Genomic DNA, 72089 nt, shown 5'->3' on the forward strand with positions numbered 1-72089 from the left:
TAAACATCCATTTCAATAAGAATGAAAAATTTGTGTGCATACAATTTGACAAAATAATTCTAATTATTGTTTTAATTTTCTCTTCATTGAAAGTAGATTTACCCTTTTCATTTTTGATACTCATAATTTGGTTTCCTACATTCTTTTTTTATCATATTGACTAAGGGCTTATCAATTTTATTGTTTAATTTTTTTTCATAAAACCAGCTCTCAGTTTTCTTTATTAATTTAATAATTTTCTTAATTTCAAATTTATTTATCTTTCCTTTGGTTTTCATTATTTCTAATTTAGTATTTATTTGGGGATTTTACATTTGTTGTTTGTCTACATTTTTCAATTGCATGACCAATTCATTAACCTCAATTTTCTCTAATTAATTTATTCATGTATGCACTTAGGGATACAAAATTTCCCCTATGAAATGCCTTTGCTCCATCCCACAAGTTTGGTATGTTATCTCATTATTGTCATTCTCTTGAATGAAGTTACTGATTGTTGCTATAATTTCTGGTTTGAGGGACTCATTCTTTATAATTAAATTATTTAGTTTCCTTTTTGTTTTTAGTTTATCTTTCCATGGCCCTTTATTGCATGTTGTTTTTATTGCATAATGATCAGAGCATGATGTATTTAACATTTCTTCCTTTCTGAATTGAATTATGCGTTTTTTATGATCTAGTACATGGTTGTTGGTTTTGTGTGTGTGTGTGTGTGTGTGTGTGTGTATGTGCCATGTACCACTGAGAGGAAGGTATATTACTTTTTATCCCCATTCTGTTTTCTCCAGAGATATATCTTATCTAGCCTCCCTAAAATTCTATTAATCTCCTTAACTTCTTTCTTCTTTAGTTTGAAGTTAGATTTATCAAGTATAGAGAGGGGGAGATTGAGGTCCCCCACTATTATAATTTTGCTGTATTTCTTCTTCTAATTCCTTTAACTTCTCCGGGAATTTGGACGCTATACCATTTGGTGCGTATATGTTAAGTAATGATATTGCTTCATTCTCGATGGTGACTTTAGGCAGGATATAGTTTCCTTCCTTATCTCTTTTAATTAGATCTATTTTTGCTTTTGGTTTATCTGAAATAAGGATTGCTACCCCTGCATTTTTTTTACTTTGGCTGAAGCATAATATATCCTATGCCAGCCTTTTACCTTTACCCTGTGCATATCCCCCTTGTTTCATATGTGTTTCTTGTAGACAGCTTATTGTAGGATTATGGTTTTTATTCCATTCTGCTATCCACCTCCGTTTTGTGGGATAGTTCATCCCATTCATATTCACAATTATGATTACTCTCTGTGTCTTTTCCTCCATCCTATTTCCTCCCCTTTATATGATTTTGTTCCTTCCTTCTCTCTTCCACTCTTTTATGAGTTTTCCTTTTGACCACGACATCCCTCAGTATTCCCTCTCTGTGTCCCCCCACCCCATTTACCTACCCTTTCCACTTACTACTATTTTTACCTCTCCTAATGCTTATTTGGCACAATGGATTTTTATACTTAACAATGTTTGTTATTCCCTCCTTATTATTCCTTCACAAAGTGAAGGAAGTAAATTTCATACAGTTCTACTCTTCTTCCTCCTTGCCTTCTAATATAATGAGTTTTTGTGTTTTTTTTCACAATATAGTCTTGAACTTAACTGATTATGTTGATCCCTCTTTGAACCAGAACTACTGAGAATAAAGTTCATATAATGTTCATCTCCCTCCCTCTTTCCCTTCTACTATAGCATGTTTTTATGCCTCTGCATGTGATATAATTTACCTTTTTCTGCCTCCTCCTTTCCGTTTCTCCCATTACAATCCCTTTGAACCCTTAATAAGTTTTTTTTAAATAATCAGTTTAGTTCATTTATACCCACACCCTCTATCTATGTTTATCCCTTTTAATAGTGGTCATAATCATATAAATTTCAGAATTGACAGGTATCAGCTTCTCATATAGGTATGTAAACAGTTTACTCTTATTGAATCCCAAGTTATGTGCATGTGTGTGTGTGTGTGTGTGTGAGTATGTGTTTTCCTTGTTTACCTTTTTATGTCTTTCTTGAGTCTTGTAATTCAAGATCAGATTTTCCATTGAGCTCTGGCTTTTTCATTAGAAAAGTCTGGAAGTCCCATATTTCATTAAATGACCATCTCTTTGCTTGAAAGATTATGCTCAGTTTTGCAGAGTAGTTAATCCTTACTTGCAGTCCTAGCTCTTTTGCCTTACAAAATATCAAATTCCAATCCCTCTGATCTTTTATTGTAGAAGCTCCTAGGTCCCTTGTAATGTTGACTATAGTTCCATGATATTTGAATTGTTTCTTTTTGGATGCTTGCAGTATTTTTTCCTTGACCTTTTATTTCTGAAATTTGGCTACTATATTTCTTGCAGTTTTCAATTTGTGATCTCTTTCAGGAGGATTATGGTGAATTCTTTTGATAATTATTTTACCCTCTTATTATAGGTCTTAATGGCAGTTTTCTTTCACAGTCTCTTGGAAGGTGTTTTCCAGGCTGCTTTTTCATCATGACTTTCCTGTAGACAAATAATTCTTATGTTACCTCTGCTGGACCTGTTCTCCAAGTCAGTTTTTTTTCCAGTGAGATATATTACACTTTCTTCTAATTTTTCAATCTTCATATTTTGCTTGACTGACTCTTGATGCATCATAGAGTCCTTACCTTTGATTTGAGTGATTCTAATTTTTAGTGAATTATTTTCCTCAAATAGTTTTTGAAGCTCTTTTTTTGGAAGGTATTTTCTCCAATTAGATTTTGAACCTCCTGTACCAGTTCACAAATTTTACTTTTTAAGGATTTCTTTTCTTCAGTGAGATTTCTTTTTCCAATTTTGTCACTGTATATTTAAATTTATCTTCTACCTTTCTAATTTGGCTTTTAAAATCTTTCCTGATCTCCTCCAAAAATGATTTTTGGGCTTTAGACCAGTTTATATTTCCTTTTGTGCTCTCAGGTGTGGATACAGAGATCATGGTGTCTCCAGAAAGTGATTCTTCTCTTTCACAATAATAGGATTCAATTGTCCTTGGTCTTCCCTTTGCAAGTTGCTTCCAGTCCACTGTGATTGCCTATGTGCTGAACTTTAAAGTGTATTTCTGCTTCTGTGATACAGAGGGCTCTGACCCATGCTTTTGAAGCTGGGAGTTAGGTTGTTGACTTTGTGTGCTGTAGCCTCTGGGTGTCTAGGCTGAGGCCAAGACGAGGACTCTTGGTGTTTCACCTGTTACCCTGAGGCTCACAGAGCAATCTGTGGGGGAGGGGTCATCTAGCCAATTCTGATTTCTTCCTCTATGCCCCTGGGCTACAGTTCAGGCAGGATCAGGAGCTGACTCCCAGCAGAGCTGGTGTCTGCAGATTCCCCTGGTGGTGCTACAGCCTATCTGGGCTTTTGTTGTTGCTTGCTGGCTCCACCACCCTGGGCTTCTGGATCTCCTACTGGTCAGCTGAGGTGGGGTTTGTTGGGACCCCTCCCACCCTTCACTTCTGACTCCTTACTGCTTCAATTGTACCCTTTCTCAGTGACTCCTAAGCCCGAGGCTATTTCCACTACTTCAGGATTTGACTCTGGGTAGGACATTTATCTCTGTTTTCTCTGACAGAGAGGGGGAACAGGAGCAGCTAGGGTTTCCTTTGCCATATTGGCTTCTGGAAATTCAGGTGGATGATTTTTAAATTTCCAGGCTGTAGAATGATAGCCCCAGGAGAAGCTTCTGTCCCTGCTGCTGGTCCTGTGCTTTCTCTTACCCATCTCTGACTGAACCTTTGTCCTGTGGTGAGATGGCTTCAAATTGCCCTTGGGGTGGGTGAGTCTGATGGCTGGTGCTCCTTCTCACTATGCTGTAGTCTTCTCTCTAGTTTGCCCTGGTAGCCCCCATGCTCCATGCTGCCCCTGCTCAGACCTTTCAAGCCCCTTCCTCGGCTGAATTCTGCTATGCTCTGCCTCCCAATGGATTCTGGAGGAGCTTAAAAAAGTTCCTGCTTCCTTTATGCCATCTTTACTCCAACCCTCCCAAGTTCCTTTTAATTGTAAAATAATTTAAAATTCCTTATATTGAAAAATTTTGTAATGAATATGCATTGATAAAATGTGAGTTATAGAAAGTCTACCTCACATGTATGAAATTTCACAATGTGAATCTCAGTGATTCATTGTGAAAGGTACAGGGAATAAGAATAAAGAATAACAGGAAGCAAGGAGAAGGAGAAGAGAGGAAGAAATAAGTCATTTCACTGTGTAGCCTATGTGAGATTAGGAGCCTTAGAAGTGATCATTTTACATATCAAGAATAATTTGCTACAGTTTGCAATATAGTGTTCCAAGTAAAATTTCCTTTGCAGATTAAGCAATTAACATTAGGCAGCATTTGGGTTGTCTAAGTAGCACAGTGAATAGAGCACTGGCCCTGGAGTCAGGAGGACCTGAGTTCAAATCTGCCCTCAGACACTTAACCTTGGGAAAGTCAATTAACCCCAATTGCCCTCCAAAAAGCAAAAACAATAACAACAACAAAAAACCACAACAAAGATTAAGCAGCATTCACAGGGTCAGAAAACTGATATATGGTACAAATGGAATTTGAATCCATGTCTACAAATTAAAAGACCAGATCACTGTATGCTTTCCATCTCTTTTCTCTTATATCACATATTTTTGTTTGGGCTGTGAGATGTACATTTTATTCAAAAGTTTAAATAGTCTTCAGACAGGACACAGATTTCCCAACCAAAGTTCTTGTGTAGTTTGCTTAGACAATTGAAATTGAAGGATGTGTGGCAGATGAAGGTGACTCCTCATGAGTGCTCTTCAGCCAGTTTTTCAGCTTTTGTCATGGCTTCTTCAATGGGTCCGACCATATATAAGTCCTGCTCTGGGAGATGGTCATACTGACCTGACAAGATTTGCTGGAATCACTTAATGGTTTCTTTCAGGGGTACCAACTTCCCCATATGTCCTGTGAATACCTCAGCAACCTGGAATAGCTGTGACAAGAAACGCTGGATTTTCCTGGCCTGAGACACTGTCAACTTATCTTCTTCAGACAACTCATCCATACCAAGGATAGCAATGATGTCCTGAAGGGACTTATAGTCCTGCAGAAACTTTTTCACACCTTAGGCAACATCATAGTGCTCATTGCCAACAATGAGCTGAGTCCATGAGCTGAGATGTGAAGTTCTGAGGATCCACTGCAGGGTAAATGCCCAACTCAGCAATGGCTTGGGACAGCACAGTGGTAGCATCCAAATGGGCAAAGGTGGTGGCAGGAGCTGGGTCAGTCAAGTCATCAGCAGGCACATAGATGGCTTGCACAGAGGTGATGGAACCTTTCTTGGTTGTGGTAATTCTTTCCTGTATGGTGCCCATATCAATGGCCAAAGTGGGCTGGTAACCTATCTTATATCACTTTAAATTCTGCAGCAAGAAACACTGACTCTGAAGTTAGAAGATTTGATTAAAACTCTGAAAAGTATGTCCTATATGACATTGTGTAAATTGATGAATCCCCCTTGGTCTCATTTTTGGGGGGAATTTGTAAAATGAGGAGTTTGGACCAGCAGGCAATTAAGGTTTAAGCCTGGTTTAAATCTCAAATTCTATGACCATAAAGTGCTATATAATTTTATTATTCATTATCAATTTCTCTCTCTCTCTCTCTCTCTCTCTCTCTCTCTCTCTCTCTCTCTCTCTCTCTCTCTTTCTCTCTCTCTCTCTGTCTCACTCCCTCCTCTATCTCATAAAGTAGCTTATGTAAATATATTGTTTCTTTGATAAATGTCATGTAAGTAATGAAAAAGACCAAAGTATTATGTACTATTCATTTGACTTTTACGAGTTTTTTTTAATTAGATACATTTTTTAAGAAAATTATTATAATCTACTTATCTGAGAGACTAGAAATGGTGGACATTAATTAACATAACAAAAATTACCTTGGAAAATAACTAATATGGGAGTGTTTCCATATTAGATTACTGAATGCAGTCAAAGCACCATCTTATTTAGAGAAAAGTTCAAAATTTGTATGAAAATGGAAAAATAGTACAAATATCTGAAAATATATAATGATCAAGAAAAATACTACAATCTTGTCTTTTTAACAAAATGATTGATACAAAATAATATAAAATGGATAAAGGAATTACCATTCATACTAACTGGTTTCTAAATGTATTTCAATCATGTCCACCAATTGTCCTTAGAAGAATAAAACAGGGCCTAATAATCATCTTAATAACGAAACACTTCATTTGCAAAGCATAGATAAAAAAATGAAGGATGCATCAATTTCGAAGACAAACTATTTTGTCAAATCTTACAAATAATAATTTTATTAAACACTCTCATATCATTTCATAAAACATTAAAAAGCATCATAGAGTCCACTAGGCTTGAAGAAAGCACATTGAGAAAAACAATTAAGCAATTAATCTAGTAATATTTTAAATTGAACCTGGAAGTTGTCTAAAAAAACATTGTCTGCTAAATAATCCCATTTATGAAAGTTTCCTTATTCCTTTCTCTACCATTACCAAAAATACACTTGATACATATGTAGGTCATCATCACATATATTTGAAAAAATAAGCATATGAGTCAGTAGTTGTCATTTTCTCATTCGTCTTTTTGGTAAGGTAGGTCCAGGATCCCTTTGGTATCTTCCCATTGTCCAGATACCTAGACACTTAATTTATTAATACTCAAAACAGTGTCAACAAAGACAAGGACCTCCTCAGTATCCGCATGGACAAATCTTATTTTTTTAATTTTATTAAACACTCTCATATCATTTCATAAAACATTAAAAAGCATCATAGAGTCCACTAGGCTTGAAGAAAGCACATTGAGAAAAACAATTAAGCAATTAATCTAGTAATATTTTAAATTGAACTTTCTTCAAGGTCATTTTTATTTTCTCCATCAGCTCACTTGGAAATTTCTTATTACATTTAAAATATGATGAGTCTACTGCCTTTGAGATTTTGAATATAGAATAAGTAATATCTATGATAGATTAAACAATTTCCAGATATGAGATTTGAACCTAGATCTTTGAACTTGAGCATCAGTGTTTGTTGATATAATATTTTAAAGAGGTATATGATAGACAATATGGAAAGTAGATAATCCTGGTTTCTTAATTTGGAGACAGTTTAAACCATGTCTTGAAAGTTCCATTTTTAACACATATCAGCTTTCTGAATCTGTGAATGATACTTAATATTAATTTCTTAATCTGCAAAGGAAGTTTGACTTCAAAAAGTATTTTACAACCCATAGCACATCATTCTTGATTTGTAAAATGATCATTTCTTTTAAAAAATTTTAAAAACAGAAATAGAGTTTCAGCTAAAATTTTCTAGAGAACTTTTCTACATTGCCTCTATAATTTGTTTAGTCAAAGACTTCTCCCAAATTTCCTTAATTTTGGTTTATGAGTTCATCAAATGGTTACAATTATGATTATTGACTATACATTTCCTTCTATCCCATTTTTTTATTTATCCTTCTCTCTCTCTTTTTATCCTTTTTCTACTCTAGATTAGTTTGGTTCTGACCACTGTCTTCTTTTATTTACCCTCTCTATCCCTTCTAATCTTTCTCTTTTCCTTTTCCCTTCCCTTTTGAGTAAGATTGATTTCTATTCCCAATTCAATGTATGTGTGTGTGTTTGTGTGTCTGTGTGTACATATAAAGTCTTTGAACCAAATTAAGTGTAAGTGAGGTTCAAGCATTGACTGTTCCCTAACTCCCAACCTAGCATTTCCCCTCCAATGTAAAAAGCTTTTCTTTATGTGCTTCTTTTTGGTGAGATAATTTCCTCAATTCTTCCTCTCCCTTCTCCCAGTTTATCCCTCTTTCTGCCTCATCATTTTTTTGTGCATTATTGAAACATAATTGACTCACTCTCACACCAACTGTCTGTAGGTTTCTTCTAACTATCCTAATAATGACAAAGCTCATTACATGTATCAATTTTCCATATAAAAATTTAAAGAGTTAACCTTGGTGAGTCCCATAAGATTTATCTTTCATGTTTACCTTTTTAGACTTCTCTTGAGTCTTTCATTTGAAAGTCAAAATTTCTAGTCAGCTCAGCTCTTTTCCTCAGGAATGCTTAGACGTCCTCTCATTAATGATATGATGGTTTTTTTGTTTGTTTGTTTGTTTTTTTACCTGAAGGATAATATTGAGTTTTGCTGGGTAGGTGATTTTGGATGAAATCTTTTCTCATTTGCCCTGAAGAATATAATATTCTAAGCACTCTGCAGTCTTAATGTGTAGCTGCTAAATCTTTTGCGATCCTGAATCTAGGTTCAGAGTATTTAATTTGTTTCTTTTTTGTTTAGCCTTTCAGATTTATTTAAAAAATTTTGGTCTTTATTAATTTGTTTTTTTTTAATTATTTTTAGTTTACAAGATTCATTTCCACAATTTCTTGAGTTTCAAATTTTCTCTCCTTCCCTCCCCTCCTCCCCACATGGTGGCATACAATCAAGTATAGTATCTGCAAATGCATTACACATTAGTCAGGTTATAAAGAATGCTTGTATCATATGGAATGAAAAATGGGAAAGAGGAAACAAAAACAAACAAGAAAAAGAAAAAGAGCAGGTAGTTTGCTTCAACTTGGATTCAAACTCAGTTCTTTCTAGTTCTTTCTCTGGATGTAGACATCTCTCTACATCATGATTCTTTTGGGGTTGACTTACAACCCTGCATTTCTGAGAAGAGTACAGTTTATCAAAATTGGTCTTCACATATATTGTGTCTCTAATTGTGTACATATTTCTCCTGCTTCTACTCTTCTCACTAAGCATCACTTCATATAAGCCTCTCCAGGTAAATATGAAGACCATTTGCTCCTCGTTTCTTTTTTTTTTTAGCATTTCAGCATTATGATCTATTCTTTTATTTATTTAATTTTTTTTTTAATTTTTATTATTCTTTTTTTCTGGCCTCAAATTCTTTTTTTTTATGCTTTATTCACTTCTGATTTACATCATTCATTTCTGCCAGATTTTCAGTTACAAATTTTCTCCCTGTTTTACCCCCAACCACTGCCCCAAAACAGCAGTCCCACAGGATGTCCCCTCCTCCAAACTGCTCTATCCCATATTTTCTCCCATACTACTTTTGAATTTTCCAGTGGATCTATGCCTCAGTGCCTGTATATCTTACTTCCCAATCACATATAAGATGGTAATAGTATATATATATATATTTTTGAATATTTGATTTTAAAACTTTCAATTCCAGATTCATTCCCTTCCTTCCTTGTCACCCACCCCCACTGGGAAGATAAGCAGTTCAGTATAGGTTGTACTTGTGTGGCTAATGCAAAATAATAACATAGTAGATATATTGTAAAAGACTGACTATATTTCCCTCCCTCCTATCCCACCTCCCACTTTTTCTATTCTCTACTTTGATCCAATACCTTTTCAAAAGTGGGTGCTTCCAACTTCCCTCCCCCCGAGTCTGCCCTCCCCTCCATCATCCCTCCTCTGGTCCCTCCCCCACCAATTCTCCTGGAGGGTGACATACCCTATTTAGTGTGTATTTCACTCCCTCCTCCAGCCAGATTCAATGGGAATAAGGTTGACCCATTCCGTCTGCCTTCCCATGTTTCCCCTCCACTGGATTCATTTTCCCCTGATTCTTCTGTATGAGACAGTTTACCCAATCTGTGTCTCCCGATCTCTCCTCATTATACTCCTCTCATTTCATAATTTCACCTTTTAAGTATCATCCCTATCCGCTAAATTGGTGCTCTGCCCTCTATTAATGTATACCTGTAAACATATATACACACATTCACATATGTATTCACATGCCCATACACCCTCATATATAGACATATATATGTACATATATATGTATATACATATATAATTTATTTATAATCCCTTCAACTACTAAGAAAAGTTGCATAAGTTACAATTATTGTTTTTCCATGTAGGAATAATAGTTCAACTTTGATATATTCCTTATGATTTCTTTTCCCTGTTTACCTTCTCATGCTTCTATTGCTTCTTGTATCTGAATGTCAAATTTTCTGTTCAGCTCTGGTTTTTTTCAGCAAGAATGCTTGAAAGTCCTCTATTCCACTGAATGACCATATTTTCCCCTGAAACAGGATACTCAGTTTTGCTGGGTAGGTGACTCTTGGGTTTAATCCCAGCTCCTTTGACCTCTGGAATATCATATTCCAAGCCCTTCTATGTCTCAGTGTAGAAGCTGCCAGATCCTGGGTTATCCTGATTGTGTTTCCACAATATTCAAAGTGTTTCTTCCTGGCTGCTTGTAATATTCTCTCCTTGATCTGGGATTTCTGGAACCTGTCTATAATATTCCTAGGAGTTTTCTTATTGGGATCTTTTTCAGGAGGTGATTGGTGGATTCTTTCAACCTCTATTTTGCCCTCAGGTACTAAAACATAAGGGCAGTTTTCTTTGAGAAATTCCTGGAGGATGATTTCTAGGTTCTTACTTTGGTCATGGCTTTCAGGTAATCCAATATATTTTAAGTTATCTCTCATGGATCTATTTTCCAGGTCAGTGGTTTTATCCATGAGATATTTCACATTCCCTTCTATTCTTTCATTTATTTGGATCTGTTTAACAGCATCTTGATTTCTCATAAAGTCATTAGCTTCCATTTGCCCTAATCTAATTCTGAAGCAATGATTCTCCTCATTGAGCTTTTGAGATTCTTTTTCCATCTGGCAAATTTGGCTTTTTAGGGCATCCTTCTCCTCATTGCCTTTTTGAGCCTTCTTTGCCATTTGAGTCAGTCTATTTTTTAGGTATTATTTTCCTCAGTCAAGCTGTTGACTCTCATTTCATAATTTTCTTGTATTGTTCTCATTTCTCTTCCCAGTTTTTCCTCCACTTCTATTATCTGCTTCTTAAAGTCCTCTATGGCCTGTAACAAGCTTTTATTTTCCTTTGAAGCTTTTAGTGCAGGAGTTCTGACTTCACTGTTTTCCTCCTGTTACATGCTTTGCTTCTCCTTGTCCCCAAAATAGGAGTGTAATGTTAGAATCTTCTGTCTGCTTTGTTTCCTTTGCCTGCTCATTTTGCCACTCAAGTATTTGACTTTTGGGCTTTTTGCCACAGTAGGACTCTGCCACCAGACAGGGGAGTTTTTGTCTCAAACACTGGGGTTTTCTCAGTTGCCAGAGGTATTAGATAGGTGCTCTGTCTGAGGTCTCCACACGCTCTGGCAATCTGGACACATACCCCAGGACCTCCACCCTAGACTGTAATCCAGATCCTAGCAGGTTAAAGCAAGAGCAATTACCCCTCAGACTGGAGCTTTGTCTCCCTACAGTCTTCAGGCCAGGAGCTGAAGCTGCCATGTGGCACTGGCTGGCTGAGCTGTGTCTCAGAGTCTTCTCACCCCAGGGGGTAAAAGACAAGCACTCCCACTTACTGGTCCCAAATTCCAGACTGCACGGGCCTCTCACTTCTTCCTTCCCATCTATGTGTTGATAAATCTGGAAACTTCCACAACTGCTGCTGATCTAGAGTCCCTCTGGCAGGGGGCTGGTCAGGCCCGCCCTGGGGCTAAAGCCTAGGGCTTGGCTCCCAGAGAGCTGAGCTGCATTCCTGTTGGCCTGCTGGGCTGTCCTCAGGGGGAGGTTAGCTTCTCTGTGTCATTTTTTTGGGTTCTGCATCTCCAAAGTTTGTTTGGAGTCTCCTTTTTACATGGATTGGGGAGGGTGGAAGCCAGTGCCTTGGGAAAGTCATGCTTCTACTTAGCCATCTTGGCTCTGCCCCTGCTCCTAGTTTCTTACAGCACAATAGTATTCCATTACATGCATATGGTGCATACATGCATTAAGGGTGCTTGCAATATTTTCTCCTTTTCTTTGGAGCTCTGGAATTTGGTTTCAATTTTCCTAGTTTTTATGTTGGGAGGTCTTTCAGAAGATGATTGGCGGATTCTTACAATTTCTGTTTTATCCTCTAATTCATGAATACCAATGCAGTTTTCCTTGAGAGTTTCTTGAAATGTTTCTAGCCTCTTTCTTTGATAATAGCTCTCAAGTAGTCCAATAATTCTTAAATTGATTCTACTCAATCTATTTTGCACGTCTTTTATTTTCCAATGAGATAGTAAGTTTTTTTCCCCCTATTTTGATTTTACTTTACTGTTTTTTATTGTCTCATGGAGTAATTAGCTTCTAATTTTTCAATTCTAGGTGCGGCCAGGTAGCACAGTGAGTAAGAGCACCAGCTCCCGTGTTGAGAACACCTGGAGATCGAATCCCAGGCTCAGACACTTAGCACCCACCCAGAAACACCTGGCCATGTAACCTTGAGAAAGTTACTTAACCCCAATTGCTTAGGGGTGGCCAGGTGGCTCAGTGAGTAAGAGCACTGGCTCCAGTGTCGGGATGACCTCGATCAAATCCGGGCTCAGATACTCAGCACCACACCTAGAAATAACTGGCCGTGTAACCTTGAGCAAGTTACTTAACCCCAATTGCTTAAAAAAAAAAAAATTTCAATTCTAATTTTTAAGGAATCACTTTCTTTGGTGACCTTTTGTACATTTTTTTCCCATTTGTCCTATTCATTTTTCAATGTGTTTTCTCTTCAATGGATTTTTTTGTGTCTCCTTTAATAAGTTGTTGGCTCTATTTTCATGATTTTATTTCACCAAGCTCAATTTTCCCAAAATTTTCTCCTCCCTCTCTTATTTGATTTTTAAAATCCTTTTTGAACTCTCCTAGGAATACTTGTGGGGGCCTTATATCATTTTAAAATTTTCTCTGGAGCTTTGAATATAGATGTTTTGATAGTGTTCTCTTCTGAGTTTGTATCTTGATCTTCCATGTTACCACCTTAACTTTTTATTGTCAGGTTGATTTTGTTGTTTTCTCATTTTTTCCAGCCCATTTTTTGACTTAACTTTATGTTAAATTTGGACTTTTTTCTTATGTTGTTCCAACTTTCATGTTTTGTGTGTGTGTGTGTGTGTGTGTGTGTGTGCTATTTTTATTTTTTTTTATGTAAATCTGGGGGCTCTAAGTTTGGAGAGGTGAGCTCACTGTTCTCTTGTCCTCTGATCTTGACTGTGGTTAATAGAAGCATTGTTCTCTGTTCTGGAATTGTGACCAAGGTCCCTACTTCTTTGCTGCCACAAGCACTAGTTTGGTAGTGCCCTTCTTTGCCCTGCCACTACAGCCTGGGACCGCATATGGTTAAAGCAACAGATTCCTGCTCATAGATTTGAACAAGTACTTTCTGTAGTCTCAGACTGACCAGTTGGCTGATGCTCTTAACTTGTGTGGGTTGAGAGCTCTGAAAACCACTGCTGCCAATTTAGGTGTCCTGAAGACCAACTGCTGACTTGCTGGGACAGGGTACAGGCTAAACTGAATTTGACTCTCACCCCATTTAGAGAGACCTTTTGTGAGTTGTCTTTGGTAAGAACATTATTGAACTCTATACTTTTGTAGGTTCTATTGCTCTAGAATTCATGTTGAGGCATTATTTTAAAGTAGAATGGAGGGGAGTTTGAGAGAGCTCAGGTGCTGACCCAATTTTGTTTGGCTACATAATAATACTGTTTCAAAAATAAAAAGTTCCTAATTCTGCTCACATTAGTCTCTATCATTTCATTGCTATGTGAAAAAAAATCCAAAATAAACAAAAAACAACAAAATAATGTCTTTATTTATAGTCAGAGCCAATCATCTCTTCATCAAGAGGCAAATACAATGTTTCATCATAAGTCCTTGGTAATCATGGCTCCTTACTGTGTTCATCAGTGTTCTTAAGTCTTTCGATCTTGTTTGCCTTCGTGATAATGTTGTCATACAAAAAGTCTTCCTGATATTGCTCACTTCAATCTTTATTAATTCACGGAAATTTTTCTCAGATTTCTCTTAAACTGTCTACTTCAATATTTCTCATAACAAAATAGCATTCCATTACATTTATATAAAATAACTTGTTTATATATTTTCCAAATTGATGGGCTTTTTCCTATTTTAAAAATCCTTTGCTGCCACAAAAAATTGCTATAAATATGTTTAAACATATATTTTACTTCCCTTTTTTAATTTTTTAGAGTTTAGAACCATTAGTGCAATTGCTGGGATAAATTATATTTAAAGCTCAATAGTTTTGGGTTTTTTTGAGGTGGGGGGGAGCAAAGCTCCATATTGCTTTCCATCAGGGCCCTCTTAGCTAGTTCAAAGTTACACCAAAAGTGCACTAATTATTCCTGTTTTCTCAGAGCATACCTACAATTATTTATTTTTAGTTTTATGTGGTTCATGAAATATTTCAAATATTCATTTATCTAATTATTAATGAATTAGTCTTTTTTTTCCTTATGGATTTTGAACCTTACATTTCTTTCTCACATTTGCCTCTTGTAATTCTTTGATGATTTGTCAGTTAGGAAACTACTTGTATTCTTGTAAATTTGAATGCTAATTAAATTCAGTAAAAATGAAACATTTTTCAGAGATTTGTTGCAAATATATTTACCTGTTTCTTTTTTGCTTTGACTCCTTTGGTTTTATATTTCAAAAACTTTTAAATTTTATATAATCAAAATTTTTCATTTTATCTCCTTTGAGCTTGTCTAACTTTTTTTAAATGATCTCTTCCCATATCTAGAGTCATGAGAGTTAATTTCTTCCATGCTGCTCCAAATTGTTTATGGCATCATCAATCTTTATTTCTAAATCATGCACTCATTTGTATCAACAATGCAGTATTCACAATACCTACAGTAACTATAAATATGCTGATATGGTTATTAATCAAAACATGTAACTGATTCTCTACATGGGGGACATAGCTAGAACATTTATTCAAATACCAGAAAACGGAGTCCCAAAACCAGAAAGCAAAAGTCATCATGGTAGCCAATGATTTGGCAAACATAGTTAATGCAATAAACACCCACATTCTCAAGCCTTCAAAACAGATCAGGCTACCTCAGGCAAAGATCTTCCTTTCCTCATGTTAACTGCTCAGCCTCTAGTCAGCTCACATCCAGCAACTCTAGCCCCCTGAAGTTCCCATCCCCAGCAGTCCTCAGCAGGAGTCCTTAGCAGAATTTCTGGCTGGCTTAAAAAAAATGAGTTCACACTGCCACCACTACCATTTCTAGTCACCGTGCTGCCTCCAGCCTAGATCCTACTTGGCTCCAGCTCCTTCCTGCCCCACCCCTTCCTACTACTCACAAGTTCAAAAGGCATGGAAAATCTTCAAATCCCAGAAACATTATTTCATTCAAATATTATCCTGGTGTACAGTATGTGATGATATATGATTTTTTCTATACCTATTTTCCTCCAGACCTGCTTTATAGATTTCCCAAGTTGTCCTCCCAAGCAAAAGTAAGTGATTCTTTCCTTAATAGCTGAGATTTAGGGAGCAATCACATAGTAGACTACCTCGTTTATTAGCTTTTTTTTTTTTTAATATTTTGTACTCAGTCTGTTACACAGATGGAGCTTTATTTCTTAAGTTATAATTATTTTGAAATTATTTTGCTTTGTAGTATAGTCTGAGATTTAGTACTGTAAAACTCCCTTTATTCATACTATTTTTCATCATTTCCCTTAAGATCCTCATTCTTTTCTTTCTCCAAATGGATTTTATTATTTATTTTTCTAGCTACACAAAGCAATCCTTTACAATTCTGATTGGTATAGCACTAAATAGCTTATATCAGTTTATCTTTTATCATTAATAATGTTTATCAGTTAATGTATCTCAAATAATTTATTTCTGTGTAAATGTTTGTCACTGGTTAATATAGCTTCTCATTGTTTCTTGGTAGGGAGATCACCAATTATTTTATACATTCTCTTTTCCTGCTTTATTTTTTTGTTAATACATAGAAAAGATAATGATTTGAGTTGATGTTCATATCAAAATAACTTCCTATGTCCTGCAACTTGGATGAAATTATGAATTTTTTAAATTACCTTTTTTAATTGACACTCTAGAATCATCTAAGTACATTGTCAAGAAATCTGAAAAAGTATTGTAATTTTGTACACCTTTTGACTATATTTATTTCCTCCATTTTTGTTTTCTTTGATGTTCCTAGCATTTTAGACAATATATCTACTAACAATGACAAAAATGAGCATTCTTGATTTATCTCTCATTTTATTGATAAGTCTATAGTTTATAACCATTACAGATAATGGTTGCTCTTGTTTTGAGATAAATATTATGTACCATATTAAGGAAAGATCACTTAATTATTATATTTTCTAATGTTTTTAACAGGATGTATTATTGTATCTTGTAAAAAAAAAACTTTTGTATATAATGATATAATTGTAGCATGTTGATTGTCCTTTTTAATATATTTAAATATTTTTGTAGTTTACCTAATATTGAGCCAGTCCTTGATTACTTTTGTCAATTCCACCTTAGAATGTATAATTTTTATTCTGTTTCAGTAGTCTAATTGCTCATATTATATTTAATTTTTGCATCAGTATGCATCAGAGTTGTTGATTTATTATCTTTATTTTCCTGTATTTAGATGTACAATCATATTTGTGTCATAAAAGAAATTCAGTTGGCTACTATCTTTACCTATTTTTTAATGTGCAATATTTACATTAATCATTTTTTAAATGTTTAACTGAATTCAGATTTAAATAAATCTGGTTCTTCTTTAAATGGACTTTGGGAGTTTATTTACGGTCTGTTCAATTACTTTTTTTTCTAAGATTGTTTCATTGACATCCTTTCTACCATGACCTGTTAATCTAGGCAATCTGTGTGTACATTCAAGCATTTATATCCATATATCTATTCACATGAATATACATGACAAGTGAGTGGATAGTATACACACATCTGAATGAACAAGTCACTATATAAAATCATATATGTGTATGTACACGAGCATGCATGTGAATGTATACACACTATATATAAATATGGATATGAATACATGTGCACAAACACCTAAGATTTGCCAAAAACTTTACTTAACACTGGGAATACAAAAAAAGTTTAGAACATTCCTGATCCCAAGGAACTCCATGTCAAATAAAAGAGACAGAATGAAAACCACTATGTACAAATATTATATGAATATAGAAAATATAGATAATTTACAGCAATAAGAAACTAGAGTTAAGGGATATTTGAAAATGCTATATAGATTTGAATTTTACATAGGCACACACATATATACCTTTACTTTTGAATAGTCATATGTGTGTTTATACATACATTTATACACATACATCCATGCATTCATATATGTGTGCATTATTTAAATGATAAGGAATTCAACTACAATTCATTCTTCTCTGTATGGCAACACTATGAAAGCTATGTTTTCTAACATACTTTTTGGATAGATGGTATCAGATAATTTATAGCATTCTTAATATTTCTCTTATTGTGCTGATTGTGTAGAGACATTTCAGGAACCTTTCTGTAATTTTCTTTCCACATAGCTCACACAACATTTTAGTGTCAGTGAATTTGGAAGTTCTCCAAGATAAGGTCAAGTCCAGACATTTCAAATTTGCTCAATTTGATATTTTATCATTTTCCTGTGGGCTTACATAAAGTATAATTTAATATATAGGCAAATCAAACTGTGAATAAGAAATACCCAATGCTCAAAATAAAAATTTTATTTTTAAAAAGTCAATGTACTTTATTTTAACTTTTTCTATAGGCTTTTCCTTAGACATTGGGATTCTTTATTTTTAATTTTAAACTGATTAATCACAATTATAGCCACCACATTTATCACATATGAATTAAGTATGTTTAATTCACACAAGACAGCAATATAGTCAGGAACCTGAGAAAGGTTAATTTCTTGCTAATATCTATAATTGCCTCAGGCAAAATCCTCCCCCTCCCATTATTAGTATAGCTTTAGATTATTCATATGATATTATTTTCATGCAAATAGCCAAATGCATAAAGGAAAAGTTGCAGAAATATTGCTCAAATGCTAAATTATTTCAAAGCCAACTACTGAGAGCTAAAAAGCTTTAGATTATCAATGATGAATATGTTATTCACAGGAAACACAATATCCCATAGAGCCTTTTGCCATAAGTTAACTGCTCATTTCAGTTTGTAAATAAATCATCTAATGTATTTTCTCCTTAGCACTGAAGGAAATGATCATGGGAGTAAGGGTCATTGTCAGATTTCTCTAATGCAGATGGAAGTACACTTGGAAGTGACAGGGCTAAATCTATGAGACTTCTCTGAGTGGAAATATTTAGTAGTATATCCTTGAGGCTTTTTTTCTATTGCTAAGTCAGTGTTACTGAAAGCACTAGGATGAGCAAGATACCCCTGAATACCTTCGAAACTTCTCTTCAGGCCTCTTAAGTTATTGGTGTAGATATTACCTGGAAATTGCCATTTCAAGTGCTACATCTCCATCTCTTCAGGACTGAATATAAAGAATAGAAAGTTCTCACTATATAAATGTTTCACACAGTCTGAAAGGATTTCTACTAAGAGATAAGAAAAAAAAATCATTAGCATGTGTCTTACCATCGAATTCAAATAATCAGTGAATCTTTCAACCTGATTTGGAGCTAAATTTTCCTATATATGTTATCTCCACTTATTAAAATGTTTCAGATTTGAAGAACAGTGTTTGCATAATGGTTTGCTTGCAATAAGTACTTTGCAAATGTTTCTAAAATTTATATGATTTGAATTAATGATTTTATTAATAATTATTAGATTGTGAGCTCCATGAGCACATAAATTATTTTTTGTCTTGTTTTGGATTCCAACACTTAGGAGAGTGCCTGGTCCACAGTAGGGGCTTAAAAAGTACTACTACTACTACTACTACTATTACTACTACTACTACTACTACTACTACTACTACTACAATTACTACTACTACTACTTCCTCTTCTTTTCTATATATTTGAAAGCTGATTGATTTATGTTAACCTTCACCTCTCTTTCTATACATACATTACCATCTTTCATTTTAGTCTCTAATAATACTTGTTTTTTTATTTTTTGCATTGTACCATCTGTATGCATTTAAACCCAACTTCTAACAGTTGAATAATCTTACATGACTTTTTAAAATTAATTTTCTCTGCTTCCATTATTTGCTTCTCCTTCTATATTCATCCACACATAGGTCTTTACCTTCTCAGGTCAGCAAGAAGCAAATTTTTGTAATTTTATTTCCCTTCTTTTATACTATATTCTCTCACCTTCCTTTTTCCCATCAATTTGAACTATTATGCAAATATTGCTTCCAAAATTTTTCCTCCTTTGATATTTACTTATTATAATTTATATATACATGAACAATCATAACACTTATATGTGCACATGTACAATACACACATATTCACATGCTTATATGTATGCACATATATATAATATACATCTTTTCATACACACAGTGCACATATGTATAAACATTCATGCATATACATAAATGTAAGTACATGTATATACCTGTGTGAATTTAAATATAAAGTTACAGATAGATATACTGTGGCTTCCAATTGCCTCCTTGGATATACTGTGAACTCTGTTTGTCCAAAGGAAAATTCATCAATTCCACCCTCAATACCCATTTCTTTAGCATTCATGCTCTATTTCAGAGAGTGCAATTATGATGGACTGGCCACATTTTTCCAATGCCAAATATATATTTTTTTAAAAGACCATTTTATAGAGAACTCACCCAGAGGAAGCATTCACACAGAGATCAGAAGAAGTGATACAAGAACACTCTTAAGAAATATGAAGAATTTTGTTATAAATTGTGAGACATGAAAGATTCTGTCACAGTACTACCAAGCATGGCATGCTTGCATCAAAGAAGTCCCTGTGTTCTATGAGTAAAGCAAAATTGCAATAGCTCAAAAGAAACATGAGATGCACAAATTTGGAGACATCCCCATTACAAATATTCACATAAGCTATTTGTACACAACCTGTGGTAGAGCCTGCCAACCTCTATTGGTGTGATGAGACACAGTCAGACACAATGGATATTGATTCTAAAACAGTGATGTCATTTTGGTCCTCTTCCAGAATAAAGGACATCAATCAAACCAAGCCCATTTTTTTTTAATGACAACAATCTCCTTGTAAAATAGAATTGAAATGCTTAAGTCCTTATTAACTTATGGTACCATTTTGTTTGCTTGGTTTCTTTCTTTTTTTTTTTTTTTGTCTTTTTGGAGGGTGGGAAGGCAGGGCAGTTGGAGTTAAGTGACTTGCCCAGGGTCACAGAGCTAGTATGTGTTAAGTGTCTTAGGACAAATTTGAACTCAGGTTCTCCTGACTTCAGAGTTGGTGCTCTATTTATTATGTCATCTAGCTGCCCCTTATGGCATACTTTTGCTTCCTATCCTCAATGGGTTCTCTCTTATCTCCCTTCAAAATCTCTTTCAGCCTCATTCCTTTTCTCTTTTCCTATGCTCTTATAGCTACAATTTTAAAAAGGAATTACTTCAGAATTCTCTTACTTTGTCTTCTTAACCCAGTATTTCCTCCAATCTTGTTCTGTTCAAGAATTTGAAACCTTGGATCCTTGAAACCATAGAACTGCTTTTTCTTCACCTCTCATGTCTTGCAATTTCTCCTTCTAGCATGTTTGCTATTCTTTCTATTTTTACACATTTTGTAAATCCTCAATACATACTTTGCTAGTCTCTGATGTCCTTTTCCTCCTACTATTTTTTTTATTCTTTTCTATTTGTCTAACACCCACTGTGAAGTTCACTTTCAAAACTGCTGCTATGAGCGGGGGCTAGGTGGTTCAGTGAGTAAGAGAGCTGGCCCCAGAGTCTGGAGGACCCTGGATAGGTTCTGGCCTCAGATACTTAACACCCACTCAAAAAAACTGGCCGTGCAACCTTGGGCAAGTTACTTAACCCCAATTGCTTTAAAAAATGCTGCTATGATCAGGCTTATTTCCTACTAGAGCCAAATAAGTGGCATACAGCATAGAGCACTGAGCCTAAAGTCAGGAAGACCTGTCTTCAATATCCTCAGTGGTAAAATAGGCATAATTATAATATTTATCTCATGGAATTGCTATGAAGAACAGATGATAAAATATTTGTAAAGGACTTACAACAATATCTGGCATATAATAGGTACTTAGTGAATGCATATTTCTTTTTTTTCTCTTCCCTCCATGGCCAAAACATTTATCTTTCAGCCTACTTTTTCATGTACTTACAATGTTAATTTGTATAAAATAATTCTATTCCAAGATTTATTATAATTGTAGATTGACCTATTTTCACACTCTCCTCACCTGGGTTTCGACATTAACTTGTTAACAGCAAAAACAATAACAGCAAGCAACAAAATTATCACATCTGACAATGTTTGAATCTATGCCCCCGTTATCGGCTATCTTTGTTCCAAAAGAAAGAACAAATGTTTTATTATTTGATACCAATAAAATTGGTTTGTTTTTATTCAGAATTCAACTATCTTTTAATTTAATTGTTATATTCATTAGGTATACTGTTACTTTAGATTCTGCTTATTTTACACTGCATCAGCTCATGAAAATGTCACATTTGTCTGAATTCTTCATCTTTAGGTCAGTTATTTATTCCCCTGTCAATAGAGTTCAATTTTATTTTCTGTTATTTCTTATAATAAATAATATACTTTTAGGTATTTTAGAATACACTTGACTTATTTTTTCCCATTTTGGGAAAGGGAACATTAAAATTTTGTTCAGTCATTTTCTATTTTATGCCTACATCAAGATCTCTGCAGAGTGATTTTTGATACTTTTTGAGGGAATATCATATGTGATTTTCTTCTATCCCCTTATATAGCTCTTTTAAAATTGTTCTTTGGGCAAGGAGACTATTTGGAAATTTGAGATGATATTTTAATTTTTTTCTCAATATGTTAACTGTTTTGCACTGATAATTCTCTAAGAAATCATAATAGAATCAACTTATATTCTCAATTCAATTTGTCATTTGAGGGATGGGTTATGGGCACATTTCCAAAATATAAGTTGGATCTACTATCATCATTCGCAATATTTTTGTATCATTTTTATTATTTCATCCAAAGTAGCACTAGTTTTTTAACCTTTCTATAACAAGTCAATAATTGGATTATTTTGATACTCAGGTAACAACTACATTGTTAAATAGGTCTTTTCTAACTCTGAAGACATAGTCATTTTCATACTCGATGACATAATTTGGTGTTCACATATCAATTTTCTTGAAGAAACATTCATGCTATAAAGAAGTTACTTCTAAATAGTCTATGTTTTCCTTCTTTCATTTATTATTATTAAAATACTATTCCCCCATTTCTAGCTTTCTCTCATATTGTGATTTTTTTTTCAAATATTCAGTTTCTATAGATTATGTACATTTAGTGTGAAGGCATCATAAATTTCTTCAGAGAATATTTTTTGCTTCATTTTCTTCAATAGGTCTGTGCTCATTAATGTAATACTTTCTTTTTTTTAAGCAATTGGGGTTAAGTAACTTGCTAAAGGTTACACGGCCAGTTGTTTCTGGGTGTGATGCTAAGTATCAGAGCCCAGATTCAATCTCAGGTTGTCCTGACTCTGGGGCTGGAGCTCTTACTCACTGAGCCGCCTGGCCACCCCTAAGCAATTGGGGTTAAGTAACTTGCTCAAAGTTACACGTCCAGGTGTTTCTGGGTGGGTGCTAAGTGTCTGAGCCTGGATTCGATCTCTGGGGCCAGTGCTCTTACTCACTGTGCTACCTGGCTGCCCCAATGTAATACTTTCAACTAGAATATTTTTCACACCTATTAAAAAAAAAGGTAATATAATATTGATTAAAATTTTGCTTCTTGTTGCAATTGGGGACCAAAAAAAACCAACTTTGTCATTCTGTTTTGATTTTGTTTTTAATTTGCCACTATTGGAAAATCATTCATACAGTATAAAGAGCACAAGGTTTAGAGGAGCAAGCCCATATTCAATCCTGCCTATGTCAGCCATCACCCGTGCAGTTTTAGGTAGATTTTCTAACTTCTTTGAGCCTCACCTTGAAAAATAAACTAAATGACTTAGAAGGACTCTTCTTGCTCTAAATATGTGATTTATGAATCTTTGCATTATATTTATAACACGAAAGTATATTCTACATGTGACATTCCTGCAGTAGAAAATCAACTCAATCATTGGTTGGTGATTTCATTTCAATAATCCTGACAATTCATCTGGTGGTTTTGGACAGTTTAAGAAATGAGTGATTCTTAACACCATTTGTTCATTTTTGCACATAACTCCACAGTCATAAATGCAAAAGAAGGACAAGTTTATATAGGACTAATGTGGTATCATATTTTGTCCATTGCTAGTTCACTATGACCAAAACATGATGGTAATCTTATGGTGTCCCCATTATTAATTCAATTTCTGATTTGATGTAGAAGGCCAATTTTGATCCCTCTAGTCTCCAAGATTCACTTCAAGTAATGATATATGCATGTTCATGCATATGTGTGTATATCTATATCTATATATCTTTATAATATGTGCATATATATAGACAGGTACATATATGCATGTATATGTAATTAGAAGTGGATATTATGTATGTGTAGCAGCAAACACCCCAGCATCCCCAGGGTGTCTGCCAACACAGGTTCTTAGATCTGCTTTGTTAAAGGAAAGCAACTCAAAATGGGTTAACAAGCTTACTTTAATCAGTCAAATATGTATCATTTACCTAGTTCAGGGGAAAGAGGTCAGCACCCTGAACTTCAGAATATGCAGACAGAATTATAAAGACAGAAACAGATCAAGCAGACAGATTTCCAAACTGTCCAACCATTACATCCATACCAAACAATATCTGGGTTTCAAAGCTGGGGGGCCCTGGACAGCAGTTTCCCAGAGTTTCATCTGATCAAATCACAGAACACTTCTCAAAGTGAGCCCCAAAACAAAGCTACACATCAGGGCTTATATAACCTTCTCCTAGATCAGAGAATGTAACAACCTTATTGACCCACAGGCCAATCAAAAAAGTATCTACTGAAAAACAAGCTTCCCACCCCAGGCTCCAGGTGCACTTTAGCCTAGGGGCAGGGAAGATCTTTAAATTCAAATACCCATTACAGTATCTTCACAAAACTAATGCAAAAGTGAATTGTACTATATTTAATTTTAATAGTTTTTTTTCCAATTACATGTAAAGATAATTTTTAATATTCATTTAAAAAATTTTGTGTCCTAAATATTCCACCACTCTCTTGGATGCCCCCCAAAACAGTAAGCAATTTGATATTGGCCATGTATATATACACAACATGTGAAATATGTTTCCATATCTGTCATGTCACTGCATCATATTTCATCACAGGAAAATTTAAGATCCTTGTGAACCATACTCATTTCAACCTTTATGTCATCATTACTTACCCTAGTAACTTTTGCATAAAAAATGTCTATAAATGATTGTTGAGTTAAATTCTATATAAGTAGATACCTATAGAATGTCTCTTTTCCATTTCGCAGTGTTTGAGAAGCAAATATCTCTTGCACACCCTGATCATTCACAAGAATCACACAAATATATCAAATGCCATTCTTTCATTTAAAACTTTAAAATATTTAAATAAAATATATTCAATTAAAATATGTTATAATTGTAAAAGAATATGATTTTCAAAATATCTCTTGGTCACTTTTTGGGTAGAACCTTGTTTATGATTTTTAAAACATGTTTTTCCAATCATAAAAGCAGCATATACTGTGATTTACCATTGTCCTTTATCGTGTAATATTCTGTTATATTTTTGACTTCATATAAATAGTGAATTTTTCCTTCATTTACTTCTTTGATTAGGGAATTTTCATTTCTTACATTTTAAGAGAATAACAGCAACAAAAAAGACCCAGAAGGTATTCTGTAAAATCTTAAATGACATTTGAATTGCTCTGTTATATATTGATTTGTTGAAAAAATGTATAAACATGTAACTTTAATTGCATTTTTTAAGAAAATGAGTTACTTTTGCAACATGTAGCAATTAAAGTTTTTCCATTTAAACATAATTTATCACCTTTGCCACTTCTACATTCTTCATTATTAATGTGTGTACTATTCCTCTCTAACGATATTGCTGTGAAGTTATCTCTATCAGTGAGATGCTTTCTGTCATGGGATTTCTCAAGTTTTCAATTGGTCTATAGCTCTTTTTTTTGACTTTCTAGTTTAGGTATAGACACCGTATTTATGTCACTAAAAGAGAACTAAAAGAGTTCTTTTCCCAAATAGTTTATGTAGTATTATAATGAATTGTTTTGTAAACCTTTGGTAGAATTCATTTGTAAATCTATATGGCACATGGGGACTTTTTAAAAGGGATTTTGGTGATGGGTTCTTAAATTTCTTTTTCTAAAATGGACTTACTTAAGTATTCTATTCCTTTTTTTTAATCTGAGCTATATACATATATATTAAGCTATTGGGGTAAAGTAACTTGCTCAAGGTTACACAGCCAGGTGTTTCTGGGTGGGTGCTAAGTGTCAGAGCCCAGATTGGATCCCCAGGTCATCCTGACACTGGAGCCAGTGCTCTTACTTGCTGTGCAACCTGGCCACCCCCAGTGGTTTGTTTGGTTTTTTTTTTTTTTGGTTGACTTTCTGTTTCACAAGAAACCCATACCCAGAAGCAGGTCGTCTATGAATGATTTAGCACCAGGTGCCCCACTAACCTGCGCCTGAGCTCCGGGTGAGAGACGGCCCCCCTTCGTGGCCGTGCTCCAGCCCCCGGCACGAACGGCCCTCCACACAGGCTCTGATCCCCATGCCCCCCACCCCCCGCCTAGGCGGGGAGAGGGGGCACGGAGGCCCGACTATCCATGGCCCCCTGAGGCTCCTCAACCCTCTGGTATTGTCAGGCTTAGGGGGGATTCTGACTTAGAGGTTCAGTCATAATCCCACAGATGGTAGATTTGCCCCATTGGCTTCTTAGCCAAGCACATACACCAAATGTTTAAACCTGCGGTCCCCAGTGTTTTGTTTTTTTTTTTTAATGAGATATATCACAGTGCCTTCTATTTTTTTTTTCTTCCTTTGTTTGGATCTGTTTTATAGTATCTTGATTTCTCATAAAGTCATTAGCTTCCAATTCCTCCAGTCTAATTTTGAAGAACTTATTCTCTTTAGTGAGTTTTTCAAATTCCTTTTCCATCTGGCAAATTTGGTTTTTTAAAGCATTCTTTTCCTCACTGGCTTTTGGGACCACTTTTGCCATTTGAGTTGGTCTATTTTTGAAGGTGTTACTTTCTTCAGTTTTTTTTTTTTGGTCTTTTTTAGCAGGCTGTTGGCTCATGTTTCATCATTTTCTTGCATCGTTCTCATTTCTCATCACACACAATTTTTCTTCCACTACTCTTACTTGATTTTCAAAATTTTTCTTGTGCTCTTCCATGGCCTGTAACCAGTCCATATTTTTCTTGGAGGGTTTTTATGAAGGGCTTCTGACTTTGCTATCTTCCTCCCACTCCATGCCTTGATCTTTTTTTGTCCCGCATAAAGAATATTAACGTCTATTTATGTTTCTCTTGCTTACTCATATTGTCAGTGAATTACTTGACTTCTGAGCTCTTTGCTTACTCATATTGTCAGTGAATTACTTGACTTCTGAGCTCTTTGCCAGGGTAGAACTCTGCTTCCAAAAATGGAGAAAATTATGTCCCAAATCACTGGGATTTTTGCAGCTGCTGCAGTTATTAGATGGGTGCCCTCTCTACATGCTCTGGTTCACTGGCCACTCAACCTAGGACCACCACCCAAGACTGTGATCCAGATCCAAGTAGGTCAAAGCAAAAGCGTTCACTCTCTGAATGGTCACTTGTTCCTCCTGCAATCTGTAGGCCAGGAGCTCAGAAGAAGACATGTGGCAGGGGCTGCAGCAACTGAACCTCCTCTGTTTCTTGCTCTGGGAGTAATGTCCAGACTGCATTCCCCGTTTCCACAAAGTTCCACATTGAATTTTCACTTTGTCTTTGGCATTTGTCGATTGATAAGTCTGGAAACAGCTAATGCTGCTGGTGATCCACTCTCTTGAAGTCAGCTCCATCTGTGGCTGGTCAGGGCCACCCCAGGGCTAAAACTGCCAGCTCAGGAGGGGCTGAGTTCAGCTCCCAGAAAGCTGAAATAGACCTTTCCTGATGGCCTGCTGCACTTCCTTCAGCATGAGATTTGTTTCTCTTTGTCACTTTGTAGATTCTGTAGCTCTAAAATTTGTTTAGAGTACTTTTTTTACCTGTATTGGAGGAGGTTGATGCTGGAGCCGCATGGGAATCCTATTTCTATTACTCCATCTTGACTCTGCCCCCTAAAGATAATGTTTCTTTTTCTCTTTTTTAGTTTTAAAGCAATTGGGGTTAAGTAACTTGCTCAAGGTTACACAGCCAGCTATTTCTGGGTGTGGTGCTAAGTGTCTGTGTCCAGCTTCAATCCCCAAGTCATCCCGACACTAGAACTAGTGCTCTTACTCACTGAGCTACCTGACTTCCCCTAAGCAATTGGGGTTAAGTAACTTGGCCAGGTGTTTCTGGGTGGGTGCTAAGTGTCTGAGCCCGGATTCGATCCCCGGGTCATCCCTACACTGGTGCCGGTGCTCTTACTCACTGTGCTACCTGGTCACCCCTAACGATAATGTTTCTAATAAAATATTGAATAGTAAAGACAAAAATAGAAAACCGTCATTTTTCCTGAACTTTTGTGAAAAATTTTGGTTGATCCTCATTAAATATAATGCTTATTGATGGTTTTAGACAAATGCTACTTATCCTTTTAAGGAAAGCTAGATTGTTTTCCCCTTAGGTTTCATAGTGTTTTTACAAGAATGGGTGTTTTACTTTGTCAAATTTTTTTTTGCATCTATTAAGAATATCATATAATTTCTATTAGGTTTGTACTTATTATGCTCAATTATGCTGAAAGTTTTCCTAATATTGAAACAACCCTGTATTCCTGGGATATATACAATCTGGTCATAGTGTATTATCTCCATGAAAAGTTGTTGTTATTTCTTTCATAATATTTTATTTAAAATTTTTGCATATATCCATTAGGGAAATTAGTCTATAATTTTCTTTCTCCTTTTTGACTCTTCCTGGTTTAGGTATCAGCTCAACACTGGGGTCAGAAAAAGCATTGGATAACATTTTTCACCTATTTTTACAAATATTTAATATAGTATCAGAATTAATTATTATTATTATAACTATTAATAATAATTAAAAATCAATAACATATTATTATATAATTTATTATTTATATGTCTGAGTGTCTGCATTTGTATATTTCTGTTCATCTTTACCTATCTACCTATATGTATCTATCCATAGTAATATGAACACAAAAATATTAATAATAATGATAAATATTATTCTTTAAAAGTTTGCTACAATTTACTTGTAAATGTATCTGGCCCTGGAGATTTTTCTTAGAGAGTTCATTAGTGGAGTATTTAATTTCTTTTTCTAACATGGCCCTTAAATAATATTTTATTTCCTCTTCTATTAATCTGGGCAAAATCTGTGTGTGTGTGTGTGTGCAGACACACACACATTTATACACATATATGTACCTTTAACTTAGTTTGCCAAATTTATTAGCATACGGTGCTATAATCTTTTAGCTAGTATTTTATTTAGGATTTTTGCAACCATATATATGAAATTGTTCTATAATTTTCTTTTTTGGTTTTTATACTTCCTGGTTTAGGTATCAGTATTATATTTGTTTCATAAAAAGATGTGTGGCAAGATCCTGTTTTTGCCTATTATTCAATTTAAAAAAATATTTGATTTACTTGATCTTTAAATTTTTTTATAGAATTCACTTGTAAATCCATCTGGTCCGAGTACTTTTTTTCTTAGGATGCTAATTGATGTTCTCTATAATTTCATTTTCTTAAATCAATCTATTTTGTTATTCTTTATCTTTTTTTGCTGGCTGAGGAAATTTATATTTTATTAATATTTTTCCATTTTATTTATATTTTTAAATTTATTAGCATGAAATTGGGCAAAATAACTCCTTGTAATTGCTTTAATTTCATCTTGTCTACTCTTGTATTGATGCTTTTCAGTTTTTTTTTCTTTTTTCTTGAAGTTTTATTGATATCTTTTTTTTCACATCAGCCTTTTTGGGATATGTCCTCTCCCCATCCTCCAATCAGAGACCCGTTCCATGTAATGAAGAAAAGCATTTAAGCAAAACCGATACAGCTACATCTTCTAACATTTTATGCAACATTCATACCCACCATACCCTAATCCAAGGAAAGAAGAGAAAGGCATTTATGGCTTGTTCTATTTCATTTTGTAAGACCATGTTGTTTAAGCTATTTCTTATTATGTGTATTTTATATTTTGTAGGGTAATCATATTTTTTGTTAAAAACTGTAACATCTCAACTTGATTGAAATCCTACAAATCCTTATCTGCACTCATTTAGCCACTGCTCTGCTTAGCTGCCAATCTCTTGTCTCTCTCTTCAGTAATTTTAAGGTGGATACCCTTTCCTTGGGGAAGAGAGATCCAAAGCTTATTACCTTTGCCAATAACAAAAATGTTGGAGAGCCTGATTGGCAAAACTATTGCCATTGGCATCTTTTACATAGACAACATCAAAAGAGCCATGATGTTTCTCCCTGTTTGTGATCACACCAATTTGACTCAAATTAGCCCCACCAGTCACCATTCATAGGTTACCAGTATCAAACTTTGTAAAATCAGTGATCTTGCAAGCCTCTAAATCAATCTGAACTGTGTCATTCACTTTGATCAGAGGATCTGGGTAACAGATAATATAGGCATCATGGGTCACCAGATGGGGAATAACTTTTGTACCCACAAAAATTTTCCTCACTTTGTACAATTTATATTTAGCTTCATTGGCTATAATACAATGAATGGCAAAGCATCTCTTTGTGTCATAAACCAGATGGAAATGTTCAGGCATCTTCTCAATGCTAATGGCATCCATAAAGTCAGTTTGGTATGTAATATCAGTGCGGACTTTGCCATCAATCTTGATGAATCTCTGCATGCAGATGTTCTTTACTTCATCTCCAGTCAGGGCATACTTTAGTCTGTTTCTCAGGAAGATGATGAGTGGGAGAACTTGTTGATAGTGGGGACCTGTTGATAGTCTTGGAGCTAAAACTCCTGTTAACTTATCCAGCATCCAATGCTTTGGAGCTGCTACATGTATGAAATGTTTCTTGGGACAACGAGCCATGGTTACACTGAACCTGAGATAGAATGGGAACTTTACTCAGCTGTAGGATCAGAGGCTCTGTCTACTTATATTTTGTGTGTGTTTGGCAAATTCACTGTACCTTTTTGGGCCTTACTGTCTTTACCAGCAGCACCACTGGACGGTCCCAAGGCTGCGCAGAAAGAGCAACCCTTTTCAGTTTTGATACTACTGATTTGTTTTTTTTTTTGTGCTTTTTAACAATCAAGCTAAGCAAAGGGGCAGAGTCAAGAGGGTGGAGTAGAAAGACTTCCATGGGCTCCAGCTTCAATCTCTACCAATTCATGTAATAGGAGACTCTGAATAAACTTTACAGCTACAGAACCCAAAAAATGGCACAGAGAAGCTAACCTCCCACTGAGGACAGTATGGCAGGCCAGCAGGAAGCAGCCAGCACAGTACTCTGGGAGCTGAGCCCAATCCCCAGCAAGCCTGAGGTTTTGGCCTCAGGGCCACCTGATCAGCCGCCTGCTGGAAGGACTTCAGAGCAGTAGCTGTGGTGGTTTCCAGAGTTATCAAACCATAAATGCTAACAACAAAGTGAGAGGTCAGTGCAGTGTGGACTTAGGCATCCAGTAGTTTGTCAGTGCTGTCCGGCCTTTATCCCCTGGAGGGAGAAGCCACTGAGGAGCCACTGCCAGGGCTGAAGATTGTAGGGGGACAAAGCAACCAGTGTGAGGGGTAATTGCTCTTGCTTTAACCTGCTTGTATCTGAATTGTGATCTATGGTGGAAGTCCTATGGTGTGTTACCAGTTTGCCAGAGCATGTGTAGGCTTCAGAGAGGGCACCCAACTCATACCTTCGGCATCTGAGAAAACCCCAGCATTTGCAATACTCTCCCCTGTCTGGTAGCAGAGTCCTGCTGTGGCAAAAAGCCCAAAAGTAAACTAATTGAGTAGCAACATGAGCAAACGAGGGTAGCAAAGCAAACAGAGGAATCCAACATTTGACTCCCATTTGAGGGACAAAAAGGATCAAAACATGGAACAGGAGTAAGACAACAAAGTCAGAACTCCTGCACCAAAAGCTTCCAAGAAAAATATATGCTGGTTAGAATCCATAGAGGAGCTAAAAAAGAAAGGATTTTGAAAATCAAATAAGAGAAGTGGATGAAAAATTTGGAAGAGAAATGAGAGCAATGAAAGACAATTATGAAATTAGAGTCAATAACCTGACTTAAAAATAGACAAACTCAAATGGCAAAGTAGGTTCAAAAAAGCAATGAGGAGAAGAATGCCTTAAAAATCCAAATTTGCCAGATGGAAAAAAGAATCTCAAAAGGTCACTGAAGAGAATCTTTCCTTGAGAATTAGATTGGAGAAAATGGAAGCTAGTGACTTTTTTTGAAAAATCAAGATACTATTAAAGAGAGCCAAACAAATGAAAAAGAAGTCAATGTGAAATATCTCACTAGAAAAACCACTCACCTAGAAAATAGATCCAGGAGAGATAATATAAAAATTATTGGCCTAATTGAAAGCCAAGATAAAAAAAAGAACCTAGAAATCATCCTTCAAGAAATTCTCAAGTAAAGTTGCCCTGATATTTTAGTACCAGTGGGGAAAATAGAGGTTTAAAGAATCCACTGATCACCTCCTGAAAAAGATCTCAAAAAGCAGGGCATCTAGGTGACACAGTGATTAAAATGTTGGCCCCAGAGTCAGGAGGAACTGATTTCAGTTCTGAACTCAGACATTTAAGACGCGCGCGCGCACACACACACACACACACACACACCAAAACAAAAATAAACCATCCGTGTAACGTTGGGCAAATTACTTAACACAAACTGCCCTCCAAAAGGAAAAAAAAAATAAGATACCCAAAATAAAACTCCTGGGAATATTATAGCCATATTTTGGATTTCCCTGATCAAGGAGAAAATATTACAAGCAGCCAGGAAGAAGCAATTTGAATACTGTGGAAACAGAAACCAGATAACACATGATCTGGCAACTTCTACAGTGAGGGATAGAAGTGCCTGGAATATGATATTCTGGAGGTCAAAGGAGCTGGGATTAAAACTAAGAATCACCTACCCAGAAAAACTGAGTTTCTTGTTTCAGGGGAAATTATAGTCATTCAGTGGAATAAAGGACTTTCAAGCATTCTTGATGAAAAAACCAGAGTTGAATAGAATATTTGACATTCATATACAAAAAGAAAGAGAATCATGACAAGCAAAACAGGGAAAAGAATTCATAAGCAACATATCCAAGTTGACTATTTACATCCATACATGGAAAAATGATAATTATAACTTATTAATCTTTTCTCAGTAGGAGAATAGTTGAAGGGAATTGAAATATGTATATATATATATACACACACATACACACATGTACATTTATATGTCTATATCAGTTGGTATATGGGCATATGAATACATATGTGATTGGGTGTATATATGTGTACAGGTATACATAGATAGAGGACACAGGACCAATTTAATAGGAAGGGATGATACTTAAAAGTTGAAATTAAGAGGTGAGAGAGGAATATAATGAGCAGAGATGGGGAGAGACAAAATGGGGTTAACAATCTCATATAGAACACGTAATGGAGTATGGTTACAATGGAGGGGAAGAACAGGAAGGCATAAAGGAATGGGTCAACCTTATTCTCATTGAATTTGCCTCAGGAAGGGAATGATGTACACACTAAATAGGGTATCTCACCCTGCAGGAGAGTAGGGGGGAAGGGGTTGAGAGGGAGGATGATGGAAGGTAAGGCAGCCTGTGGGGGAGGGAAGTTGGAAGCACCCACTTTTGAAAAGGGATGGGATGAAAGTGGAGAAAAGAATAAGTGGGAGGTGGGATAGAAGGGAAGGGGATATAGTGATTCTTTTACAATATACCCACTATGTAAATGTTTTGCATAGCTACACATGTACCATCTATATTGAATTGCTTATCTTCCCAGTAAGGGTAGGTGACAAGGGAGGAAAGGAATGCATTTGGAATTCAAAGTGTTAAAATCAAATGTTTAAAAAATATATTTTAAATAAAAATATTAAATGAATTAATAATACTTAAATCATTATATTATGATTATATATTTATATATTACATATTTCTATCTAATCTATAAAAATAATAAAATATTAAAATAATATTAATAACAATACTATTATTAACATTAGTTTACTTGTAACTTGGAAATAAGATGTACAGGCACTGGGGCATAGAGATCCACCATACCCTACTGGAAAGTCAGAGGGGGTATGGGAGAATATATCGGAAAGGAGGAAGAGAAATGCAGTGGGATCACTGCTTTGGGGTGGTGGGTAAGGGAAAAATGGGGAGACAATTTGCAACTCAAAATCTTGTGGAAATGAATGATGTAAAGTAGAAGTTAATAAAGCATTTGATTAAAAGAAAAAAAGTCAAGCTACCCAATTTTTCATCTATTTGGTTTTTCCCCCACAAACCCAGTACTTAGTTTTATTTATTATTTCTTCGTTTTTACTCTCAATTTTGTTAATCTCACCTTTAATTTTTAGATTTCTTTTTTATTGTTTAATTTGGGATTTTTAATTTATTAATTTTCTAGTTTTTTTTTTTAATTCCATACACAATACATTGGTCTACTATTTCTCTATACCATTGATGTAAGTGTGCCTTCATTTGTTAATTCACATTAAAAAAAACACAAAAAACATAAATTATAAACATACATTGGTAAGAATTTAAGGGGAAAGAGAATAAAATATCAATTTGCATTCTTAGTACTTTGGTCCAATGAACATTTAAATGCATAGTGAGACCAATACAGTGATTTAAACTTAGAGTAAGGTATAAAATTCAGATGAGACAGTGCTAATGGCATAAGTTAACTGATGCAGTGAATATAGTACTAGACTTGGAGTTAAGAATTCCTGAGTTCAAATACAGTCTCAGGCATTTACCAGCTATAAGAATCTAAGCATGTCTCTTAACCTGTTTGCCTTGGTTTTCTCAACCACAAACTTGGGATAAAAAGAGAACCCATCACCCTCATATTTGTTGCTATTCTCAGTTGACATAATAATCGGACAGTTATCTGAACATGCCTGGCATATAGTAACAAATATAAATGAAAGCTTTCATAGTCACCATCATAACTGTTACCATCATTACATTTTAAAATGTTTTGCTCCTTTTTTATGACATAATTCCACAAATTCAAAGTTGGAAAATTCAATTATTTTATTTTATAGAAAAAAATAATGAAATAACTGTGACAGGTGTTCCTTTCTGTTTCTCATAAGGATAATAAGACAGTTTCCTCAATTTGGTCATCTTTTGGGTGGGAAAAGATTATGGCAAGACTTGAGTGACTAAAATAATCAATTTTTTATCATTTATATTTATTATTGTTGCTGTTCGGTTGTTTTAGTGTATATTTGACTCTTCCTAATCCTATTTGGGGTTTTCTTGGCAAAGATATTGAGGTGCTTTGCCATTTCCTTCTTCAGCTCTTTTTATAGATGAGAAAACTTGGTCAAATAGGGTTAAGTGATTGATCCAGCAGCACAGATGTTATTAAGTTTCTGAGGTGATATTGGAACTCTGGTCTTCTTGAATCCTACGCTGGTGCTTTGTCTATTGCACCACACACCTTCTCTATTTTTACTTATAGTTAATTCCTTTCCCATCCTAAAGATACTCAAATTTAGTAACTGTCTACAAGCATTTGGTTGAAGCACTATTATTTCTAGTCTTACTAAGTACTCTGATTCTTTAATACTCATCATTAAAATGTGTTGGTAGAAACAAAAAAAAAGAGTGGATGTCAAAGATTTATAAAAAAATGATTTTTTTCTTTCAATGTGAATGTCAGTATTTAATATGAATTACATGATCAGATATTTCATTTGTACTTGATCTTTGCAACATATAATTGCAGAGAAAATTTACATTTCAAGGATGATTTCATCCATTTTGAGTTTAAAATGTTGACTTTCAGTTGAGAAGCTATATTTTAATTTCAATTCACCATAATTCTGAAAATTTATCAACAAGGATGGAGAAAAAGCAAAGTAAAACAAAATAACAACATGGGAATTTGAAAAAAAAAATCCACAGTTGATAGATATTTTATGTGGCATATTTTCTCTTTTAATCCCAGTGGTTGATATCATGTTTGACTTTTATTGCTTCTAGATGTTGTACCCATTATCTTTCTTGTTCCCTGGATAGATAAATATAGGTAGATAGGTAAAGATTGACATATAAAAAAGTAGACACATGGACATATAAATAAATATATTGATATATTTATTTTATCTATGTCTTTATATCTGATATCTCATCTTCCTGTATAGAATATGGTGGAATAATTTATTTTGTGGGAATAAATAAAGCTTTACTTGCCATGATAAACAAATGACATTTTTAGATTAGATGTTTTGTTTTGGAAGCAAGGTAAATACGTTTTACCTAAGTCTATTGTCCTGATGACTATATTACATCAAAAACTTGCAATATTTTCTATTCCTTATCCTTAAAATCTTCTTGTCATCCATCCCGCCTATGGAACATCTATACCACTAGATTTCTGAAGATTGTGTCCTGGTAGATTGAATTCCTTGAGTTTTGGAAAAGTTAGCATTGGCTGAGCTGTTCTGAATCATCAATAGATACATATAACCTAATGAATCCAATGGACCCAAGACTATGCTCCAGATCCAATCTAGCTGTTCATCCTGTTATCCTCCCTGATGCTATTGTGCTTCCACTCTAGTCCCTTTTGTCACTCCAGCCCCCCACAACCATAAATAGATTGAGTTTTGAAGTCTAATCAAAATGTTACCCACATTAATTATGGGAGGATACCATCAATTGACTCCTATACGGCTTCATTTCAATTCACCATCATTGTGACATCCCAGATGAAAAGATCTTTTCTTAGCTACCACTCTCTTTTATGTACTATCTCTTCTTATTAAAATATAATTTCATTGACAGCAGAGACTGTACCTCTTTTTGTATCAGTGTCTCCAGTGCTTAGCACAGAGTTTGTCCCACAGTAAGCACTAAATTTTATAAATATATCCATTGATTTATTAATCCAAGGAAAATGGCATGGTAACTATCAAAACTTATTCAATTGTTTATGTATAATATGACACCTTATAGATTTTCTCTTCTGTTAATATCTTCCTAAAACAACAAAATCAACAAAACATTTCTGAGGGTACTTATTGTATTTAATTTTAGCATGAAATTTAACTTCTGCAGATTTTTTAATGTATTATTGAGATTTTATAATCAGAGTAGGACAAATAATTAAGAAAGTTTGAATTGTCTTATATATCCTCCTATCTTCTCTGCCTGTCTCTCCCCACTACTGTGTAATGGGAATGTAAATTTAAAGATCTTCCCTGCCCCTAGGCTAAAGTGCACCTGGAGCCTGGGGTGGGAGGCTTGTTTTTCAGTAGGTACTTCTTGATTGGCCAGTGGGTCCAAAAGGTTGTTACATTCTCTGAGCCAGGAGAAGGCTATATAAGCCCTGATGTGTAGCTTTGTTTTGGGGCTCACTTTGAGAAGTGTTCTGTGATTTGATCTGGATTCTGGGAAGCCGTTGTCCAGAGCCCCCCAGCTTTGAAAAACCCAGATGTTGATTTGGTATGGATGTACTGGCTGGACAGTTTGGAAAGCTGTCTACTTGATCTGTTTCTGTCTTGATAATTCTGCCTGTATGCTTTGAAGTTTTGGGTGCTGACCTTTTTCCCCTGAACGAGGTAAACGATATATGTTTGACTGATTAAAGTAAGCTTGTTAACCCATTTTGAGTTGCTTTCCTTTATCAAAGCATATCCAAGAACCTATGTTGGCAGCAAACCCTGAGGATGCTTGGGATGCTTGCTGCTACAAAATGGCATGACAAACAGGATCTGCCGAGTAAAAGGAAAGTATGGGGGCTGGGATAATTGCTTGTTTCCCAGTTCTGTTAGCTGTGACTCTGTGGAGCTATGGACCAGGAGAGAAGAACGGCCTGCATGCAGACTTCACTGAGCTGAGAGCAGGAATGGTGAGCTGCCTGCATCAGGACCTGGGCAGAAGCCAGGAGCGGCTGCCGCCTGCGGGAGGAAAAGGAACCCAGGAGTTCGGGATTCAGCCACGGGAAAAGATAAGAACTGAGCAGCAAAGCAGAGGCACTGAATGTGTTTCCTGGCTGCATCCCACATTTTGGGACCCAGGGGGAGGATAGATTTGTGACTATGGTGGGTGGGATGAAGTGCCTTGGATCCCCAGGTTCCCCACCTTGTTGGTTTTGTTGCCCAGCCCCCTCTCTTTACTTGGAAGCTGGGGTTGGAGCTGTGTGAAAGGAAGGACACCTCTCCCCTCCCCTCCAGAACTTTATTTGGCCGCTTTTGTTTTGAATTGAAGTGGTCATATAATGTACTTTATGTTTGTTTAAGGCCCAGTGGCCACTTTGGTAACTTTAGTTCTGTATATTGAAAATGTGATCTAAGAGATGTTTAGTGCTGATTCAAAAGTAAATTGACTATGCTATAAGCATGAAAGATCTTGGGGCCGAATGTAATGGGAATGTAAATTTAAAGATCTTCACTGCCCCTAGGCTAAAGTGCACCTGGAACCTGGGGTGGGAGGCTTGTTTTTCAGTATATACTTCTTGATTGGCTAGTGAGTCAATAAGGTTGTTACATTCTCTGAGCCAGGAGAAGGCTATATAAGCCCTGATCTGTAGCTTTATTTTGGGGCTCACTTTGAGAAGTGTTCTGTGATTTGATATGGATTCTGGGAAGCCATTGTCCAGAGCCCCCCGGCTTTGAAAAACCCAGATGTTGGAACCCAGATGTTGATTTGGTATGGATGTACTGGCTGGACAGTTTGGAAATCTCTCTACTTGATCTGTTTCTGTCTTGATAATTCTGCCTGTATACTTTGAAGTTCTGGGTGCTGACCTTTTTCCCCTGAACGAGGTAAACGATATATGTTTGACTGATTAAAGTAAGCTTGTTAACCCATTTTGAGTTGCTTTCCTTTATCAAAGCAGATCCAAGAACCTATGTTGGCAGCAAACCTTGAGGACGCTTGGGATGCTTGCTGCTACATACTGATGCTCCAGATCCTCAAAATTCCAGAATTTGGTTTCCTGACATTGTCTCCTATCAATCTAGAGACTTCTACTTTTGTAAGTCCCTGAGGTGTTCTTCCTAAGGAATGCTTTATGCTTGGGATTATCATTTGTGTACTTACAACCTTGTAAAAACTCTTTATTCTATTTTTTATTTCCTCTCTTAGAAAAAAGCAATGTAGTAAACTAATTCACATGAAAACATCTATGACTTAGAAGAATTAAATGTGGTTACTTCTAGAAGTATCTGTATCTTAAAAAAGAATAAAGTAGCAGTATCTTAATCCAAAGACAAATCCATAATGTTATGGTTTTTACCCTGTGGAAAGATGGATAGGGAAATACTGGGGAAGAGGAGGAGGGAGGTTAATTTCCTAGTGTATCTCCATTCAAGACACAAACAGATTTTGTCTTAAGAATTGCATATATTTTCTTTTGAACATTTCACAGAATAAAATTCACCATTATAAAATGACTTGCTTATTAAGCAGTACATATATGCACTGCTATATAAACTAAACTGCTGTAATATTAACATCTATTTTCAATATGTATAATGACAAGTTGGTCAGTTTCTCATATTAAATTATAGTTGTCAAAAACCCATTGTAAAATACCAGTGGTCCCTCTGTCATATCCTGTTATAATTTTATTAGCCTTTCCCCCCACATTTATCTTCAGAATTATTTGCATTACACATTCCATAATTTTCTGGACCGATTGGATTCTACAGCCTTAATATTTCTTTATTATTCTCTGAATCACTGGCAATAAAACTGCCAAACTTTTATATCTTTTGTATTTCACCTTGTGCTGGCTTAAGAAAAGAATTCCACCCAACCACAAGTGAAAGGAATTTTGGGCCATATGCACTGTCAAGTGACATAGTGTATGTCTGTCACAGAATTTTGAAGTGACAAAAAAACAGTCAATTTACTTACAGGAAACTGTGTTTTAAAATATTCTTCTACTCTCAGGTGAATAAATTGGCCAGCTCTTTTGGAGAGAGGCAAACATCAACAATGATGATTTTTTGTGTATATTTGAAAAGCTTAATTTTTTTATAATATTGAATACATACACCCCATCTGAAGGATGCTGATTGATTCCTCTTAAAAACTTTTACCTTTCATTTACAATGTACATAAACAGAAAAGAAAAATAAATAAACAAATAAAACATGTAGCCTTTCTTTTTGAGGAGAATACAAATTCATGGAAAGACAAAATATATATATCAACAGTAAAACTAAGTAATGATGCAAGATAATAATTGACACATTTCTCTATGATTCAAATTTCATATTATCATATATATCAAAATCAATGGTACACAATTTTAATTTTTATAGGAGAATATAACAACAAATTGGAACCTTTAGGGAGGCCTTTATAAATGGAGGTATGTTGGATTTTGATGAATTGGTATGATTTAGAAAGGTACAGGGGTTATGGGAGTCCATCTCATGTGTAAGTGTCATGAAGGCATGCATAATATGGGGCAAAGGCTAGAGTTTATCAGTAAACACTGTGTATTAACATGATAGTTTTAATACGTGAACAAATTTTTTGGATTATGGAGAGTTCAGAATTCCATAAGGCAAGGTTTTAGACATGGAAGTGTAATTTTAAAAAATAGATAGATTAACCTGGAAGTCTACTAAAATATATAAATGTTTCTTTTTAAAATTCCTGCTTGTACTTATGCATGCATATGTGTACATTTCTAAGAGTTTGTGGGCTTAGCAGCAAGCACCCCAGCATACCCAGGATGGCTGCCAACACAGGTTCTTATATCTTTTTCTTAGATCTAGAGCTTTTCTAAAGGAAAGCAACTCAAAATGGGTTAACAAGCTTACTTTAATCAATCAAACATATATTGTTTACCTAGTTCAGGGAAAAAAGGTCAGCACACCAAACTTCAGAGTATATAGAGGTTACAAGCAAACAGAAATATTTCAAGCAGACAGAACTCCAACTGTGCAACATCCATACCACATTACAGTAACCAAAGAGGGAAGAATCAATATCCGGGTGTTCAAAGCTGGGGGCTCTCAATGGCTGTCCAGGGTCTCCTCTGGTCAAATCACAAAACATTTCTCAAAGTGAGCCCCCAAATAAAGTCTCACATCAAGTATTATATAGCCTTCTCCTGTGTCATAGAATGTAACAACCCTCTTGACCCATATGACCAATCACAAAGCACCAAGGTGTGGGCGTGCCTGAAAAACAAGCCTTCTACCACAGGCTCCAGGTTCACTTAACCTAGGAGCAGGGAAGATCTTAAAAATTTACATTACTATAACATAGGAAGATCTTTTGATACAGTTGGCCAATATATAAACTGGATAAATGAAAGAGAGAGAGAAGGAGAAGGAGAGGAGGAGGAGGAGGAAGAGGAGGAGCAGGAGGAGGAGGAGGAAGAGGAGGAGGAGAAGAAGAAGAAGAAGAAGAAGAAGAAGAAGAAGAAGAAGAAGAAGAAGAAGAAGAAGAAGAAGAGAAGAGAAGAAGAGAAGAAGAGGAGGAGGAGGAGCAGAAGAAGATGAGAAGAAGAGAAAAAGAAGAAGAAATAGAGAAGAAGCAGAGAAGGAGAAGGAGGAGGAGAAGGAGGAGGAGGAGGAGGAGAGCACAGGAAGAGAGAAAGAAATGAAAGAAAAAGGGACAAAGGAAGAGAAGGAAGGAAGGAAGCAAGGAAGGAAGGAAGGAAGGAAGGAAGGAAGGAAGGAAGGAAGGAAGGAAGGAAGGAAGGAAGGAAGGAAGGAAAGAAGGAAGGAAGGAAGGAAAGAAGGAAGGAAGGAAGGAAAGAAGGAAGGAAGGAAGGAAAGAAGGAAGGAAGGAAGGAAAGAAGGAAGGAAGGAAGGAAGGAAGGAAGGAAGGAAGGAAGGAAGGAAGGAAGGACCCAGAAAAAGTGCACAAAATCATAGGAGATACAGAGTGGATCATTTTGTCATCATAACCATGGGGGTGTATCCCAAAGGGTAGCATGCCATTATACAATGTTTTATACTTTATAAAACACTTTGCTCCTATAATCTGGGGAATTTTATCTTCACCTTTTATATTTTTAAGTCAGTAAAATTCCAAGGTCCTGTGATTTCTGATAATTCTGACAAAAGAAGATGGAAACCTTCCCCCTCCAAAATTCTGAGCTGTTTTCTAAGTTAGATCTCATTGACAAATGTTATCCCTGCTTTTTGTAATGGGAAATGGATTACATACACATACACACATATACATATATGTGCATATATATACAGATGCATACATGCAGTGCATGTGTATATACATGTGTAATGATGTATGGTGGTATGCTTATCTATACATATGCATGTATGTATCTATATATGCATACATCTTTCTGGCTGGGATCCACATAGTAGTATATTGGTTCATTGACTTATTAATAGGGACAAAAATAATTTCATTGCTTAAATGAAAAGTATTTGTTCACAGGGTGTCAAATGATTATTGTGGTATACACTTTTGCAAAAGGCTTAGCCAGATTCTGGACCTCCATACATTAAAATAATGCAAATTGCCTTTAAAATGCTTTAAAGATTTTTTGCTGGTTTTCTGCCTCTAGGCTTGGTCCATTTCAATTAAATGCAGCATAGCAATACCAATGAAATACCAAGTCAACTAGGTCTTAATTCAGAAAGGATTATAGATTTAGAGATAACAGACTATTTTGAATTAATTTAAACTTACTTCTTCATTTTAGAGATAAGGAAATGAGACCTCAAAATTTAAGTATTTTCTGAGGTTACATGTTATTGAGTCAGAATTTGAACCCAAGTTCTCTCATTCTGCTCCAGCAGTTTTGCTTCTACTCAATGCTGTCTACTAATATGAGAAGAGTAATTACTTCTGTATACTCCCCTAGGACCAATATAAAAAAGAGAAAGAGGGAGAAAAGACAATTCATTACCAAGTGATGATGTTCAGGATATGCACTGAAGGGAGGAAGGAGAGAAAAATGAACAAGCAAAAGAAATTGTGAATTCTGAGTCAGCAATAAGCATTTATCTGAATAAATGTTTAAATGTAAACAAAATTAAAAAAAAGAATATGTTTGCCTTAGTATATTCATTATTTTTAAAGTAATAGAATAAAAGAGAATTTCAAAGAAAGTTACAAATAGCTATGTATTTATCATCCAATCTTCTCTTATATGCAACTTACCTGCCTTCTCTCCTTTCATTTCCCCTTTCATTTTTTCCTAATATTATTTGTTTCCATACACTTGATTGTAATATTTGTGAAGATAACTTTCAAATATTTAACTTTAATAATAGGATGTTTGACATATAGTAGGCCATACAAAAGGAATAATATTTAAAAATCAATTATTAACATTTCTGGTATAGAGTTGATACTAGAGAAATTATTATTCCTGCTCCTTTCTTTAATAAATTATTGTTGCATGAATGCTCAAATAAATGATGCATAGAAGAAAAACAAAATTACCTTAGAGGACAGGGACCCCACGTATTATTTCCTTTTTTTTCCAAGACACAATCAACTTTTATTTATTTATTTTAATTAATTTTTTTGTTTCCTTTTAGTTTACAGGATTCAATTCCACAATTCCTTGAGTTTCACATTTTGTCCCCCTCCTTCCCCTCTCCCCCATGGTGGCATATATTCAAGTGTAGGATCTGTAAATACTTTCACATTACACATTAGTCAGGTTATTAAGACGGATTGTATCAGATGGAATGAAAAATGGTAAAGAGGACAAAAAACCAATAAGAGAAGGAAAAAGATCTGGTATTTTGCTTCCACCTGGATATAAACTCAGTTATTTCTAGTTCTTTCGCTGGATGCACATACTTCTCTCCATCATGAGTCTTTTAGGATTGACTTATATCGCTGCGTTGCTGAGAAGAGTCCAGTCTATCAAAATTGGTCATCACACATACGTTGTGTCTGTAATTGTGTACAAATTTCTCCTGGTTCTACACTTCTCACTCAGCATCAGTTTGTATAAGCCTCTCTGGGTAAATATGAAGACCGTTTGCTCCTCATCTCTTATAGTATAATAGTATTACATAACATGCATATATCACAACTTGTTCAGCCATTCCTCAATTGATGGGTACCCCCTTAATTTCCAATTCTTTGCCACCACAAAAAGAGCTGCTATAAACATTTTTGTACATATGGGTCTTTCTCCCACTTCTATGATCTCTTTGGGATATAACCCTAGGAGGGGTATTGCTGGATTAAAGGATATGAAAGTAATTACAGTCCTTTGGGCATAATTCCAGATCACTCTCAAGAAAGGATGGATCAGTTCACAACTCCAACATCAATGCATTAGTGTTCCAAATTGCCCACATCCTCTCCAGCATTTATCGCTTTCCTGTTTTGTCATCTTAGCCAATCTGACTGGTGAGATGTGGTACCTCAGAGTTGTTTTGATTTGCATTTCTATAATCAATAGAGAATTAGAGTATTTCTTCATGTGCTTATAGATAGCTTTAATTTCTTTCTCTGAAAACTGCCTGTTCATATCCTTTGACCATTTATCAATTGGGGAATGACTTGTATTCTTACAAATTTGATTCAATTCTCTGTATATTTTAGAAATGAGTCCTTTGTCAGAGACCTAGGTTGTAAAGATTCTTCTGCAATTTCCCACCTCCTTCTTAATCTTAGTTACATTGGCTTTGTTTGTACAGAAGCTTTTCAATTTCATGTAGTCAAAATTATCCATTTTACATTTTATAATGTTCTCCAATTCTTATTTAGTCATAAAGGTTTTCCCTCTCCACAGGTCTGATAGGTAAAGTATTCCTTGTTTTCTGAGACTGCTTACATTATCAACCTTTATACTGAGATCATGCACCCATTTAGACTTGATTTTGGTATATGGTGTTAGATAATGGTCTGTGCCCATTTTCTGCCATACTATATTCCAGTTTTCCCAGCAAATTTTTGTCAAATAGTGAGTTCTTCTCCCCAAAACCAGGGTCTGGGGGTTTATCAAATAATTTATTACTATAGTAGTTGACTTCTGAATCTCGTGTGGCTAATCTATTCCATTGATCCACTCCTTTATTCCTCAGCCAGTACCAAGTAGTTTTGATGACTTCTGATTTATAATACAGATTGAAATCTGGTATAGCTACTCCACCTTCCCTAGCATTTCTTTTCATTAATTCCTTTGATATTCTACACCATTTATTATTCAAAATGAATTTTGTTACTATTTTTTCTAGCTCTATAAAGTAGTTTTTTGGTAAATTAATTGGTATGGCACTACATATGTAATTTAATTTAGGTAAAATTGTTATTTTTATTATATTAGCTTGAACCAGCAATGAGAAATTGATATTTTACCAATTAGTTAGATCTGACTTTATTTGTGTGAAAAGTGTTTTGTAGTTGTGTTCATACAACGTTGTTTTGGCAGGTAGATTCCCAAATACTTTAGAATGTCTACAGTAACTTTAAATGGGATTTCTCTTTCTATCTCTTGCTGTTGAATTTCATTGTAAATATATAGGAATGCCGAGGATTTATGTGGGTTTATTTTATATCCTTCAACTTTGCCAAATTTATTTATTGTCTCAAGTAGTTTTTTACTTGATTCTATAAGTATATCATCATATCATTGGCAAAGAGTGATAGCTTGGCCTCTTCTTTGCCTAATTTTATTCGTTTGATTTCTTTTTCTTCTCTAATTGTTTCTTTTAACATTTCTAGTACCAGATTGAATAAATGGGTGATATTGTACACCCTTGTTTCACCCCTGATCTTATAAGGAATGGTTCTAGATTCTCCCCATTACATATAATACTTGCTGTTGGCTTTAAATAGATGCTACCTATTATTTTAAGGAAGGCTCCATTTGTTCCTATACTTTCTAATGTTTTTAATAGGAATGGATGCTGTATTTAGTCAAAAGCCTTTTCTGCATCTATTGAGATGATCATGTGGTTACTGCTAGGTTTATTGTTGATATGATCAATTATACTGATGGTTTTCCTAATAATAACCATCCTTGCATTCCTGGAATAAATCCTACCTGATCAAAGTGTATTATTCTTGAGATAAGTTGTATTCTTTTTGCTAGTATTTTATTTAGAATTTTTGCATCTATATTCATGAGGGAGATTGGTCTATAATTTTCTTTTTCTGTTTTATTTCTTCCTGATTTAGGTATCAGCACCGTATTTGTGTCATAAAAAGAAATTGGTAGGACTCCTTCTTCACTAATTTTCCCAAATAGTTTGTAGAGTATTGGAATCAATTGCTCTTTAAATGTTTGAAAGAATTCACTAGTAAATCCATCTGACCCTGAAGTTTTTTTTTTTTTTTCCCTTAGGGAGCTGACTGATGGCCTGTTCAATTTCTTTTCCTGAGATGGGATTATTTAAGTAATTTGCTTCCTCTTCAGTTAATCTGGGCAACTGCTATGCTTGTAAATATTCATCCATTTCCCTAAGATTGTCAAATTTATGTGCATACAATTGCGGAAAATAATTCCTAATTATTGTTTTGATTTCCTTTTCATTGGAGGTAGATTCACTCTTTTCATTTTTGATACTCATAATTTGTGTTTCTTCTTTCTTTCTTTTTTATCATATTGACTAAGGGTCTATCAATTCTGTTTTTTTTTCATAAAACCAGCTTTTGGTTTTATGTATTAATTCAATAGTTTTCTTAATTTCAATTTTATTAATCTCTCCTTTGACTTTCAATATTTCTAATATAGTATTTAATTGAGGATTTTCAATTTGTTCTTTTTTTAGGTTTTTCAATTGCATGCCCAATTCGTTGAGTTTCCTTCTCTCTAACTTAATCATGTATGCAATCAAGGCTATAAAACTTCCCCTAAGAACTGACTTTAATGTATCCCACAAATTTCGGTATGTTGTCTCATTATTATCATTGTCTTGAATGAAATTATTAATTGTTTGTATAATTTCTTGTTTGACCCCCTCATTCTTTAGGACTAAATTGTTTAATTTCAATTAGTTTTTAGTCTGTCTTTCCCTGGCCTTTTATTGCATATAATTTTTATTGCATCATAATCTGAGAAGGATACATTTAATATTTCTGCCTTACTGCATAGAATTGTGAGGTTTTTTGCCCTAGAATGTGGTCAGTTTTTGGGTAAGTGCCATGAACTGCTGAGAAGAAAGTATATTTCTTTTTATCCCCATTCAGTTTTCTCCAGAGATCTATCATACCTATCCTCTCTAAAATGCTGTTCACCTCCTTAACTTCTTTCTTGTTTATATTTAGGTTGGATTTATCAAATTCAGAGAGTGGGAGATTAAGGTCTCCCACTAGTATAGTTTTGCTATCTATTCTTCCTCTAATTCCTTTACCTTTTCCTCTAGGAATTTGGATGCTACACCACTTGGTGCATATATGTTAAGTAATAATATTGCTTCATTTTCGATGGTGCCTTTTAACAGGATATAGTTTCCTTCTTTATCTCTTTTAATTAGGTCAGTCTTTGCTTTTGCTTTATATAAGATGAGGATTGCTACCCCTGCATTTTTTTTTACTTTAGCTGAGGCATGATATATTTTACTCCAGGCTTGTACCTTTAGCCTGTGTGTATCCCTCCATTTCAGATTTTTTTCTTGTATACAGCATATTGTAGGGTTATAATTTCTAATCCATTCTGCTATCTGTTTCCGTTTTATGGGAGAGTTTATTCCATTCACATTTACAGTTTTGATAGTTATCTGTTTCTTTCACTCCATCCTATTCCCGCCTATGTTAATGTTTATATTTCCCCATTATCCCTTCCCCCCTTAATAGTTTTCCTTTTGACCACCCCCTCCCTCGTATTCCCTTATCACACCCCCTCCCTTTTCTTCCCCTTTCCCCTTACTTCTTCCCTCCATACAAACCACTCCCACCCGCCTTTCATAGCCCTTTCCCCCTCCTACTGCCTGTGGGATATTTTTATACTTAATGAAATATGTTGTTTCTTCTTCGCACCAAGAGTGACAGGAACAAATCTCATGTGAAGCTCCTCTCCCTCCCCTCTTTCCCTCTAAAATGATATTTTTGCATTTCTTCTCCATAGAGTCCTATGCTTAACTGGTTGTTATTCCCTCCTTGTACCAGAACAAATGAGGAAAAAGCTCATATGATTCCCATCTCCCTCCCTTCTTTTCCTCTGCTATACAGTTTTTATGCCTCTATGTGTGGCATAATTTACCCTTTTCCACTTCATTCATTCCCTTTCTTCCATTGCTGTCCCTTTGTAGCCCTTAGTAAGATTTTTTTTACTCATTATATTGGGTATTTTATACTCATACCCTCTACTTGTCTATAACCAGTTTGCTCTTATCAAATAGCAGGGTGTGTGTGTTTTCCTTGTTTACCTTTCTAAGTCACTGTTGCATCTCATAATTGGAGGTTGAATTTTCCATTGAGTTCTGGCTTTTTTATCAAGAAGGTCTGGACCTCTGTTATAGCATTGAATGACCATCTCTTTGCCTGAAAGAATATTCTCAGTCTCCCTGGGTATGTGATCCTTGTTTATAACCCAAGCTCTTTTGCTTTCTGGAAAATTGTATTCCACTGCCTCTGATCTTTCAGTGTAAAGGCTGCCAAATCTTGTGCAATCCTCACTGTGGACCCTCCATATTTGAATTGTTTCTTTCTGGCTGCTTAAAGTATTTTTTTCTTTTATCTGGTAGTTCTGGAGTTTGGCCACAACATTTCAAGGACTTTTTAGTTTGGGATCTCTTTCAGCAGGTGTCTGGTGGATTCTCTCGATTTCTATTTTACCTTCAGGTTCTAGTATCTCAAGGCAGTTTTCCTTAACAAGGTCTTGGAGAATGTTGTCCAGGCTCGTTTTTTCATCATGATTTTCTGGTATGCCTATGATTCTCAGATTATCTCTTCTGGATCTGTTTTCCAGGTCAGTTATTTTTTCTTTGAGATATTTTACTTCTTTTTCTAATTTTTCATTTTTGTTGTTTTGCTTGACTAATTCGTGGTTCCTCATAGAGTTATTTGTTTCCATTTGGTTGATTCTAGTTTTTATCAAATCATTTTCCTTGGTTAATTTTTGGAGCTCCTTTTCCATATCACATACTTTTCTTTTTAGAGAGAAGTTTTCCTCATTATAATGTTTTTCTAATTCTGCTATTTCGGTTTTGAGGGAATTATTCATTTTGTCTTCTATCTCTCTCATTTGGTTTTCAAAGTTCCTTTTGATCTCATCTAGGAGAGCCTTCTGTTCTTGGGACCCATTCCCTGTTGAAGTTTCAGCTGTGGGTGTGGAGGCCACATTGTATCCCTCTGAGTTTGGTTCCTCCCTCTGAGGATAGTAGGAGTCTTTGCCTTCGTAGTCTGCTTTCTACCTATTTTGAGGCAGGGTCCTATCCAAGCCCTTCCTTTATGATCCCAAGCCTTTACTGTAGAGGGTTTTGCCCTGGGACAAGAGTTACTAAGTTTCAGGGTCAGAGGGGGGTTTGGAGAAAGTGAGGTTCACTCTGTCATCCTGGTCTTTGGAGGTCCTGAAAGGGTTTGTTTTTTTTATTTCTGCGCTATGAAGTGATAGGCCCAGGAGTGTTTGCTGTCCAGGACAGGGGTCCCTGTATTTGCTTCTTACCTTGCTCTTTCCAGTCCCAGCCCTTTGGTGATAGTGCTGGTAGTGGACTTTGTGGTTGGTGGGAAGACTTTTCCTCAGAGTTGATCAGGCCCGTTCCGGGTCTGCCTCCCACACACATGCTATTTTCAAGTTTGTGATTATGTTCTACTTTATTGTTATTTTTTAAAGAGCATAATTGAGCAAAAACCCCTGATCCCTCTTCTCCTCAATTAAAAGGACATTTGGATAAGAACATATTGTTAAATAATTTGCCTTTTATCCATGAAGGACACTGTCATCTTGTCAAAAGCACATTAAGTTTTCTGTCAGAATATCTGACTTTGATTTTCCTATTCTCGTATTTATTAGCATTAGCTGTCTTATGGTGAAAATGGTATGAACCAACTTGGCATTAGTTTTCTTCACCTATAAAAAAGGATTAATAATGGTTGAAATTCCTACCTCACAGAGTTGTAAAGAAAACAGTTATAAAAGTGAAGCCACCATATCCCTGAGATTTATTGCATATCTCTCAGAATTTTGTTATGAATTCCTATTCCATAATGCTTAGAAGGCTGAACTTTGATTCAAGGAGGCCTGAGCTGCTTCTCTCATGTTAAAATTGTGTGACTACAATGATGATGTTTAAGTCTTTTGAACTTCCATTTCTCATGTATGTAAATGTGTGTGTGTTTACTTTGAACCGTTTTGTGATGTTTAAGTAATACAAGGTATATAAAGTGTTTTGAAAAATTAAAATGTTATATGTGAATTTCAGTTAGTATTGTAAAAGTCTAATTTTGTGAACTACAAAGAGATATTTTCTTTTTCAGGAAGAAAAGAGTATATGTGAGCACATGAGAGATATTTATTTCCCCTTATTCCCCATGCTTCTCTATTCTTCACCTCTTTATTTCTTTCCAGTGATCATTCCAATATAATTCACTTAGACACATTCTTTCTATGTGAACTCTTTTTAACTGCACCAATAATGATAAAGTTCTTAGTAAATATATTTATCTTCCCATAAGAGAATGTGAGCAGAGTAACTCTATTGAGTCCCTTATGATAACTCTTTCTTGTGTACCTTTAACACTTCTTTTTAGTCTTGCATTTGTTAGTCAAATTTTTTGTTTATCTCTTGTTTTTTTTCATCAGGAATGCTTGAAAGTCCTTTATTTCAACAAATATTTATGTCTCCCCCTGAAGTATTATATTTATTTTTGGTGGGTATTTTTCCCCCTTGGTCATAATCCTAGCTCTGTTGCTTTCTGCAATATCATATTCCAAGGTCTCTACTCCTTTATCATGTACACCTCTAAATTTTTGGGATTCTGATTGTGGATCCACAACATTATGTGGGACAAAGAGGCTGTGATGAGCTATATTAGCCAATTATTCTTCTCTGATGCCTTCTCCAAATGGTTATTCTACAGGGCAAATGTATTACTATCAAATATGAATAGTTTTCAAGTGAAGATATACCTGTTAATGTATATATTCAAAACAATTAGCATTGATACTAATTTTTGAACTAGTAATTTTGTTTTTTATCTGTATTGGCTATTATATTGCTTAAAATTAAAATGATACAACAACAATGAAGAAACTACTTGAATCTTACAGAAGTAATGTTTATTCATTTAATGAATCTTTAATTAATCTAATATATAAATAAATTAATGAAATATTCAGCAAAAACATTAATCAGAAATTATGGATAAATAATTGAGGTAAAAAGAAAAAAAAAGAGCTCATCATAAAGCCCAAATTCTTCACTCCTCAAAAGAATCTATCTCCTTCCTATAAGAGTTTAATATTTAGATTTAAGATATCAGTTTCCTTGAAAGAATGAACTGACTTTAGCACCATTTTTATATTCCCAGTGCTTTCAATATACCTAGACATAATGAGAATTTAATAAATGTTTATTGATTGATTGAATGAATTGCATGAAACATTAAGTATACTGATTTTAAAATGTGTGATTATCTGATTTTTCCACTCTTCTACTTTACCATCTCAACAAAGGTTACAGAAGAACTAAATTAGATTATTCTTTTGCCCCCACAATGTCCTATGATTTAAGACCTCCTCACCTTTGTTCATGCTTTTCTCTATGCCTATAATGCTTTCCCCAGGATTCTACCTGTTCAGTTCCTACTCATCATATAAAGGCACATAGAAATACTACCTGCAATCAGAAGCTTTCTATGATTCCAAAAGTTGGAATCAACTTTTCTGTTCTTGGTCCTTATATAACATTTTTTACCTCACTACTTGCTTTCATTACTTGTAATTTAGTATAGGTTTGTGAAATTTCTAGAGTATTTTATATAATAATGTGTTTTTCCCTCTCAGTCCCATTCACTGCTTGTACACACTAAATAGTTAAAATTTGTTTAATCAGATTCAAATAAATTGATCTCCTCTTTTGAAAAACAGAAAATTATAAATCAGAAAGAGGATAGGACAGTCAAAAATTAATCTAGGCACTCTAAGATTAGAGAGCTGAAATCAAAACAGAAGGCAGTATATAAAGACCAATACCTGGTAATCCGTTTAGGACTATTTAATGTGGGGTACAACAGCCCAAGTTTTCATCATTACATGAGAATACTATCATCTATTACTCTGAAAAAATGATATTGATAATGATTTACTTTGATTTAGCAAAGAAAAATTATTACACCTTTTTAAACAAGGAAATGTTATATTAATATATATTAGAAATACTCACATATCAAAACAATATTAGAAATGCTTAAAGAGACACATGAGTATCAGGTATCTGGAAAACATAATAAGTTCTTAATACATATATTAAGAGGAGAAGATGGGAATATGGTCGAGTAGGCCAGAAAATTCTAAGCTCTAAAGATTTTCCCCCACAAAAGAGGTAAATAAGTACCTCTGAATAAAGTGCAGGCAAAAACAAATAAGAATAGGGGCACAACAAGGGTCCTCCTGAGACAATCCAAGAAATTCTGAAGGAAAATCCTAGGACCAGATTTGTCCCTGTGTAAACACCTCCATACTAGGGTCCAATTAAACAAGTGACAAACCACTTAAAAAAGAAGTGGCAAGACCTGGAGAAAACAAGCTATGTTGGTAGTCTACCTTCACCCCAGTCACAGGAACTTTTAACTACCACCACTACTTCTCCACCACCAGTGCTCCTCACCCCCAACCCACGCAGGATGGTGAACAGACTTGAGGATCTGAGTCAGGGAAAATCAAGGGAACCTCTGCTGACAAGTAACACTGGACCCATCTATGTTGCAAACGATGGTGGGGGCAAGAAACAGCCAGCAAACATCAAGTGAGTGCAGAAACAGTGGACAATGATAGCCCATTGACTGTGGGCACTTATAGCATGCTGGAGGTTTGGCTCTGGTTGGAGGCTAAGGGGGAGAACTGAAGATATCAGACCACAGGTAGCCTCTCCTATACTCCAGAAGTACAGGTTATAACAAAAAATTAAGGTATTACTATGAAAAAAAATTCTCAGGCAAAGGAGAAATAATTCAACCAAAACAGTTGTCATGGGAATAAAGGAGACTGGGCTTCTTCAGGGAAAGATATTGAAGCAAAGAAACCCTCTTGTACCCCAAAGAGTAATGCCAAATGATCACCTGCCCAAAAAGAATCCATAGAAGAACTTTAAAAAGACCTTAAAAATCAAATGAGTGAAATGGAGGAAAAACTTTAAAAAATAAGAATATTACAAGAAAACCAAGAAGATTTTAAAAAGAAAATCTTCTTAAGGAAGAAAATGACACCTTGAAAATTAGAACTGGTCCAGGGGAAACCACAGAAGTTATTAAAAGACCAAGAAATAATTAAACAAATTATAAAAAATGAAGAAATAGAAGAGAAAGTGAAAATATATTATAGGAAAAACAAGCGATCTGGAGAAAAGATCAAGAAGAGACACAATAAGAATAATCAAACTACCTAAAAGCTATGATCCAAAAAAGAATCCTGATAGCATAATATAAGAAATAATTAAAGAAAATTGTCCTGAAGCATTAGAACAAGGGGCAGGAGTAGAAATAGGTAAATAAATCCATTGATCACCACTTGATAGAGATCCTAGGAGGAAAACTCATCAGAATATTAATTTCAATATTAATATTCATAATTAATATTTAATTAAATTGATATTCTTAATTAATTTATTATTCTGGAAACTCAGCTTAAGTATAAAATGTTATAAGTAAAAAGAAAGAAACAATTTCAATTTGACAATTAGTATCACAGAAGACCTAACAGTGGAAACAGTATAGATACACATTTCAGTATATTTGACAGTATAGATACAAATATAACGGAGCAAAAGAACTGAGGTTCAAGGAAAACATATCATATCTAGGAAAATTAATCATAATCCTTAATGAAAAAAGAAACTATGAACTTTTGATCAACTATGAGACTTATAAGATTTTTAAAATTTAATTTAATAAAAAATTTACATAAAAGAACCAAGAGAAGCCTGAGGTGCATACGAAAGATTGATTACAAGAAATTTAATAAAGGATGTATAATTTAGCTTTAACATATGTAAAATGTAAAACCTATGTCCAAGATTGTGATTTGGGTAGTTTGTAAGAAAAATTGGGTAGATGTGAGTATGACTTAATTTTGAAAAGTAAAACCATCTAGGAATAGTAAAAATGTGTAATTATCTTACACAGATGAGGTGCAAGAGGAAGAACTGACACAGAGTAATTAGATGGGTGAGGAGGGCTGGAAGTTCAAGTAACCTACTTTCATCATGAATAGGTTCAAGAGGAAATGATTGTAATAGTAATGAAATTTAAAGATCCCCCTGTATTGGCTTGGTTTTTGGTTTGATTGTGTTAAAACCCAGAACTTGTGAATCCCACTTGTGGGATGGACTTGTTGACGTGAAAAGAGAGGGATGAACTGGGAGGAGCTGGTGACATAAATTGAGAGAGACACAAGAAAAGAGAGAGGCAGAAGAACCTTTGGGGAAGCAGCATTTTGGAGGCAGAGAGAGACTGAGAGGATTGCTGAAGGCCACTTTGAATTGCCCCGGACTTTTGATAGCTGCCACCCAGAGCTACCAAGGACTGAGGAGACATGGCTGTTATGCTGGTACTTTGTCTGTCTGTTTTGATGTTGTTTTGCCAGATTTGTCCACTGGCAAAAGACAGTCCTATTGTTGCAGAGGCCTTGGAACCTTGCTGTTGGTTCAGAGCTCCTGAGACTGTTCTGCAGACAGAGAGTGAATTCTGTCCACTGGTGAAAGACAGTCCTGTTGTTGCAGAGGCTTTGGAACCTTGCTGTTGGTACAGAAGCCATGAAGACGGATTTTCTTGTTGTATGTTTACAGAAATCCTGGAAGGGGTTTTTGCTAATGTTTTCAGGGGTCCTAGGACTGTTCTGCAGACAGAAAATGAATTAATGAAGACACTGGCAATGTATCTTGTGGCCTTGCTAAACTTTGTCTCCCCAGGAACAAAGATTGCTGAGAACTTGCCTCCTGTCAAGCTGAAGAAAAGACCTCCATTTGGGTATTAAATGCTGTACTTAAGCTTGTTGTAACTCTGGGGTAGAATCAATTGTGATCCAAGGGTGGGGACCTTTTGACTTTTTTGAGTTCTGTGATTAAACAAATGAATGTACTTTACTTATGAGTGGAAACTAATCTCCATTTGAGAAGAGGGGCTTTGTGATGGACTAAATGAATGTTCAGCCTAGGGGTGGAGTAGTATTTAGGAGAGGGACTTTGTGACTGATTAAATGAATGTACTGTCCAGGGGTGGGGTAGTACTTGGAGATTATTGAATCACACTTGGTAAATGCTGTATTGTGAAGGATGTTAAATTTTGATTCTCTCTGTTCTTAAGTTGTCACTGAATAAAATGGAGAGAACCTATGCTGCTATTTTGAACCTTGTGAAGTTGCCTTTGCTTGGCATTACATTATGGTGTAGTCAGCAAGATTACAAAGCATAGTGCCTCTATTTGTTCCAGGATCCATGGCCATTTAGATTGAGATTATCATATATATTTAGAAGAGTATGAAAGTCTTCTAAATTCAGAAGAAGTGAGATGGTAAGGAGATAGAGAGGGGGGAGAAAATAAGGGAGGGATCTTTAGAGGGGTGGATGAGGGAATCAGCTAAAAGGGGATCTAGAAGCATGTTGAGATCAAGAAAAATGAGAGGATAAGGGAGAGATCTTTGGGAGGATAAGTGAGGAATTTTTAGAAGAGAGGGTGAGACAATAGGTTAAAAGGCATAATAGAAAGGTGTTTAATTTATGGTAATGGGACAATATGGGAGTGATCCTTGGGGGGTTTAAGCTAAGTAATAGGAGTGCATGGTGTAGCAACAGGCACTCCAGCATGGCTGCCAACACAGGTTCTTAGATCTGTTTTACTAAAGGAAAGTAACTCAAAATGGGTTAACAAACTTGCTTTAATCAATCAAACATATCATTTACCTAGTTCAGAGGAAAAGATCAGCATGCCAAACTTCAGAGTATACAGACAGAAACATTTCAAGCAGACAGACCTCCAACTGTCCAACCATTACATCCATACCAAATCACAATTACCAGAGAGGGAAGCATCAACATCTCAGTTTTTCAAAGCTGGGGGGCTCTCAACGGCTGCCCAGAGTCTCACCTGTTCAAATTACACAACACTTCTCAAAGTGAGCCTCAAAACAAGTAAGGGATTATATAGCCTTCTCCTGGGTCAGAGAATGTAACAATCCTCCTGACTCACTGCCCAATCACAAAGCACCAAAGTGTGGGCCTTCCTGAAAAACAAGTCTCCCACCACAGGCCCCAGGTGCACTTAACCTAGGGGCAGGGAAGATCTTAAAAATTTACATTCCTATAACACATGGCTGTAGGTAGAAGTAAACTCGAAGAGTCAGGAGGCATAGGAAATAAGAGATATGCACAAATATAAAAGCAGAGATCGGGTGTAGAATTACTAATGGAAATATATATGTATGTGTATGTGTATCTCTAAGTGAATGTAGATGTAAATGTGTATGTATACATCTATATCTATATACAGGTATATCTACACTTAATTGTAGCCTTCTGGGTTGGGGAAAGGAAGGAGGGAAAAGTACAAAGTAAAAAGTACACAGCAGAGAATAAAAGTAAGCTTAGGAGGAATTACAAAAAAAGAACAGCTGTCAAAACTACATGTAGTATTTATTAGAAAGGCTTTCTTGAAATGAAATTTTCTTCCTTTATGTTTTCAATTGTCTAATGTTGTGCTTGGCATTTGACAAACTTTTTTTTTCTTTTCTAGTTTTGCATTTAAGTTTAAATATGTAAGTTTATGGTATGTTTCTTTTTCTATTCTATAATCTATATTGGAATTCTAGTGCTGGTGTCAAAAATAAACAAAATACATACATTAATGTTTAGAACTCATTTAGCCACAATATGGATGTATGGATGTGTGTGGATGTGTGTGTGTGTGTGTGTGTGTGTATATATATATATATATATATATATATATATATATATATATGTATATATATATATATATGTGTGTGTGTGTGTATGTGTGTGTGTGTATTCAACTTAGTGAGGCAATCAGGTTGAAGTGACTTGCCCAGAGTCACACAGCTAATGCGATACAGCTTGTCTGACCTGAGGCTGGATAGGAACTCATTTCCACTGGTCTTCAGGGCCAGTGCTCTATCAGGGCCACCTAGCTGTCCCTGTACTATGCATCTCAAAACTTAAAAGCTCTTTAGGTTTAAAGAAAAGATAGTGACACTATATTTTTACAGTCATACACCAGAAAATATTCTTACAATAATATTTGTTTCTTAGTTGGTTTTCTGATGATTCTAACCTCAAGTAGCACCTTTAAGATAAATGAAGATTGGGAAATAAATAATTGTTCTTTTTACAATGGACAGCATCATGCTGTCTGAATACATTAGACACCACATTTTTCAGATTCTCAAAGGAAAGTATGAAGTGCCTGGAATTAATCAGTCCTCCAAGCCAAAGGGAAAGCTTACTTTTGATTCTTTTCATGTCAAAATTATTCAATTTGATTCCAGTCCAATTTCCATTTAATGGTGTGAATGAATGATAAACGGGGTGTTTCAGACAATGGATATCCATCATGACCAGGACAAATGTAATTGAAGAAATAAATGAAGGACTCTGGCAGTGAATCTCAAGATCCTTGGCTATAGGTTGACTTTATGGAGATATCTTTATGTATAATAACAATAATAATGATAACAACAGTAACGATGATGCTATATATTTTCTTCCTTTCTCCCTGATTGATCATAATTAGATTGAAAAGAAACTTAACATTTCACGTAGGAAAAATTACCAACATTTTACATTGGTCTTTATTATTTTCACTCATGTATGTTAATTTGACTATAGTCCCTTTGAATATACACACACACATATGTTATTTTACTAATAAGTACTAAAATTCAGTCCATCATAAATAAAAAATAATATGAATATAACCTTTCCTTTTCAAAATTTTGTTATAAAAAAATTGTACTGTTCTATTCTCTCCCTGTTGTAGAAGTTTTGAATACACTACCATTCTCTGCTACTATATGGGGGATTTGTTCTTTTCTATTTTCTAACTGAACAATCTTTTAAAATTTTGAAAAAAAAATCAATTGAGTGACCTTGAAATTAACTATTGCTTTTTCCCTTTTACAATACTTATATTTTTAAACTTTGTTTTTATTAATTCAGAAGATTTCTAACACCAACTCTCCTTGAGACCACAGTGATACATTGTATTGGAAACACAATATCAAATTGCATTTTATAAGCCTAGTCACTGCTGATAAATGAAAAGTGATATGCTGATATTTAATTGTTTTGTTTTCCTCATATTAAAAAAAAATCTGTGAGCAATGGCTATTAATAAATACACCTCTTTACATGGCACCATACATTTTAGAAGATACATTTAAGGGGGTAGAACATAGGACACTTTACACAGACCTTCAAGATCACTTAATACAAATTCATAATTTTGAAGATGAGAAAACTTAAACCCACAGAACTTAAGTGACTAGTAAATATACATTAAATCTATTAATGCTGTATCTATGTTATGCTTTAATTGCATAGAAATCTGGAAGTACAATATATTCCAATAATATCTTTTCTTTTATGTTGCTTCAACCATGCCAATATTTTCCAGAAAAATGCCACAAATCTCATGAGCATAAGTTCCAATAGATTTTGACATTTACGTTTCTTGATATGAAAATGTTATAATATTTATATTAATAGGAAAAATTTTTATGTCATATTTGTCCCTCTCTAGGTAATTCTCTAAGTTCTTATTCCATGTTTAAATCCATTGGGAGTATTTTCTTTTCTTTTTGTGTGGTCATGGTCATATTTTTTATTAAACTTAATGTGCTATCAGACTATCCATGCTCAATGAATACTAAGTGATGCTATTCACTCTTAAACCTTAGACACCCAATTCTGATGTATTATTTTTTCATAGCATGTTGATGACATAAATTCAGTATTTGGTTGAAGTATATGCACTTCATTTTGTCTTGTCATGTATTCTATTTATTAGTTGTATTCCTAGTTAGTTGTCAGAGTTTCTTAAATGATCTCCAAATGTCCATGAAAAGTTTACTGCTTAGGAGTATTTTTATCCCCCAGACACCATGCATTTATTCTAATGTAACAAAGAATTTTTAACTTCAATTCTAAAACACATCATAATGTAGAAGCTCACAATGCACTGAATGCTTTAAAAAATAAATCTTCATAGTTCTTGCAGTCTTAGAAATTGGGATTTATTCATATCCAAAATATTTGAAACTTAAAAATGTTAAATACATAAGGCCTCACTTTTTTGTTTTTAATGGTTTTTATTTTTAATTAATTAAACTATTTTTTGTTTTCAACATTCATTTACACAAGATTTTGATTTACAACTTTTCTCCCCATCTTTCCACTACCCTTATACCAAAATAGCAAGTCTACTGAATATCCTTTTCCTCAATCTATTCTCTCATATGCCCCCTAATTTTCTATTAGGGAAAGATGGGTTCTTAAACATTTGTTTTTAAAACTTTGAGTTCCACATTTTTTCCCTTCTTCCCTCCTCACCCAATTCCACTGAAAGATAAGAAATTCAATATAGGTTGTATGTATGTAGCTACACAAATCATATACACAGTATTGTGAAAGACTAGGTATATTTCCCTTCATCTTATCCCCCCACTTATTCTATTTTCTCCTTTGACCCTATCCCTTTTCAAAAATGTTTGCTTATATCTACCCTCTCCCCCAATCTGCCCTCCCTTCTATCATCCTTCCTCTTATCCTTTACTTCCTTATTTTCCTGTAGGATAAGATACCCAATTAAGTGTGTATGTGATTCCCTCCTTAAGCCAAATTCAATGAGAATCAGGTTGTCCCATTCCCTTTTACCTTTCTACTGTTCCCCTTGATTGTAACAGTTTTCTCTTGCCTCTTCTGTATGAGATAATTTACCCCAATTTATCTCCTCTTTTCTCCTCCCAATAAATTCCCCTCTCACCTATTAATTTTATTTTTTTAGATATACGTTCACATTCAAATCATCCTGTGCCCTCTGTCTGTGTATACATCAATATACTTATGCCCACACAATGCATATTTATATACACATACACCCTCCAATACAACATATATATAATGTATACATACATATACACATACATATACATACACATACACACACACCTATATATTCCCTTCAACTATTCCCATACTGGGAAAAGTCTTATGGATTACAGTCATTGTTTTTCCATGTAGGAATGTAAATAGTTCAACTTTAATAAGTTCCTTATGATTTCTTTTTTCCTGTTTACCTTCTCATGTTTCTCTTCCTTCTTGTATTTGAAAATCAATTTTTTGTTCAGCTCTGTTTTTTTTTTATCCAGAATGCTTGAAAATCCTTTATTTCATTGAATGATCATATTTTTCCCTGTAGCATTATATTCAGTTTTGCTGGATAGGTGATTCTTAGTTTTGGTCTTAGCTCCTTTGACCTCCAGAGTATCATATTCCAAGCCCTTTGATCCTTTAATGTAAACACTGCTACATCTTCTGTTTCTTGTTTCTTCATGAGTGCTTGCAGTATTTTCTCCTTGACCTGGGAATTCTGGCATTTGCCTATAATATTCCTAGTAGTTTTCTTTTGGGGATCTTTTTCAAGAGGTCATCAGTGAATTCTTTCAATTTCTATTTTGCCCTCTGGTTCTAGAATATCAGGGCAATTTTGCTTGTTAATTACTTAAAAGATGGTGTCTAGGCTCTTTTTTTGATCATGGCTTTCAGGTAGTCCAATAATTTTTAAATTATCTCTCCTGGATCTATTTTAAGCCCTCAATTTTTATGAAATAAATATAAATGTTTTAAATCCTAGGGAATGTTATCCTTTCCATTTTCTTATCTTCTCCACTGGAACTCATCCCTCCACCCAAACTTATCACTTAATTTCTCTTTTAAACATTTATTTTCTTTCCTTTAATATTTTAATGACTTTTAATTAGAAAACAAAATATAATTATTATATCAAAGTCAGAGATCATGCATATCTCCCCAGCCACCTAGCACAGTGCTTTACCCAAAAGGAAATATCTTAGTTATCTGTAATCCTGGCATCAAAGGGAGCTTCAAGTATAAATAATCATTTACAAGAAAAATTTGTAGCAGATAAATTTTAGGAATTTCACTAAGGGAGACAAACATTAAATGATTTGTCCAAATTCCTTAAGATTCAAGCTGCTAAGTATTACAAACAATATTTGAACTCATATCTTCCTGACTCTAAACCTAATCCTGTATTTCTTAGACTTAAACCAAGCTACATATGTACAAGAAGAATCATCATAATTCAAATCAACAAACACTTATTAAGCACTTAACTGTGTGGCAAGTACTGTCCTAAGAGATGAAAATACAAAACATTTAAAAAAATAACAAGGAAAATGACACAGACTTTGATCTCAGGCTCTTTATATTTTGTGAGAGAAGGTAAAACAAAGTATTTGAAAAATTGGTAGGTATTGCAGAGGATAAATTAAGTTATTTTCATAAGAGAATGAATAAAATGTTAAAAGGTAAGGCAAGAGTTGAAATAAGAAAGGAACAAAGGATAGTATATCTGAAAATTTCTTCAAAATACAAGTTGCAGAAGGAAAACACTAATAATAAGAAGGGGTTGCACAGGAGAAGAAATCTTCCCAGGTGAGAATGCAGCACTTAATAAATGTTTACTGAATTAATGAATACTTGAATGCCATGAAATATGCTTAGGGAGACCAGCTGTCATCAAAATTCCCTTGAAAGTTATACTCTTCTATTCAGCAATTTTAGACATCGGTATCCTAGAATCACAGATTTAAAACTGTCATTTGCTATAACCATCTCATTTCCCTCAGGAAACCATGGAACAGAAAGGTTAGGTGACTGATACAGGGTTATAAAACCAGTAAGTATATGAACTAGGATTTAAAGGCAACTTTTCCTGAATGCAGTCTTTCCCCCCACCAAAATCCCAGCATTCTGTATACTACATTAATAATTTGAAATGGTCTTCCCTGAAAATCAAGTATTCCTATTTCTGGTTTGACTTAATCCTCAACTAATCTAAATACTACTGTTCTAATCTTAGTGATAAGCATTAGATCTATTATTACGTTGGTATAGGTAATTATCAGATGAGAAAAATTCCTTTATCAATACCAATGAGTACTTCTCTGATTTGTCCAGCATCACATAGCCTTTATGTGTCATAGGCAAAGCATGAAAACAACACTTTCTGCCTCAAAGTTCTTTATCCACCACATTATAATTCCTCTCATTGCTCTAATTATAGATCATTTTAGAAACTACAATAAAAATGATGCATCTTATGAAAAGAGAACGAAGTAATCCCTTTAAATACCCTTATCATGACAACTCCATCGTATAAGAAATTATTACGAAATATGTGAAGTAAAAGGAATGTGCTATCCAGATGAATATCAATGCTCCATTATACATTTACAATGTAATACAATAAACATTAATGAAGTAGTTACTAAGTTCCAGACACTGTGCTAAGTACAAGGGTTATAAATAAGAGAAAGCAAGATGATGCTTGACCTCAAGGATTTTACAATCTGATTGATGGAGACAACACACCAAAGGAACCTTAAAAAGACATGGGTGAGAAAATGCCCAGTGCAAAGGCATAGTAGTATTTGAATCCATTGCAGAGAATCCTGTAGAAAAATGAGATTTGGCTGGACTTCTGAGTTGTCCTTAAGAGTTTTTGTTCTAAAAGCTTGAATCGTCGGGTTTATCATACACTAGATTACTATGGTCATTTTTATAATGCAATTTGTACATAAACTCGTCCACTGATCCATCACTCTTTTCTTAGCCAGTGCCAGATTGTTGTGATGATTACAATTTTATAATACAGTTTGAGATATAATATGAGTAGACAACCTCTTTTCCCATTTTTTTCACTGATTCTTTTGGTGCCCTTGAACTTTTGTCCTTCCGGATGAATTTTGTTATTGTTCATTTTTTCTAGCTCTTTAAAATATTTTTGATAGTCTGATTGGTATGTCACTGAATAAGTAAATTAATTTAGATAAAATTGTCTTTTATGTTAACTCAGCCTACCCCCCAAAAGTTGCCACCCTCCAAAAAAAGAGTAAAGAGAACAGGACAAGATGTGGTTCCTGTGAAGAAAAAACACCTCCAGTATAGGTCTCAATGTTCACTTAAACAACAAGGGGTAAGCCATGGGGTTAGTTGGGTTGAGAGGTTCCCTTGGCACCAGCCACAGGAACTTTTATCCCTGGTACAGGGAAGTGAGTTGAGTCTCTGGGCTGTGAAAGATTATAGGAACATATGTTGACTAAGAACACCAGACCTAGCTGTGTTTGGGAGATGCTTCCAGGGGTGGGAAGAAACAGCATATGCCTGTTGAGTGCAGATGCATTGGGACAGGAAAGCCACTGGGTGCTGGCACTTACACGAGGCTAGAGGTCTTGGTTTTGGTTCCAGGACTAAGGGGAGAACTTAAGGATAATCTGAAGTCAGAGGCACCATCCTCTATAACCTGCACCCAGACATGATTAAAAAACCTAAACTGCTACAAATTTAAAAAAAAATGTGTAGGCAAAGGGGAAAGAATACAGCCATAGAGAATATACTATAGGAATAAAGAAAACTGGGGTTTATCTTCAGAGAAAGACAGTGAATTAAAGAAACCCTCTTCTACCTCAAGGAGTACTATCAGATGGTCACCTGACCAAAAATAATTTAAAAAAAAACTATCAATTGATCACTACCTGAAAGGATCTTATGAGGAAAACCCACAGGAATATTATAGTCAAATTTAAAAACACCCCAGTTTAAAGACAAAATATTATGAGTGTATATGTGTGTTGTAGACACCCAGATGTATTCTAAACACACATACACACATAATTTATATGTAGTACAGACACATACATATACACATATGCATACATACATATATGTGTGTAAGCAGGAGATAACAAACAATAACTTACAAGGAAGGAAAGAAAAGATGGACAGCTCTTAACACAACACATATTATATATTATATAGGCTTTCTTGAACTGAAAAGTTATTTATATATATTTTGAATACTTCCATGCTCTGCTGTGCATATGGCATGGACTTTTCTTTTTTCTTTATGTTTCAATATTCAAGTGCTAAAATGTTTCTTATCCTTTTCTTATTATGTATTTATATTGTACTGATAAGAAAGAGAAGACAGCAGGAAAAAACAGAATTAGTTAAGTAGTAAAAAGATACAAAAATCCAGTGAAGTGATGAATGCTTAAAAAAGCAAAGTTGACCAAATAAAGAGGCAAAAAATTCACTCAAGAAAAGAAATCCTTAAAAAGAAATATTAGAGAAATGGGGAAAAAAAGTTTTTAAAATCTCTCTCTGAAGTAAACAATTCTTTAAAAATCTAAATTGGTCAAGTTGAAGCCTGCAGCGGAAGCACATACTCCATGAGACATGAAGAAATAATTGAACAAATTCAAAAGAAAATAAAAAGAAGAAAATATGAAATATCTCATTTGAAAAACAAATGACCTGGAAAATAGATCAAAGAGAAATACTTTATAATTATTAGACTGTGTGAAATCATGATCAAAGAAAGAAACTGTATATATTTCACAAAATTATAAGGGAAAAACTTCCTTGATATCTTAGAATTAGAGGATAAAATAGAAATTGAAATAATACTCCTATCAACTACTGAAAGAGATACCAAAATGAAAACTCTCAAGAAGATCATAGCAAATTCCCAGAGTTTCCAGGTAATAGATAAAAATATTTCAAACAACCAGAAAAAAACTAATTCAAATATTGTGTGCATGTGTATTCTCTTAATTTAGCATGTTTTTAAATGATGGGCTTACCTTAAGTTCCAAAATATCCCTCATTTACATTGGATAACCATTAAATATAATGTAATCTTTCCTCTTAACCATTGCATTAGTACTGATCAGTAGAAATCATGTTTGTGAATTGTGTGTGTGTGCATGTGTGTGTGTGTGTGTGTGTGTGTGTGTGTGTGTGTGTGTATGGCTGATCCTACAGTTGAGTAATAACTTCTACTAATATATTAATACAGTATCAGTCCACAACAGCAGCTGAAAAGTAATTTTTTTTTTTGAAATGTAACAAAGTAATCATTCCCTCTGTTTATTGTCTTTTTCCAGTCTCTGTTTCCTTCTTATAAATTGCCCAGAACATATTTATAACTCAGAAACGTTCATAACTGAAAATAAATGGTCTAGATTTGCATTGTATTTATCTTTAAATTTCAGGTACATCTGATCTTCTAGAGATTGAAAATGGAAATTCATAAAGGATTCATTTTATTTAATTTGATAAAAACGTTCATTTAATTTACAATTAAAATAATTTTCAAATAAATCTTTGTTCTGATGCATAAGAACAATATCATTAAAGTATGATGTAGAAATTAGGACAGGGCTAAAAGAAACATAGAACCTGTCTTCAAACCTTGAGCAAAATTACTTAATAAAGTTCATTTCCAAGATGTTTTATTTGTTAATAGCACCTTTATCCTTATTTTCCCCTTTGGTCTTAATGCCAGTGCAGAAAAACAAATAACAGAAACTTCAGTGTTCATTACTTGAGTGGAATTGAGAAATAATAATAATCTTGCAAGAACAGCTTGGATAAAAGTGAAAGAAATATCATGATTGATTTATCTCATTGGTATTAAAAGTATCATATACAACTATAACCTAAACAAATAGCAAATTGGTAGTCTTTACCAAGTAACCTTATGTTTGTTTTCTCTGAAAAGCTAAAGCAGTTTGAGTTTTTTTTAACCTCCCACATTTTCAATAGTATTTTATCATACATGGCACCACTTTCTTGATTCTTGAAGAATCTGAGTAAAATGGAGTATGGACTAGGATGTAGCCAGTAATAGTTTTACTGTAGCTATCATCGATTGTATGCCATGCTGAACATTTTATGAGTAGTGTGGTCCTAGAACCACCCTTTCAAGGGTTGTCCTGGTAAAAATCCTGGATACATCATTACTGGAAGGATTTTATTTGTAAATCTAGAAAATAGAAGAAGAAAGTCAGAACCCTTGCAGTCCTTACAAGTTGGACTGTGAGAAGTTGAAAACAATAGGGTACATGACTAAGAAAAGTGCACTGACGGCAGACAAAAGTTATTGAATATATTTGGAAGGTTGACTTAAGTTAGAAATATTATCATGTTCAACTGTCTCCAAGATCTATTGAGTCATGAAAGAAAGTTAATTTCAATTGATCAAAATAGCCCTTTTCCCCCTCCTCAGGCATGGATTTTTTTTAAAGATGTGTTTTCCAAGTAGCTCCTCTGATTCTCTAACATATTACTTGGTTCAGTGATTAATTCATAAAACTCTTCATTTCCCTAAAGTTATTTATGTAAGTTCCTTTACACATTGAAGGTTGATTATGGATACTGAGCCTTAATCTAGACTTTTAAATATGATAGATTTGGAAGGCTTTTGAAGTGACCAGTCATGCAATCTTAAGGTCTGAATACTCATGGTATGATATTTAAAAGTTTGCTTTTTTATTTATTTCACTGAATATTTAGCAAATACAGTTAAAATTAACATGATATTTTTTTATTTCGACTTTCAAATTCTCTTCAACAGTTAGATCTATCCTGACTCCTTAAAAAGGCAAGAACTATGATGTTTATTATGCATGTGAAATTACAAAAATAATTCCATAGTGGACATGTTGAAAAAAATAGACAAAAATATGAAGAAAAACAAAGCCCCAAAAATAGTATTCTTCAGTCTGTATTGAGAGTTTCTCGGTTTTTGTTTTTTTTTTCTTAGAGGTAGATAGAATTTTTCATCAGGAATGAATTGGAATTTTCTTGGGTCACTATCTTGATCAGAGTATCTAATTCTTTCAGTTAATCATCTTTGCAATATTGCTATTGCTGTCTGTATACAATGTTCCCTGCTTCTGCTCACTTCTCTATGCATAACTTTTTCCAGACATCTTTCTATATTAGCCATGTTGAAAAATAAAATAAACCAATAAAAATGAAACAAATAAATGCGTGCTTAAATCTGCATTTAGACTTCATCAGTTCTCTCTGTGCAGGTGGATCACATTTATTTTACAATATACCTTTTCAAATTGTTTTGGATTCTTGTCTTGATCAGTATAGCTAAATAATTCAAAGTTGATTTTCCTCATCATATTACAGTTACTTAATATTGTGCATTCTTAGTTATGCTCACTTCAGGTTGAATTCATTCAGGTCTTCTCAAGATTATCTGAATCAATCTTCTCATATTCTGTTACAGCACAATAGCATTTCATAACAATCATATATTACATATGTATGTATGTATATGGGGTATCAGGAAAGACTTGCACCTCTGGTGTGAGGGATTGCTAATTCCTTTTCACACGTTCCAATCCATCTTTGGTGTCCACCAGTTACCCAACTCTTAGCTGTGGTTCCAAGAAACTATAGCTTTCGTAGTAGCCAGTGCTTGGTAAAATTGTCTCAGCAAACAAACTTTAAACCAGGATGAGGTTAACCAGAAGGCCTCAAACGCATCTGTGTATTAAGGGGATGTCTATCCCAAGCATGTGAATGAGCAGATGAGAATAATTTGTTACAATTTTACGATATTTCAATGATGGTGGTGGAAGTGTGTGATCAGACATCACAAATTTCAAAACCATCTACTGAAACCCAATCCATAGCCTGTCATCTTGACTTTTGTCTTGCTATTAGATTTTAATGAATATGCATATACACATACATGATAAAACATGCTATATACACATATTTCCCCTTTTGAGCCAATTTATGTGTGAGGTTCAAGCATTATTTGCTCCCTTCCACTGTTCTCCCCTCTACTGCAAAAGCTCTTCCTCCCTTGCATTCCTCTTTTATGTGAAATTATATTCCCCATTATTCCTTATTCTTCCACAGCATCCCTCTTCTTCCAAAATATATATATTTTAAAATTCTTCCCAACATAATCAGCTCACTATCACAACATCTTTCTATGTAGAATCTTTCTAAATTCTCTAAGAATTATAAAATTCTTAGAATATATATGTATCAACTTCCTCTATGGGAAAGTACACAGTTTAACTGTATTCAGTTAGATGTGCGTTTTGGGAGAACTTAGCTGAGTGTTATTTTTTTTTTTTCTATTCTGACATCTTGATTCCACACCTAGAAGTCCCCTAGATCTACAAATTTCCAGGAAGGATTTTCTATTGTCATTGATATAAGGTCAAACTTTAAATTACTTTTAAGAGAGAAAAGAGATATAGAATGATATACAACTTCTAGAATTTCTACATTTTTTTTGGATGTGCATAAGAAATAATGGATATTGCTTTTATCATCTGGTCACCTTTCTCACATCATAGTAAATAATTTCTCTCTGGAAAGTGATTTGCAAACCAGTGGGGCAAGAAATTACCAGAACTAAATTTTTTTTCCAAGATTAGCTTCGACACTCTTCTTTTTCTTTCACTTCACAGAGTGCAGTGTAATGCAATGATTGCATTACAACAGTATCATTCATATAATTGGTAAAGGTAGTCAGATTTCAATAATTTAGAAAGCCATGCAAGTTTGTGAACCAAGGACTGTGATTGTGAAAGCATTTCTGGTGTTAACAGCTTCACTACATTTATTTGGATAGAATCTTTGGGTTGTGCTACAACCTTCATTTTCATTTTGAAGGGGACAACTGTACCACTAGTACTACATAGTAGATGTTGCCTTTGAAGTCTGCTTCTAGAGAGCAGAGAAATAGCTGTCATTTGGAAATTGGCAGTAAGACCTTCTTTTCTTTCTTTAGTTTGCTATGTAATTCTGAGCTTTGAAATTTGATCTATACTGATAATTTACTTTCACTGACATTGTAAGGTATATATCTTAAGACACTGTCACTACCTTCTAATTGTGCGATGCAACAAAAAGCAATAACAACAACAACAGGTATTTCAATTACTTTTAATGTTTAGGACATACTCTTCTCATAATAGTCTCATAAGGAAAGTAGGGCAGTTATCTTTTGTTATATTCCCTAGTGTTTACACAGAGCTTTAAAAATAGTAATAACATAAGAGATATTTGTTAAAATATTTCTGTTTACATACCGTATCGTTTTTAGATGAAGGAACCAAGGCTGAGAAAATATGACTCATCTATGGTGAAATACTTAGTAAGTGGCAGAATCAAGACTTCAGCAACTCCTCCTCCTCCAATGGAAGCAGAGACTAAGTGATTGTGATTGGCGATGATGAAGAAGAAAAAGAAGGGGAGGTCTCAAGCAAAGTTAGCCAAAAAAAATGGGGGAGTTATTAACAAAGAACTAGGTCTTCCAAGAGTCAAAATGGCAGAGTAAGCAGTAAATCACTGTTCTCATTTACCCCCAAACAACAATAAAATACTGCCCCTGAACAAATCCTCAGAAAGCAGTCAGTGGAAAGACAGGATGGAGCAGTCTTTAAGCTTGGGAAACTTGGAGGATTGAGAAAACAAATTTGTCTCACTTGGGTAAAAGGAGAGTGTGTTCCAGGACAGGAAGCACATCAGCAAGTCATCAACAATCCTCACCTCAGGAAACCAATGGGGGATCCTGAGCCCCAGTATTTTGGGTCAGGCATATACCAACACCAGCACCCCCCACATGCCTTAGCATAGCCAGGGGAACTACCAGACTCCAGCTTAGAGGACCACCATGTGAGTCAGCACAGCCCAAGATAGGCAGACACCCTTCAGCAGCCAGACCTCCATATATTTCAAAACAGCCCAGGGTAGCTGGGTATTTTCTGACTATCAGACACCCTGGTATTTCAGTGCAGCTCAGGGTAAACAGCACCCTCCAGTGGCCAGACCTGTACATTCTTCAGTGTAGTCTATGGAAAAGCAGAACAAACTCCACCTGACCTCAAGCATAAGCCAGACACCACCACTAATTCCCTAACCCAGCACCAGGTAAACTGCCAGACCACTACAGCCTCCAGTTGACAGCACCTGAGGATTCAGAACACAAAGCCAGTGACCAGGTTCCTTACCTCAAGCACAATAAACTTGGGGCAGTGCCACTTTAGTTCCAGAAGCACAGCATAATTTTGAAGCCAGGAAAAAGGCAAACAAGATGAGCAAGGAGAAAACATAAACATTGACCATAGGAAATTACTATGGCTATAGGGAAGATCAAAACACAAATTTAAATGAGGACATCACTGTCAATATACCATTTATGAAGCCTCCAATGGAAATATGGGATTGGTCTCAAGCCCCAAAAGTCTTCTTGGAAGAGCTCAAGAATAATTTTCTATTAATTAATTAATTTTATCTATTTATTTGTGTATGCATTTGTTTATTTATTTATTCATCATTTACTTAACCATCTATGTGTTTATCTATCCATTAATTCATTTAGTTTTAGTTTTAAGCATTTACTTTTATAGCATTTTGTGTTCTAAATTTACCCCTACTCTTTCTTCCCCTTTCCGCAAGATGGCATGTAATCTGATATAGGCAATACATGTACCATTATATTACACATATTTCCACATTAATCATGTTGTAAAGAAGAGTCAGAAGTAAAGGGAAAAATCACAGGAAAGAAAAAAATAAAAGAAAGTAATATATTTCAATCTGCATTCAGACTACATAATTCTTTAAAGGTGGATAACATTTTCTATAGTTAATCTTTTATATTGTCTTAGATTATTGCATTGTTGAGAAGAACTAAGTCTTTCAAAGTTGGTCATCACACAGTAATGTTGTCATTACTGTCTAAAATGTTCCCTTTTTACTCCACTTAACCTCATTTCATGTAAGTCTTTCCAGATTGTTGTTGTTGTGTTTTTGTTTTTTTCTGCTTTGCCTACTCATAATTTCTCATTGAACCCTCTTTGTATTGTCACCCTCATACATCTTATCTTGTTCAGCCATTCCCTAGATCTTACAGAAAATGAATCCACATCTTATGCTTTTATTCAAATAAAAGAAAGTATATTATTTATCTGTTCAATAATCCATACAGTCAATATAAATGAGTGAATAAGATAACAATTTGAGCCTGGTCTGTTTCTAGTTGCAAATAGATGAAAAAAAAAGATAATAATAACACACATTTGTGTAATCCTTTCAGAAGCAGAATGTCAAATTGGGCAGTTTGTTACATGGTGATAAAAGTCAGAAAAATATCAGTCCAACTCACATTTCTGACACTTACTGGCTATATGAGACTGGGTAAATCATATAAAATCTCACTGCCCTATGGAATTTTTTGAAAACCGTTATTGTAAAGATTCTGAATTGAAATCTTAAGTTTGATCCAAATCATATTGTTTTGTTTTAGCATTTGCAAAGTGCTTCATATACTGTTTTCAGACTTCAAAAAAGTTGTCATTTCCACAATATGAAAATCACCATTTTATATGAAGAAACAGAATGAGAATTCAAATGATTTCTCCAGAATTATTACAAATATTAAGTCTGTTAGGTAGGAAATTAAACCAGAGATTCTTACTTCCAAGTGCTACATTCTATTGACTACATCAGTTTTGTCAAAATCAAATAGAAAGGCAGCAAAATATTGAATATGAAAATCAGAAATTAACATTATCTGTGTTGCACTTTACCTATTTTGTTAAAAATTTATCTATTCCATTCTAAACTTTTTTTCCTGATGTTTGTAGGCAGTTTGCCAGATGTGAATTTGATAACCCTACAGTGCACCATGCTACATGGAGTGCTCTTGAACCAACTTGTACTGTATTGAGAGCTTATTGTCAAATTTTCATTGTGAGTAATTATATCTCAAAGACAGGCAAATGTTTAAAATCAAGGAAACATTTATTTTTTTGTTGATCATTAAGTCTTAACAATGTGGAGAAAACTTTTAACATGTTCATTAAACTTAAGGGCATGTCATAAGTTTTCAGATGGTTGTGTAATATTTACCAACATACTCCTAATGCTATCTTTCACTGTACTCCCAATATTCTTCTCCCAAATGACTGACTAATTTAAATATTTCCACAACTAGAAATTCATTTTGCAGGGATTAAATTTTCTCCCACATTATAAATAGTAATATATGAACAATTCTCTATGCTCCTTTGTCTCTTTTAGTGAATATATATATATATATATATACATATAGTAAAAAATATTTTTTGCATGTGAATGATAGTCTATTATTTCAAAGTCTGTAGTGCATCTGTCAGTTTTAAGTGTCACAGAATAAAATATAATTCTATATTCCCAAGATGAGAAAGAAATATTTCTTCATATGAGTTCTATTTTAAACTGATGGAAAAGTGATACAACTCTTCTCTGACTATCTTTATGGAAGAATACTTCCTTTTATAAAGAAGATAAATGTAAATCATTTTCTGAAGTTTTAATATACAAAAATAGGAACTCAACCTTAAAAATAAATTTCTATCTTTACTCTTCTTACAGCCAACAAACCTCCAAATTAGTTTTTTTTGTAAGAGGGAGCATAAATCCTAAAATCA

General features: G+C 34.7%; 1 pseudogene; it reads right to left on the reverse strand.

The window, feature by feature from the left end:
- Positions 1-4695: 4695 nt before the first annotated feature.
- On the reverse strand, positions 4696-25834 carry LOC138148102 (ATP synthase subunit beta, mitochondrial pseudogene; annotated as a pseudogene).
- Between the last annotated feature and the right edge of the window lie 46255 nt (positions 25835-72089).

Source organism: Petaurus breviceps, unplaced genomic scaffold, assembly GCF_028583685.1.
Source record: "Petaurus breviceps papuanus isolate PSGF00001 unplaced genomic scaffold, PetGlider_PUasm1.0 90822, whole genome shotgun sequence".
Classification (NCBI taxonomy): domain Eukaryota; kingdom Metazoa; phylum Chordata; class Mammalia; order Diprotodontia; family Petauridae; genus Petaurus; species Petaurus breviceps.